Source organism: Astatotilapia calliptera, chromosome 12, assembly GCF_964374335.1.
Source record: "Astatotilapia calliptera chromosome 12, fAstCal68.1, whole genome shotgun sequence".
Lineage (NCBI taxonomy): Eukaryota > Metazoa > Chordata > Actinopteri > Cichliformes > Cichlidae > Astatotilapia > Astatotilapia calliptera.
Window position 1 is genome coordinate 3,052,473 of NC_137433.1, and position 72,089 is coordinate 3,124,561.

At 40.6% G+C, this 72,089-nt stretch overlaps 1 protein-coding gene across 1 annotated transcript; it reads right to left on the reverse strand.

Moving 5' to 3' along the window:
- Positions 1-12,878: 12,878 nt before the first annotated feature.
- LOC113033870 (protein crumbs homolog 1-like) lies at positions 12,879-44,241 on the reverse strand. Its single transcript, XM_026188027.2, has 13 exons — positions 44,012-44,241; positions 34,400-35,095; positions 33,349-33,544; positions 31,192-31,331; positions 30,174-30,359; positions 29,964-30,077; positions 26,235-27,170; positions 24,479-25,020; positions 23,906-24,071; positions 20,896-21,757; positions 17,596-17,712; positions 17,317-17,443; positions 12,879-17,104 (listed from the first exon to the last, which is right to left on the reverse strand). The coding sequence occupies exons 1-13, from the start codon at positions 44,109-44,111 to the stop codon at positions 16,883-16,885; spliced, it is 4,404 nt and encodes a 1,467-aa protein (XP_026043812.2). The 5' UTR covers positions 44,112-44,241; the 3' UTR covers positions 12,879-16,882.
- Between the last annotated feature and the right edge of the window lie 27,848 nt (positions 44,242-72,089).

A 72,089-nucleotide genomic window follows, 5' to 3' on the forward strand; every position in this document is an offset into this window, starting at 1 on the left:
ATGAGAAGAGCAATGTTTTTACTTTGTGCAAAAAAGAAGTACATATACAAAATTACCATTGGATGTATGAAACCTGTGCACCAGCCAGCTGCATACTGCCATGCCCTTTTATAGGAAAGTACATTTACCTTCCTCCCAAAACAGCCTGCACAGTTCTTTAGTCGGATTGAACCAAAATGAGCATGCAGCAATCTGCATGTTATGTTATGGCTGCTAATACCAGGTCACTAGTGTTTATTGATAATATGACTGCTGATAGCAGTAGCAGGATGAATTTGATAGGTGCAGGGCTATGCTTTATGCTCAGATTCAGCCAAATGCTGCAAAACTGGAGGACGGTGCCTCAGGGTGCAAATGGACAATGACCGTACTGCAGCAGCACCCCAGTACTTTAGCATTGTTTGTTCTGTTATTTCAGTTTGTTGGCAAGTGATTGCTACACAACATGGCAATATATCAGTTGTTCAAAGCTTAGCTGGTTTAGGACCTGGAGAACTTGCCATAAAATTGATGTAACCATGAATTTGATGTAAAATGAAATCCTCATTTAAAACCTGTCTAATATTCAGATTTGTTTGATTAACTGAAACATGTATGTGTGACAAATATGCAAAAAATAAAAAAAATAAATCAGAAAGGGGACAAATACTTTATACACTCTATTATAGTTGAAGAATAACATAAGAAAAAAGAATAGAAAGCCAAGCTGATTTGACAAGCTGGCATATAGTGGCCCTTTGAGCCCCAGCTTAATTAAACAAGCTTCTATGCTGGCTTGCCATCCCAGTCAGCCTATCTGTCTGTCCCTTTTTCATATGCTATTTCTAAAGTCTCCTACTCATCTAAAATTAAGCGATGTTTGGAAAATTTGGCACATTTGGACTCTTTCTTTTCCCACAGTTGAATCTGGAAGAATTGTTTTTGCAAATCTTTGCATTTTGCCATCAGCATGTACTTCTTTCTTTCTCTTAGAGATTCAAATGTTTTTTTTCCTTAAGCAAGTAAAACCAGGCATTGCAGTTCCATTCAAGAAGTATTCATGAATTTGTTTAGGTCTGCTTTTTATCATCATGACTATCTTTTCCTAACTTTGCCAGATAGATTTTGGTGCCTTCCCTTAATCAGCCTATAAGCACAGTTACACATCAGGCCTCAAGAACACAGTGTAGACCAACCATAACTGAATCATATGTTTCTCACTACATCTTGGATGTTTGTATATGTTGCTACATTTGCTGAGCAAGCTTGGATACTTTTTGCTGGAGTGCAGTGCATGATCCGGTAAGCATGAGCCCATCCTCTCAAAAACAAGACTTTGTGTCAACATCAGAGGGGGACATAGCGTTAAGAATGGAAACATAGTTAAATAGGAAACAAGGGTTCCAATAGACCTTTTATCACTGAATGAACTTGCAGACCATTTTAGTGTGCAGCTTCTTATGTTTTTTAACTGCCCCTGCAAGACCTCTTTCAAACCTGTTAACTTTTATCGACTGGAAAAAGCGTTCATCCTCCAGCTTCACTGTTTATATTATGCTAACATAGCTGTGTTGCTAGCGATCACGTAGCACATCATTATATACCAGCTAGCCAAACTTCAGTAACCCTACAAACGTCACTGCTGTTTAGTTTTCTGTCTTCATTTATGTTGGAAGTGATAGCAGAGCTGTACGTTTGAATTTGTTTCAGAAATCTCTCAGTCAGAACATGCAATATCATGTTTAGATAGAAGCTAGCGAGCTAACTTCCTGCTAACTTCTAACTCCGTTAAATTTCATAAATCCTGTTTTCATGGATGCCTGGATGGTAAACTTAATTGTTACACTTTGTAAAGCAGCAATGCTGATCATTTTATTAAAGATGAAAGAATTTAATCACCTCTGCAACTCATCTGCAGAACAGCTGTTTATTTTTTATTTATATATTGAAGTCAAAGCCTAAATGAATATGACCCTTCTGCACCCACACCCAGCTGCTGACTGCTTTGAGGGGTGTGTTCTACTGAGCAGACTTGCAACAAAAGTTGTGTTTGTCATTAGCATCTGGGTAGACTGTACCTGTACATGTAGCCTTTAGGCAACGCTCAGGGAAGCGAGTTTTAATCTAATTACTGAATTGGTATTGTTAGTGCTTCTTCCAGTTACTGATTGGTGATCTAAAACGTGCGTTTATAAAAGTGTATACAATTTGGAACTTTCCAACAAAACGGTAACCTTAACATGCCCAGTGGAATGCATTACATACTAAGTGAAAAAAAGATCAAAAAAACAAAAAAAAAGCAAAGAAAAAAATGTAATATCTTACATCGCTGATCGTCAAGACCAAATTTTAAAAACTTGCTTTCTGTCTTTAAAGATGAAGATTAAATGATTATGACTGCAATTGTGGCAACTGGGCAACAATGTAGCAATAAACAGCGGTTACTTATGTTGGCCTTAAATTCATTACCTGTAATTTCCAAGTTACTAAACAGTAGGACTGTCATCAGGTGATGTAAAAGGTCTCCAGCTAAAAAATGTGAAACTCTATTTGGCCTTCACAATGAACAAATCTGGCTCCTATAGCTCTATTTAAAATGATAAAAGCTTGACGCAAACAATATACAGCTGGTCATCTTCCTTGGTTTTCCCCGACCTGCTCTAAAAAAGATGAAAATGCGATAGTGTTGTAGTATATGTGTCTGGTTCCAGCCAAAACCATTTGTCATCCTATTTATTGCTGTTTTTTTCTGTCCACTAAATCTGTGTGATATGAGCTGCTGCTTTGTCACCAATGATGTCAATAACTGATTTTGAAATGATTTTTACAGTTTTATCATAATTTCTTTTAATTACTTAAATCTGGGAACAAGAGGACACAATCACAAAGCGAAGACAATAAATTAAAATATATAAGTTCTCTTTCAGCATTTACCTGGATGCTGTGCGTTGGGTGTTTATCCTTCTTGTCCAGTTATATGTTTAAAATGATAGCAGGATTATGTTGTGTGTGAGGAAACATGCCTTTTAGGTTGTGTATACATGCATATCTTCAGTGTGTGTGTGTGTGTGTGTGTGTGTGTGTGTGTGTGTGTGTGTGTGTGTGTGTGTGTGTGTGTATCTATTCTGGGCTGGGGGATCCTCTCCTGCAGGTCTAATTACTTTAATGAGGGATGTCTCCCTCTCTATCAGCCCTACCCAGGGGTACACATTAACATTCCCCCCACATAGTCATACTCACCAACACTCACAATTAACCACAAATTCATCAGCAGAGTAAATAATCTCTCTTGCGGTGAGAAACTTACTTCTATCTTAAACCCGTGTTTCTGTGAGAAAGCAGCCCCCACCAGTCAGATGATTCAGTCCAGACTTCACTTGATTCCTGGGGTGCTTTAAGTCTGTCTGCCTCACATCCAGTAGACACTTAAAGGTGAGAAGACACCAGGGTGTAACAATTTTTTTCTTTCTTTCTTAACAGATCAGACAATATGCAACAGAGTCATTATTTGGCTATGGTGTATCACTCTCATCCACTCATCCAATTTAGAAACCAAGAAAGTGGCTGACAGTTGGGTATCTAATGATGTTTCTGTTGTCATCCACAACTATTACCCGTGCCATGTGTATTTTTCTGGGTTTTTATGTGTGTCTGTGTATTTAGCTTCAGAGAGCAGCCTAGCGTTTCCAAGAGACGGTGCAGGCACCACTAAGGGCCACAGCTTTATTCATGAGAGAGCTGTAGAAGCTGGGATGGTTAGTTATTCAAACTGATCTGATGAGCAAAGCCCAAGGATGTGAAATAAACACGTTGAAACTTGGATGTTTTCCCACTGCATATCAGCAATCAGTCCAGGTTTTGTCTGCCCTCTTCTGTTCAAAGCTGGGAACAGCAACACTGAGTCCACTTGTGAGGATTCACAATTTAAAAAAATATATGCAGTAACAGTAATTTCCATGCATTTCATACTCACATGTGTGTTTAGCCGAACAGCTTTTCCTGTCTATATGGAACACAACAGATAATTAATGATTAATGATCAATTGTGGCTCAGTTGTATAGATAGACAGATAGATAGATTACTTATTTATTGTTTAAACTACATTGAGAAGCAATATGAAAAACTAAGAAGAAAAACTTCTTACTTCTTCCAGGACTAACATCCCAAGCACTCCAGCAAATGAAAAAGAAAAGAATCGAGGTAATGGCCCGGCTAAAGTCCAGGCCTCAACCTGTCTGCAAACCCCAATGAACTGAAGCAACACTGCAAAGAAGAATGGGACAAAATCCCCCCACAAGATGCAAGAGACCACTAAAGACATACGGGAAGTGATGACTAAATGATCACACCATAGAAGTTAGCACTGTTGCCTCCATTGTCAGTGTCTGGAACTGTAGTGTGACAGTGCATTACTTTTAAGAAAAGTAATGAGTAATGTGCAGTACAGACTGATGATACATAAAAAATTTAAAGTTAAATTTAAAGCCTCGTTTAGATGTGTTGTCTCAAAGTCTAATCCGGCCGTCTTGTAGAGTGTAACCAGTGTTTGCATCTTACTGTAAACCCTCTGTATTTGTATATGAACTTCATTCAAGAAGGTGAGTTAATGATGACACATCTATTTCCTTAAAAGTCTTCCTCACATAGCTTGATGTTGTGAATTTGTATTTCTTAACCAAGAGAGGAAATTCACACTTTGATGATGTTAATGGGTTAAAGACTTCAGGCAGTTATTGACTGCAACAGATTTTCATGCAAGTATTGAAAATAATCCTTATGTCTGAATGTATGTTAATCTGCTCACTTACTTTTGTAGTAGTAGTTGACTATGTACAAAGAAGGCTGTAAGAGAGACTGTTCCACAGGACTGCTGATTCAGAACTTGGAGACAAGGATCACAGATTCAGTCACAGTTGGCTAGCTGTTGCTAAAAACAGAAAGTGAGGTATTTCTTCACATGAAAACATTGTTTGCATATTCTGATGTGGGGATAATCAAGCTAAGAAGAATACCCGAACATATTAAAACCAATGGAGAGGTTTAATTACTAGACACGTTGTTACAGAGTCGCCGATTGAGAAATGGATCAAGTTGAATGTTGTTTTTCTACTATCGTTTCAAAATGATTTGTTCTTTTAGTCTTTTATGAGCTATTTTCATCCAAACATTTTCTTCTACTTGTTCAATTCAGGTTTAGTGGGCGACCCATCCCTGCTGCCATAGGGTCAGGTTACACCCTGGACAAGTTGGCAGTCTGTCGTAGGGTTAACACAACTAGACAACTATGAATCCTTATATTCACACCTAATGGCCGGTTTAGAATAATCAGTTAACCCAACCCCACACATGTCTTTGGACTGTGGGAAGAACTCAGAGAAAACCAGAGAAACACAGACACAGTTGGAACATTGAGGTACAAACAGACTGGATTCAAACTGAACACCTTGCTGTGAGATGACAGTGTTAACTAGGGGTCGACTTCTCAATTCAAATCGATTTTAGTTTAAATAATGTGATATCCATTCATTAAATCCTAAATCGATTTTTAAATATAAATATTTTTTGCCCAAAATGCCAGAATCTCAGGTTAAAGCTCAAAAACCTTTATGAACAACCACCAAACAGCTAAAACAGCAAATGAGAGCAGGTGAACATATTCCGCACAAAGATATAAACACAAAGCACTGATCCGACAGCACGTACGTGGACATCTCACAGATGCTGAAGCTGCAGGTCTCACCTCTCTCTAACCAAAATTCAATGAACGAGCAGCAAAAGAACATGCAAACGACGCTTCATGTTTGATAAATATTATCGTGAATTCCCTCTGAATTGGGCTGTTTGGCTTCTACAACTATAAAATCAAACTTCCTCCAGTCTTTCAGTGTGCTTCGAGACCAGTTTACCATCAAAAGTCTCTGTTTCCAGCATTGTTCGCTTGCTTATTGTGCGTTCATGCTTTTTACTCACCAGTCTACCATTGTGTACAGTGCTGTCACCTGCTGGGTTTTTTTTCAAAAATGTCCTCCGACAAGAAAGCCTCATTTTTGCTGTTCGAAGTTATTTAAGCTTTTACACATTACAAAACGCTCAGCTGTGTCTCTAATCAAACCTCTGTAACTTTGCTTCATTTCAGCAGCATCAGGTAATCTTCAGATGTTGATTCATGGTTTTCTTCAATTTTGGTTCTACTGCAGAATATTTTTAAAGTTATCTGCTATAAAAAGCCAGAACAAGAAAATCTCCTTCATGTTGTTCTGTTTTATCCTCAGTTACTTTGACACAAAGGCATCTGTGATGTTTACACCTCTGATGAAATCGCATAAGTGTCAGCTTTCTTTTTATACACAGACATAAAAATATGGATCTGTACTGATAAATGATTAGAATTATAATATTTCTGTCTAAGTCAAAATGGAATCAGTCATAGGAATCAGCACCTCATATCACACCCAAAATATAAATGACAACAGTGATAATAAAGGTCCTGTTTTTTAACCTGAACATGATTTTTAAACATATGCAACCTAACCTGACCTAAACTTTTCTTCACCAGATGCTCCTGCAGATAACTGTGTCAACCATAAACAAGTAAAATATAAGAATAGTAATATAGTAATCGTTTTTAATGTCCAGCATAGGATGAATAAGCATAACAGATCTTTTCTCATTAACTGACATGGTAAACTAACAAAATAAAGACCAGCAGGTGAGCATATATTTAATTAGCAAGTAAAATCAATTTTGTCTTTTCACACAACAATTTTTCCATAAAAAAATAAATAAAAAAATCATTCCAATAACATTTTACTCCTTCACTTATACACAGACCTACTCGAAGGATTATTTGGGATTAGACAGTTGCTCTGTGTACACCTCAGAGCAGTGGAGGGTCACATGTCAAACCCCACCAGGGACCATATATGGGAATCAGAACACAAGCTATGATCAAAAACTTAGCAAGTAGGGAGAGAAAAACAACTCCCTTTAAACAAGAAGAAACCAAGTATGGGCGTAGAACAGCCTTAGGTTACTTTTTGGATTTTACATGCAATAAAGGAAAAATCATAAGTGAGAAATATCTCTTGCTAGTACCTGTCAGTACTCTTGTATCAGTGGGAGGCTTTTAACTCCTGGGACATCCAGAGAGTAACTGTAACTGTAACACATAGTATCTGCAGTTAAGTGTGTGCACGTCATACCAAGGACCTGGATAAAATGATTTCTTGGCTACTATTACTTGGACAGAGGAAATATTCACAGGGAACAGCTACAGAACCCAGGAGAGTGTGGGGGTTTTACACTGAGAAAACATGGTTTAATTGATCCGAATGTGCTGCTTCAGTAAATTCTTTGTAAATGAAGGTCATTGTTATTTAAGGACATTTCGCCTATTAACAAGACAAATATGACTTATAGGGTCTGATGTATAATGAAACTGAACAGAACTGCACTGGCATTTTAAGCACCGCAGAAGACTGTAGACTACAAGCTACATTTAGTTCTTCACACACATGCACTTAAGTACTTTATCTACCTTGCATTCACACTTATGGTAAATTTAGAACTGACAAGTAACCTAAGAGCCATGTCTCTGGACTGTGGGAGCAGGCTGAAGAAGAACCCCAAAGAAAATCTTTCCTAGATGGGTATCACATGTTCACAAAAACCACTTATACAGAGTTTTACATAATTTCCTTAGAGATTATTAAAGTGTTCTGATTCTGATGATTTATAAAGCACATGATGCCTTTAATGTTACTATGTCCCACACAGGCAGCACAGCACTAGGATGCCAAAGCACACCAGAGACACCCAGGCAGGGGTGTGTGAAACAGGGCTGTACGATGATGAGTGGGTGTGCCCCACTGTAAAATCTAATTAGTTCCCAGAACTTAAAAAAAATTGTAAAAAGGTGTTAATGTACAAGATGACTATGACTGCTGTTAAAATTGGGGCAGTGGGGGGAGCGACACAAAATGAACCAGGTGAGTTGTAGAAAAAGGCAAATGTGAAGTCATCGAAGAAAAGATCGATGGCTACGTGAGGAAAACTATAACAAAAGAAACTGTTGCAAAGCTTGATTAGTTATGCAAGAAACAGATATAAAAAACCCACGTTGATTAACTGATCAGGGACTGGTTGGGAAAAATAATAAAGACAAGAAGAAAACTAAGGAATAAACAAGACACACACACACACAGTGTTGGGATCCCAGTCAACAGCTGTCCACCCTCTCTTCTGGCTCCTTCCGGCAGGCATGTTTTTGACTCATTAGTCTGACTCCCTTCTGATTCCAGGCAAACACAAAAGAGGACAGAAGAGTAAATCATCACTGTGTGTGCAATGACTCAGCAGGGATAATTAACATTGCACAAAAAATATTAATAATTATTTGACAGCAATACAGCCTCACTGCATTGTTGTCTTTTCTTTACATAAATAAAGATATTTCCACCATAAACTGATGCAGAAAAGGTGCCAAATGTTGATATTTATAATCTCCTAAAACATCTCTACAGCCAGGGCGACTCTGGAGGTCATCTACTCATCATAGAGGTTGGTGGGTTTTTGTTTTGTTTCTTGTTTATTTCTGTAATATATTTTAATCTGCATATTTCCTGCGGTAAGTGGCAGTCTTTATTTTCTTTGCAGTGTTGTTTGAATACACAGCATTTGGTGTCACGCTGCCTGGCCATATAGGCTTATGTCACATTAATAAAACTCACAATCCTGAATGTAATATTTGTAGCAACTTGATATGTAGTGTTTGGATTATGTACTTATTAAAGTGATAATAGCCTCCAAAAAATTAATTAACAAGCAAACAATAGGAGCAAAAGGCACAGCAGAATACCAGATCGAATCCAGCGTTTGTCAAAGAGAGCTGAGATAGAGAGCTTGCAAAGAAAGCCCACCTGGCTAAATGAATAGGCAATGTTGTCAGGGTTTAGAGGAGTCAGTCGGCTGTGAGGCTGCCATATAATACAGCAGCTGTCAGCGCTGACAAGTCTCAGAAACACACACCTCTAATCTCAACACCCCACCCTTCCCCCCGATTTCTTCTCCCCCTCAACCATAAAAAATGACACACTCCGCAAATATTAAACATCTTCCAAGGCCTATTCCAACATCTTCTTTTCTTTAACACAGTCCCCCTCCTGCTCCATCCTTCCTGCTCCCTCTCCCTCTCCCCCTCCACATCTCTCTCTCTCCCATCTTGTCTTGTCCTTGTCTCCTCAGAAGCCCTGGCAGCCGGATCATCTCCGTCTCTTAGTGTCAATTAAAAGTGAAATATCTGCATTTGTCAACATATCATTTGTGCTGGGCCCGTGATGCACTGCTGATTTGTCGGCCGATTCCTGACACTGGGGAGGGAATGCCGAGGCGGCAGTCTCCCTCATTAGACCTGGAGCTGGCACCATGATGGCTGACACTGCCGGGAGGCTTCGCTCCCCACCGACATGATACTAACCCAAGAACAGGCCTCGTCTGTCAGTCTTGTCACTTGCCAGCCAGCCATCCAGTCAGGGAGAGCGAGGGGCAGATGGGTAGAGGAGGAGGTGAGCGAGGGTGGGAAGAAGCTCCATGCACACTTCTGTGGGGGCCAGGCAAGGAGAGAGCTTATAATGAAGTTTATTTGTTTAGCACAATGTCAATAAATGTCATATTGTTTGAAAGATGTGTTCACAAGGGTTGACAAATTGTAAACAGTTCTAATAACCTCGTAACGTCCACCAGGTCACCAGTGACCTGTTTAGCATTAGGGTTGGGTTTTCTTTTAGCTCCTCACTAAGATTAAGGTAATGTAAGGTATGATATTTGCATTTTATAGCTGAAGGTTTGTTTGTTTTTTATCAGAATTAAGTTTAACACATGAAACATATTTTAGATACGCACAGAAAACAGTAATCAGTTGATTTTTGAGCACGTAAACAGGGTAAAAGGGAATCCAGATTATTATTTCCTCTTAAATGTTCTTTTTAAGTACTGCCAGTGCTGTTTAAATTAAATGAAGTCATTTAATCTTTGTCCTTAGATAGAAGGAGGTGTTGGATTGATTGTCACACATCCAACAACATATCCATAAAGTCAGACCTGCTCGGGAGCAGGTTTATAACCTTTAATCCACATACAAAGAACAGGTCCTGGAAGTCTAAAGCTCCACAGCAAATGCTCTTGCATTTCAAATTTAAAATGAATTTTTTCCTCCTGGATGCAAGAATCTCTTCAGTAAATTTTAGCATCATATGCCCATTTTTGCTTAGCAACATGCTGCAGCTCACAATCTTTATACAACCTGATCCAGCTCATTACCAACATTTAATGCAATAACCTCAAGAAGTTCACCTGCCTCCACCTCCCTAGATCCAAACTACCATCTGTTTGATGGAAACAGGCCCAATACACCTGGTTCTGACTCTGTATCCTACTGGACCAAAGAAAATTGGTCCACAGGTCCTGTGTTCATACCTGCGATGGACAGAGCTGTTTTCAGTAAAGCTAGGTGGACCTGCACAATTATAAGCAGCTGTCTTTAATCAGTCCTACTTCTGCTGTTTTTGGACTGTGTGAACTGTTGTGTGGCTCATCCTGTGAAAGTCACAAAGGACACTAAAGGGGAAAAAACACAATAAAAATAAAACCGAATCAATTGGGTGGCAATGACCTACTTAAACAGGGTCTAAGCAAGTCGTTAGACCAAATATATTATAACTATACTTTTTCTTCTGTCAGGAAATACCATGACAGGACTGGACCAAACCCCCAGACCTCAAACAACAAGCCAAAAATAGATGTATTTTTATTCTTATTTCTTGTTTAATCAAGAAGCACAGTCAAAAACATCTCGGACAGCAAATGTGCATGCGACACTAGGTCTAATGATGCCTCCTGCTCATCCCAGGTTAAACCATCTATTTAGCCAAATTGCACATTTTGTAAAAGTTGCAAGAAAAGGCAGAAAGTGAAGACAGAATTAAGAAAACACATCCTGGTTAGTCAGTTAGTACATTTAAATAGAAAAGAGAAGCTTGGAAGCAGGTTAGCAGAACAATTAGGAATTGGGCAAAAAGAATAAAAGAGCAGTCAGGAGGTAAGACGATACACATGCGTGAGGCAAACTGACAAGGAACAAAGGCAAGACAGCAGGTGAAATATACAGCAGCTAATTGGAGAATAGAACGGGTGAGGTTTGTCTGTGCATATATGAATCAGGTAATTGGGAGCAAGTCAGAGGACATCTGCTGGGTGGAGCAAGTGTGACAAGCTGCAGAGCAAGAAAAAACGATATCAAGAGAAACTGCTAAAGCAAACAAATATTTTATGACTTTTTTACCACCTTTCTCTAGTGTTCTGACAGTTTGTTGGTTTTTAAATATTATTTTTGTCCTAATTTCATATATCTGCCTCTGATATTTGCACCAACTCAACATAATGGATACCTAATAAGTTTGTGGTGCTTAATTCATTTTTTAAAAAGTCTCCATGTTGTGGTGACAGAAAAAATTGATACATCAACTTTCTAATGGCTTATATTTCAGTGAAAGAATAGCTTTGCAAGCTGCCTGCTGAAGTGACTGAGACATACGTGATACCTTAGTTTTTACTTTGGATTGTCACAGCCGAGCTAGACTTTAATTCTGGAATTCCTGGCTCCTCGGCCCCCACACTGCAGGAGCAGGGAGGAGGAGGATGCTTGCCCTGCTTAACTTGCCATCATTATGAGGAAAAGTACTGACCAAGCTAACAGCTACCCTGGGTAGGAGTCACTCAGAGACACAAAGGAATGCACTATTATAGCTTCAAAGAGTAGGGGGGAGAGGAATGGGGGAGGAAAATGTGAGAAGGCTGAGCAGCGCATAGTGGGAAAAGATGATGTTTTTTTTTTTAAAAAGGAGTAGGACTGTGGACGTGGTTCAGTAGTCATATTTAATATATATTTTTAAATATACCATATTTAATAGTAATGTATTTTTACCACGATATAATTCATTTCAATTCAATTTATTTATACAGCATCAAATTGCAAAAACAGCCGCCTGAAGGTGCTTTATACTGTAAGGTAGAGCCTACAATAATACCTCCAGAGAACAATCATATGACCCCCTATGAGCAGCACTTTGACGACAGTGGGAACAAAACCTCTCTTTAAACAGGAAGAAACCTCCAGCAGAACCAGGCTCAGGGAGGGGCGGGGCCATGGGTCCATATTCCTGCAGACCGCCGTGTTACTGGGAGATTCAGTGTTGCAGCATTTTTTTTATGTCCCCTTCCCTGGATCTGTGCCTCCATGCAAACCTATCTCCAAGGTCCACACACAGTTCTTTGGGTTTCATGGCTTGGTTCGTGCTCTGACATGAACTGTCAACTATGGGACCTTATAATAAGTGTGTGCCTTTCATATAAGTTCAATCAACTGAAGTTACCACGGGTGGAGTCCAATCAGTTTGTAGAAACATCTGACAGATCATCTGAGCTCAATTCTGAGTGTCATGGCAAAAGCTGTGAATAAATATGTACATGTTCTGTTTTTGCCCTGCGACAGACTGGCGACCTGTCCAGGGTGTACCCCGCCTCTCGCCCTATGACAGCTGGGATAGGCTCCAGCACCCCCCGCAACCCTGAAAAGGATGTTCTGTTTTTGTTTTTTACCTTCAAAGTGTATTCACTTGGTCATTATTTCGAGGTGAGAAATGTATGTAATTCAATATTGAATAATGCTGTAACACGACAAAATGATGACTCAGTGAAGTGCTGTAAGCACTCTCCAGATGCTCTGTACTGAGAATGTGTTTAGCATTTAGATGAAATGCACCTGAAGCCTGACATGGTGGATCTTCAAATGTAAAATACACATCACTGACGTCACAGAGAAAAAAAAAGATCATCCATGTTATACATTTTGTGTTTTATTTTTACTTTAACACTGATTAAGACACATTTCAAAATAACCTGATCCCATATCCAGCCTCGTTTCTCTTATGTACATAAACAAACACTGTAACCAGAAACATTGATGGGAAATATACATTTAGCTTCACACACACGAGCTTTGTAAGACCGTTACAGTCTCAGTGTGCTGACCCATTCATTTCACTCATAAACCAAATAACATTTCTAAACAACAAAACCAAACTGTCAGTGCTCTCTGAACAGACTGTAATCTTTTGGAGTCGGGTGCCTCGTGCACAGATCTAACATGGCACAGTTTCAGTAAAAACACCACCAGTGTAAAAATCATTATTATCATTCTGTACGTAGTTGAGATATTTACCTACCCTGTGCATATTCTGTTAAAAGACATTGTGTAATACTGTATGTATACTTTAATCAACATGTGATTAAAGTATTATATGTCATCTCTAAGATGCAAAACACCTAAACAGCTACAAATAACACAGGATCCTATGAAGGCACGTACCTCTACATTCACTTTAAAGGGGCCAATTAAGGATTTCAGGCTGTTATGAAACACTATGGGAGCCCTGCAGAAATATAAACAAGCCTGACTAATAATTACAACACAGTATGATTATTTCCACAGAAAACTTCATGAATAACCACATTTATCTCACCAGCATAGTCCAGCCAACACTTACATATTAAAGGGCATCCAGGTTGCAAGACTTGCAAATAAAGCCTCTGAATTTACAGTAAATAGTGCAGGAATATTTTTATTCTGTTAAATTTGCCTTGATGATTGGGATGTTTGCTTGGGGTGTCTATTTCTGCATTTACGATTAAACTCTGTGCATACAGAGGACACAAGGTAAACTGTAACTTAAACTCTAATGTTTTAAATCTTCAAAAAATATACAGATAATGAGCAGAATTATGTGGATATAACACTGCTTAAGATAATAAGAAAAACTCTGAGCATTAATGTGTAGGTGTAAAAGCTTCCCTCCCCGTAGTCCTCATTGCCCAGCTGATGTTTATCAACAGCATTTCATATTCAGGTCGAAGTTTTGGCTTCCACTTCCTTCCAAATGTGCTGTATGGGCGTGAGTTCTTCCACAAATCAATTAAGAACATTTATGTTTGGAATTAACATACAATGACATGTAAAACAGAGATTTATAAGCACATAACTGAACTGAAATGTTCCTTTAGCAAAAGAAAAGACCAAACCAAGAACAAGTGTAAGAGTTGTCGGAGCACCAAAACATCTGAACTATAACACAGTCTGCCAGCACGTTTCTCTTCTACACATCCTATGCAAAATAAAACTAAGCTATGATATATAACCATCACTTGGGTTGGTTCATCGTGTTTATTGTAACCTCACAATCGGAATAACCTTCCTTAAGAACTGTCTCGAGTAGAACAGCAGCTTTGCTCCTCAGTGGAAATCCGGCACCTCACTAACCCAATAAAACAGAAACGGATATGAATATACTTTTGGCCACCGATCTGTATTAGGGCAGATGTAATTGGCTGGATGAAACAAAATCAATGTAAACTTCAAACATGAAACATTCACAATATTCAGCTGTCACTTGTTTGTGTTTTTCCATGATTTTTAAAGTTTTACATGAGTGTATGACCTCTGCACCATCCATTAACTGTAAAGGTCAGCAGCACTGGTGAATACAGAGTAAAAGGCAAGCGAGCAGGTGAACAGGACTACAAATGCACAGACTTTCCAACTTTCAAATTTTCCTGTAAATGTTAACTTGAATGAGGAATTCTTTACATTACTCTCAAGGTCAAATTCAGTCTGATCAGTATTTATGAAACAATATAAAACAACAGGCTGAAATTAAGCGAAATGATTGGTCGTTGGCCACAGTGGATAAACACTGGAAGGTATAAACATGTAATAATGGTATGTGTGTGTTTCCTTTGTGTATTCACGTCCACAAATACAGGTGTGACCTCCTCGGACTACAGCAGTAACATTTCTACAACAAAACGCTCTGACACGAAAAATACATCAAAATAAACAAACATAAAAACAAATTCAGTGGTTTCAACTTTTGCTGCAAAGTAAACACAGCAAACAACAATGACATTATAATTACTCAATAATAAAGAATGGTGTGGTTGACTGTGTGGAGTCATACAGTGCACATTGACAATATAATACAGCAGTTAGTTTTTTTTCTCCTACTTAGGCCACAGCGACGTCTCGCCACAGCGACGTCTCGCCACAGCGACGTCTCGCCACAGCGACGTCTCGCCAAACGCTCCGTTTAGAGTTCTGATCTCATTTTCCATCACACAAACTTTCCAGAGATTCTCATTCCCAACGCGTAACAGACCGACAATCTGTCACGGACCGAGGTGTCTCAATGTAGCGTGAAATGAGACGCTCTGGATTCTTGAATCCAACAGAATGACGCTCGCGGCGCTCACACACGCTTAGAGCAGAGGATCTAACCCAGGGGTGGGCAATCTCAGTCCACGAGGGCCGGTGTCCCTGCAGGTTTTAGATGTGTCCTCGAACCAACACAGCTGGTTTAAATGGCTAAATTAGCTCCTCAACATGTCCTGAAGTTCTCCAGAGGCCTGGTAACGAACTAATCATGTGATTCAGGTGTGTTGACCCAGGGTGAGATCTAAAACCTGCAGGACACCGGCCCTCGTGGACTGAGATTGCCCACCCCTGCTCTAAGCCTAACCCTATCAGACAGTGTTTTCTAAAGTGATTCATGGTCAGAATGTAAAACACATTGACATGTAGAGATTCATTCCAAACGGCTCTCATGCCTCTGAACATGCCGAGAATTTGTCACGTAGCGTCGGTATGTTACGTGTTGGAACTTTCTGTACTGTTTTATTCACACAAACCCGAGCCAGATGTGCTCCGTGAGTAATACTGCATTGTACTTTAACCTCTTAACATCCACCAGGTCACCAGCAACACAACTAAGGTGAGGGTTAGAGTTATGTTTGGGTTTTGTTTTCTGAAAAACTACGACAAAGTCTGATCAAATCCTTTGGCATTGCAGTTTTTGTTTGTTTGTTTGTTAATAGCGTTTTCATTATTTTTAAATTGGAAAAGTTGCATAAAAAGGTGAGCATATATATCAACTTAGCCAATACCCAACGCCTGACTGTAGTTGAGTCGCTCGTAACCTGACTGATTTTAAAACGTTAACAATGCTCTTTTCCAGTGGGACATCGTTTACATTAGGCAAGTGGAATCCCTGGCAGCATTCTTGAATTAGAAATTTAACATCAAGGTAATTTAATTCAAAATGCATTCTTTCAGACAAAAAAGCTTCACTGTGGAAGGAAAGAAAGGAAAACCCAATATGGCAAAAGAGATGACGGATATAAAAATGACGTCTGGCTCCAGAAAAATCTAAAACTTCAGTGTGTAACTACAACTACCACAAATAGTGGGGAACAAAGTAGTGCGCAACATGCACGCATCAGCCACAGCGTGAAAACCTAACGTTGGCTCTCTCAGTTAAAACATGGGGTCTGTCACTGGGACGAGCAGCAGACATTTTGGTCCGTTTAGCTTCTGATCACATCCCATAAAAGCTCAGACTCGATCTGGACCTGAGCACTTTGGAGTTCAGCTCCACGTGTTGGGCTCCGTGGTGCTCTCGCTCTACTCCCGAGCCCTTGTTGTGGTGCAGTTTTTTTCATCTTTCCTTTTTATTTATGCAAAACAGATTTAGTGTGAAAAGCAACGCCCAACGAGAGCTAAACATCGAATGACCAAACTCTTTCTACCAGCACAGTCTGAGTTTGCCTCTGTCAGCATCCACGTTGAAGTCTTCACCTATAAGTTGTGAATGTCACAAGTTTTTCTAGAGAGAAAATGTGATACTGATTATTTTGTTACCTCTTTCCTTGTGTAAAGGATAACACTGAGGACTATTTGATCTCTCGCCCTTAATATGCATCCTTTGGATGTAAGTCTGTGAGGAAAGGCTTCAAGCCTTAGATAAGCCTCTCTTCTGGAGGCACTTTGAGGACGCTGCCCATTTCCAGTCTGGCCCCAGCTACCTCCTGTGAGCTGGGGCTGTATGTGCCCTCTGATTGACGCTTCTTTCGTGCTGTCATGATGAGAAAAAACACCACCAGGATGGCCAGTAAGACACATAGAGTGGTCAAAGGAATGGCCACTGCCAACCATGGAACTCGCTCTGTTTGTTCCTCTTTCTGCAAGAGAACAGCACAGACCAGCTTAGTTTGAAGTGTGGATAAAGACTGAAGCACAATTTCAAGCACTGCTCTGGAGGTTTAATCATTTTCTCTTGTAGCTAAAGGAAACCTGACTCAAATAAAGGCATTTCAAACTGCAAACCCATTGAGCAGAACTAAGCACATTAACTTACAACTAGTTTTGGTGAATGGAGTTGTGTGTCACTTACATTGCTATCGCAAAGCGTGCCAGTGTATCCTGACACACACACACACTGGAAGTGGTTGAGTCTGTCGAGACAGGTGGCACCATTGAGACAAGGGCTGGACTCACACTCATCTATTTCTGTCTCACACCTGAAACACATCAGCAAGGTTTTAGCACAATACTGACTGACAGAGCAGCAGCTCACATGTGCCCTTCTGACCTTTCTACTTAGATGTGGTTCAGATGTACTTTTAAAAGTACAGGGTGTGGAAGAGGAGAGTGTGCAGTGTCGTACTCCTACCTGTCTCCAGCATATCCTGGCTTGCAGGTACAGTTGCCCCCAGAGTCGCCTCCAATACAAACTCCTCCATTAAGACACTCAGTGTTCGCATTGCATGCCACAGGAGGAAAACGCCATCTATTAGACACACAAACACATTTTCTCAAGGAGGCTTTCGACAGCAGAGCTTCAGCTAATGATTATTTTTAGTAGCTGAAGCTCATCAGCTCTTCCGGTTATTGGATATTTTGTTCCGTAAAACACAGGACTGGAAAAACAGACTGGAAAAACAGACTGGAAGAACAAGTCTTTCAAAAGCTGGAACCATCAAATGTTTGGCATTTCTGTTTGTTTCAGATGACACTGGCAGATTATTCATGTTGATCACCTAGTTTACTAATTGTTAATTTTTTATAGAGTGTTTAATTCTAGTAAAAAATAATAGTTTTCAGGGCACATGTATATTGAAAAAAGGATAAAACACAACGTTAAATGGTAAGTGTTACCTGAAGCGAGCTTCAGTTATAACATGAGGCCAAATTTATGCAGCAAAGAGAAAAAAAATCACACAGCTGTGGGTGAAAATGAAGAATAGCTGTGAAGAGAAGCAACTTCTTTACAGTTGACAGAGAAAGTCCAGGCGCAAAAAGGAATGTAAACGATGGCCAGCAGGGCAGAGCACTTACACTGATGGTAGCTAATTCTAGCTTGTGTGCTAATGCAATTGGTAGATAACAGATGTAGCAATGTACTGAATGGCTAATAAAAGCTGATTCATCAAAACATCTTGGGTTTATCTTGCTTGCCTTTACTTGATAGGTGCTTTAGACAGTAAGGTTCTAAAAAAAAAGAAACAATGCCCGCTTTGTGCTACTTAAAGTACAGCGAGCTAGCTGCTTTACTATCTTAATATTTTCAGACATGAAATATTGGTTCATACATTGGACCAGCGGTTCCCAAAGTGGGGGGCGCAGAGCCATTGTAGGGGGGGGGGGCAAAGTATGACTAAAAAGAAAAGACTCCTTGGACAATGCTAGCATAATGGACACGTTATTGACGGGGCTCCCACACAAACATGAGATTTTCTTATAAAACAAAGGGGGGCCTAGCAAAAAAAGTTTGGGAACCACTGCATTATACAATAAATGCTATAACAAACAAAAGCAACTGACAAACCGATCTGAAATAAATCTCTGCATAACGTTCAGGCAGCCTGTAATCATCCTTTGAAAGAATAATTTTAAATTCTTTAAGAATATAAATAAAAAAGTAACAACTGCAGGAGAAATTTCAATATAGAACCAGGCAAAGTTTTACCTGGTGCAGTTTTGCACATTTAACCCTGAGATGCACACGCGGGGTCGTTTTTGACCCCACGTGTTTTGATTCTTCAAAATCTTTAAAATGAAAAGTTGTAATATATTCATATTCCAGGTATTCTTCATAAAACATGTTTGGGACATGAGTCCATTTGCATTTGTATTTACTTTTTCATTATTTTTTAAAAATTGCAGTTCTTGTATCACTACCCCACTCTTCCACAAGTGGCGTCAAAAATGAGCCCAAGCAGTTCCTATGAAATCTTCTATGAGCTTTTCTTTTTTAGCAACTCCGACCGTCCCACTTACACTTCTGATGTCAGCAGTCTCACCACCGAGATCATTTTTACACAGCAACATATACAGTATGTAAGTATTATCTCCATTTATGAACTTGTTTTTCATTGTACCGTCCATGTGTTTTTGGGAGTCCTCTGCATAACCCATTGTAAAAGGAAACTATGTCAATTTGAAGATATTTGCCATTTCTTGCGCTTTGATGACAAGAGGACCAGAGCCAACCGACTGAAACAGACCACATGGCAGCTTCCTGCTACATATGGGACCTGTTCCTGATCAACTGCAGGTAGGAATTCATCCCCAGTGATTGTGTCACAGTGGATGAACAACTTGTGCCTTTCAGAGGTATGACCCAGCTTCTACAGTAAACCGAGTAAGCCCACCAAGTATGGCATAAAAACCTTCTGGGTTTGTGATGCACGCATCCCATATGCAATTGATGGGATTGTGTACCAAGGCAGACAACCAGGGGATGACACCCAGAAGAATCTGGGGGAAAACACTGACAGTCAGTTGTGCAGTGGATTCAGACACACAGGCCACAACATCACCACTGACAACTTCTTCACCATCTTGCAGAGCATCTCCTTGAGAAGGTTCTGACTATTGTGGAAACTTTGCGACAGAACAAGCCAGACATTCTTCCAGTCATGAAGGCTTCCAGGTCCAGAGATGTCCACAACCTACATCACTGATGCAACGGGAAGGTGTGGAGTGAAAAAAGAACGGCTGCAATCCAGCCACAGGAAAGAAGCACACAGGGCCAGCAGAAGAAGAAGAGGTGCCAGTTGTGTCCAAGAAACAAAGATCGCAAAGCCACTGATTGCTGTTTGAAATGCAATACCCCTGTGTGCAATGATCACAGCCAGAAGCAAGTAGTTTGTGACAGCTGCACGCAGTGAGAGGAGATAAGATGTTTTTGTTGTGTTATGGTCTCCGGACCTCTTTTTGTCCTCCAGACATAGGGACAAACATGTTTTGACACCTGATTGATTGACTGATTGTTCAGTGCTAAAATGTAAATGAAAAGTAAACAATGTACATGTCAAAAATGAAATTTCTCTTTTGTTTGAACAAAATATATAATCTTAATCAAAATTAGAGAAATGTCTTTCTCGTGGCTCAAGAGTTGGGAGTTCGCCTTGTAATCGGAAGGTTGCCGGTTCGAGCCCTGGCTTGGACAGTCTCTGTCGTTGTGTCCTTGGGCAAGACACTTCACCCGTTGCCTACTAGTGGTGGTCAGAGGGCCCAGTGGCGCCAGTGTCCGGCAGCCTCGCCTCTGTCAGTGCGCCCCAGGGTGGCTGTGGCTACAATGTAGCTGCCATCACCAGTGTGTGACTGTGTAAAGCGCTTCGGGGTCCTTAGGGACTAGTAAAGCGCTATATAAATACAGGCCATTTACCATTGCAAAAGCGCTTTGATTTTGTGGAGGGGGGGGGTAGTGATACAAAAACTGCAATTTCTTAAAATTAATGAAAAAATAATTAAAAATGCAGTTTTATGAGGAATACCTGGAATAAGAAAATGTTACAACTCTTCATTTTAAAGATTTTGAAGAAAAACAACCCAGTTTATTGCAAAAATGCTTTGTTTTTATTTGGGGTCATTTTTGACCCCACTCGTGGAAGAATGTGGGTATTGGTAGGTTGTGCATCCAAGGGTTAAAAGAATGCGCTGTAGAGAAGCTGAAGGCTATACTCACTGGCAACGCTTTCCAATGTAGCCAGGAGGACACGAACAGGTGTGAGTTTCCTGTGTTTCCACACAGTCTCCTCCATTCTCACACTTGAACTCCAGACAGTTATCCACCTCTGCCCCACAGTCTTTCCCTTTGTATCCAGGCTCACATTCACACTGGAAGTCTGCCAGGAGGTCTTTACATGTCCCGTAGACACAAGGCGTTGAAGAACACTCATTTATCTCTGTTTCACACAGCTCCCCCTCCCATCCAGGTGTGCAGCTGCAGTTAAACTCATTAAACTGGTCCTGACACACACCCTGGTTGAGACAGGGCTGCGAATCACAAATAGGTGCACCTCGGCACCCAATGCTTGGCTCGTGGCCACCCACTCTGGTGAATCGGCTCATCTGAGGTGGATCTGCTACCTTTATGAGCGGTAGGTAGACCCCACCCAGCCTCACCTCTCCTAAACATCCTGTGTATTTTTCTGCCAGCCAGATTTTGGTGTCATTGAGAAAGTTGAGGTTGCCAGTTGTTCCAAAGCTGACACCAGCTCTCTGTCCATCTACGGTGAGGCGCCAGCGCGACTCTGACTGTGTTGGGTCAACCATGGTGAGCTGAATGTGATGCCATGCCCCATCAGCGATTGTCCTGTCGCTCGTGAAGGCCTGCAGCTCTGCACCATCCCCACTGTCCAGTTTGACCAGCAGGCTGGAGTTGAGCAGGCCCAGGCAGAAGACCTCGGTTGTGTTGACAGAACGCAGCAAGATCCCGTTCTCATCCCGTGTTCGTACGTTCATGGTGATGTTGGTTATGGAGCTCAGCAGGGAGCTTTGGGCAACGTACTGGAGAGAATTGTCCTGGAAAATGGCTTCAGTTAAACCTGTGAGGGGAAAACGTCATGAGAGTTACTGGCACTAACAAACAGGAATATTAGGAAACAATTTTTGAAAAAATAAATGCTGCTGGTTCAGAGACATCACGTTAATTTTCACCTCCACCAAGGAGGTTATTGTTTGATTTGTCTGTTGGTCTTTCCTGAAGGATATGGATGAAAGTTTGATCAGAGTTGAGACTTCGCCCACCTTAGACGTCTTTTAGAGTCGAATCTTGACTCAGGAAGTATTGAATAACACTGTAAGACTGAAATAAGAAAACTTGGAAGACAGTGGCATCATGCTAAGAAAATAACTAATCCAGGCCCAGATATCCTTCTGGATCAAGGGACCTGCTTTATTCAGCAAGTCTTCTGTGGCAAACACTTTGTAAAAATGGGAGGAAAGAATTACTTTTAGAATTAGATGAGCACTAAAAATGATTCCTGCTAATTGATTAAGTCTCAATCAGTCACACACACTCTTAAAGTGCTTTTATCTAACTTTCACAGACTCGGGGTTCAAGTATTTTGTCCAAAGAGACTTGGACACATGGACTGGAGGATCCGGGGATCAATCCACTGACCTTCTGACTGATGTACCATCTGCTCTACCTAGTCTATCATATTTGATACATCAGATTTTTAGTCTTCTACATCAGCAGTGTGATTTCTTGCTTTCCCTCCAAAAAACCTAAATAAATTGCAAAATTCATTTTTAAGCACAAAAAGAACCAGAAATATCAAAGATTATATAAATTCATATCCAGATTATTTTGATTTTTTAAAAAGCTAAATGATTGGCTGTAGCACCAACAAAGTAAAGAGTAACACTTGATAACTAAACAATATAGTTCTGTAGAACCATTGTCATGTTGCTCTCTGTGCCACTTCAATGCTGCTACACAGTAAAAGCCATCTTTCAGGTCCAGATGACCTACAGTGTGACAGATTGGGTGTGATACAACCATTCCAACCTGCACCTCTGGCTAACCAGCATGCCTGTCGCCATGACCTAGCAAAGAAGCGCCTGAAAAGTGTTTCAGTAAGGCCTTCTAGCTATCCGCTGGGCTCTCCTTGTGTAATGACTCGAAAAACATCTGGCTGTCACTCGAGACACTATTTTGAGGGAATTGAGCCAACCCCATTCAGTGTTTTGGACCCATCGAAAAGGTCTTGGCAGATTTGGGAGGCTATGCCTAACCGTTATTATGGTGCATGGTAAGTGATATGTTTAAAAGTTGGGTAGGACGTTCTGTGACAAACCACTGGTTTGTATTTATGGGAGGGGGTGTTATGGCCCTAGCTGGGCCTCCTGAAACTGCCCTTGTGTGGGCGTGGTGTTTTTCTCCGCCTCCTCCTCTCTTGCCACGCCCACCCCCTCTGTTTCTCTCACTCTCCTCTCTCCCCAGGACACAGCTGCTCTTAGTTAGCCTCGTTTGCCACCTGAATCCAGTCAGCAATCACCTCTGAGGCTATTTAAGCTGGGGATGAGCTGTGAGCAGCGTGGTTTTTTTCTCTGGTGTTCTCACATTGGGTGTTGAAGTTGTTGGGAGAGATCCTATAGTGTGGAAGCAGTGTGCAGTGTAACTGCTTCACGTGAGTAGTGTGGGCTTGTGGGCCTCGGCAGCAGTAAAGCTAGCTGCTGCTAGTGACAGGGTGAGCTTGTGGGCCCCTGGAAGTGCCTCCTCGTGGTGTGTTTTTGTTTGGTTGTTGTGTTCTTTGTTGTTGCAACCTTTTTTCCTTTTTCCAAGTGTTATTGGTAAAACGGCGTTGCCGGCTCTTTATGTTAAGATTATCTAAAATAAAGACTATTTTATTTACTAAAAGCCTCTGTCTGTTTTCCTTTCATTCTGTTCTGGACTCATTTCTTACTGGTCCCCTCACTCGCATGCCTAGACCCCTTCGGGGGGAACGTAACAAAGCCATAAAAAAACTACTTCAATATGATGCAAAATAATGTTTATGCACCTGCTACAGAGCTGTTAAGGTCACCGAGTCTCTCTGTCAATCTCATGAGAGGTCCTCCTAAAAATCTAATGTTAAAAACTTTAATACAAGATTCCTGATTTAAAAGAAAAAGAGCAGAAACAAATAAACCTGAATCTCTCTGGTTTGAAAAAACACAGTGCCAATCACTGCTCAGGGATTACTCACACTCATAACCATCCTGCAGCTCCATGCAGCGCACTCCCTCGGGGCAGGGCTTTTCGACGCACCACAAGCGAGTCTCGCATAGCTGACCCCGATAGTTGGTGGAGCAGTTGCATCTGAAGTCATTCCAGGTTACCTGACACTGTCCACCATTGAAACACGGTTCATCCTGTGCACAGACAAACACAGATGGATGGATTAGACCATCGCTTGTAAAATCTCTCACCTGATGCGACCGCATAGGTTAAGGCTACTAAGAGGATTGAGCGCTAACTTACAGATCAGCAGGATTCTCAACCAGATGAATGATAATAGGGTTATCACAACCAAGCTATTAGACAGTCCTGCAATTGCCATGAGATACAAGAGCCATATATTTTCCCATAAATCAACTTTGCAGCGTATATTAATCTCTCTCATTTCATTTTCATTTTGTCTGTAGTCAAATAGAAATGTTTCCAAACAGGAAACCTCACTGTGAGGGGACTGTACTTACCAATCCATCACCATAATAAATGATTATAAATAAAACTGTAAATCATGAGAAATTAAACAGGGATGCACCGCATCCTTTACCTTGCACGTATCATCACTTTGGCATCCTGGCAGCAGGTTATCCTCGGTGCTTGCCTGGTAAACCTCCATCCCCTCTGGATAACCTTCAGCAACCAGATGCTTGTGATCCAGTCGAATGTCCTGCAGACAGCCCTTGAAGTTTCCACCCCAGGCATTCGTGCTCTTGCCTGCAGGGAGCCCTCCAACATATGCCACATCCCCGGCTTCTACACTCACATTTCCTAAGGCACGATTATTGCCCGCTTTGGGAAAAACCACATGGCCACAATGTACCTTTACAATCACCAAATTATTTTTCCCATCAGTAACTGATCTCGCTTCTGAGAGAAGCGTGGTGTGAGGACTGTAGAGAGCAACAGTGCCTTCTTTCAGGTAGATAGTCAGGTAGGCGTCTCCTTCTCGATGGAACTGCAGGAGCATGCCACTGTGTTTGAGAGAGCGCATAAAAAACGAAACGCTAAAGTTGTCACCGTGAGTTTCTGATATGTTGAACATAGAATAGCTGGTGCTGTTTTCATGTCCAAAGGTCCAGGAAGGGTACTCTGAAGTAGGGGGAAGAAGGACAGAGCTTTAGTATTTTATCTCATGAACTATTAGATTTTATTATATTTATTATGCAAATGTGTTAGTTTTTATTTTCATATTAAGATTTTAAGTACTAAACAAATGACGAGCACTGTGACATGTATGAATCAGGCTGACTGCAGAGGTTGGTTAGTGAGCTCTTCAGTAGCATCAGTAGCATTTACTATTACATTCTTTCTTTATGATATTATAATTTCATTATGCTTATTTGTGTGATATATCAGATCCTAGAGCAAATAGTAATTTCTTTTACTCAAAAACTAAATGTAATTGGCTAAATTAGTTTAAATTAATGCCAAGTTGTGCAGAAACCACAACTGCACTCTAAGGTCAAATAAAAAGGTGTTACTCAGTTTTTAACTGATGCATTTTGGGTCATTTTCTGCTTTTTTATTACTTTACTTTTATTACTTTTTCTATTATTTTATTACTTTACATTCTGTAATCAGTATTTTTGAAACAATTTCATTCAATTTTCTTTTATTTCTATAGTGTAATTTCACAACAACAACAATCCCCTCAAACAGAACCTACTTTGAACAATGAGAAACCATTTTCAAGACTTGGCCTGGGCTTGAACATTATTAACAGATTTTGACCGATGTTATTATTTAAAAGGAAGCCATAGTCTGATAAAACATTTTTGCTTAGTTTCACTGAGCTGTTGAAAGGTGCTTTGCCTTTATCAATCATTAGTTTGAATTTTCCCTCTTACAATTCTAGTTTTGGTGGAAATTACTCTTAGCTGGTAAGAGGTGATTTTGCTTAATATAACCCTGGAGTCACTTTTAAGTGCTTCTGGTTTGACTGGAATATCTGCTTCTTATAACATATGGCTGTTGACGCAGATGCAGCTAGCATTAAAGCTGTTACTTGTAACCTCTTAACATCCACTAGATCAAACCATGTTTACAGATGGTGTTGTGTTAAGGTTGCATTTTAAGAAGATGTAACATTTGAATCAAGTCTCTTTTTGTGACCTCGCAGTTCATAGTTATACCCAACAGGTAAAATTTCCAAATAAAGGGAGAGCTGTGAATCTAACCATAACTAGGACACCTGGGATTTTGTGTGTTGGGTTACTAAACCTAAGAAGTTTTTCCCTGTTCTGTTAATTTGTCCAGAAAACCCTTTTTTTCAGTCGAAGCAGAGGTGAGATGTTTACTCCTACCTTTTCCACAGTTTTCTCCATAGTACGGTCGATGGCACTGACAGCTGGCACCGACCCACATATCCACACACTGTCCACGCTGCATGCATGGGTCCTCACCACACCAGTCTGGTTTGGTACATCCCAGTTCCAAGCCCGAATTCTCCTCCCTGATGAGATCTTGAGGCAGCAGCAGCTTATAGTCAACTTGAAAGTCTTCCATGCAGCCGATGAATGCCTTTCCACTGGACAAGTTGCCCACATATTTCTGTGGTGCCCCTCCTATATACAGCTGTTGGAAGGAGCTGGATTGGAGGAAGATCAGATGGTTTCGACCCTCATTCTTTACTTGGCATCCTTCCTCACAGCCGGGTCCTTTTACAGCCAGAACCAATCTCTCATCCATGGTCACGGTTACCGTGTGCCATTCTCCATCATTGACTGGGCCTGGGTAATTGGCCCACAGTAGCTTCCCTGATTTTACCTTTGCTTGGAGGGAGCCTTTGACAAGCTCGAGAGAGACAAAGTTCTCCACGGTGCCCCGGTAGTAGAGCACCATGTCAGGAAGAGTACTCCTGAATCGAAGCTGCATGTGTAGAACATTTGGCTTTGTCTTGTTCTTGAAAACAGGCAACTGCATATGGACGTAACCCTCTGAGTTGAAGGAGAAGGTGGTGGAGGTATTGCAGTGATCTCCTGTCCAGCCAGCAGGACACACACAGGTGTAGCCGTGTTCACCGTTCTTGATCAAAACAGGGACGCAGCCTGCTCCATGCTGGCACTGGTGCTGCCGGCAGCCGACGAGCCTGACGTCGCAGTCTGGCCCCCCCCAGGGCTCATGGACGGGCTCCAGCACAGGGCAGTGACACCTGTAGGAATTGGCAGCATCTTCGCAGGTGGCGCCGTTCTTGCAAGGATTACTGTCACACTCGTTGATGTCTACCTCACAGTGTACACCTGCACGAGGAAACACTGACATTTAGTGTCACTGCAACTTACTCCAGCAACACTCGTCCAACTTTGCCATGCTAAAATACATTCACATGGATCATATTTTCACTACAACATCTCTTAGATATCAAGTCAGTGAAGCACACATGTAGATGAAGACAAGGGATGAGCTTTCTGCGATTAACAGATGAGGAAATGACCTGAGGAAATAGCTGTTAATTTCACAATTAGACAACAATAGGATCTTCAGTCTCCCTAACACAATTAACTCAGTGACTGTCTTGTTGACTGCACCAACTGAACCTTTAAATATTGCATTTGTTAGCTGTGTATGACACACCCTCAGTGTGATCGGTGGTCAGCGCCTTGTCAAACTCTGTTCAACGTTAACTCTCAACAGCAGCAGTCAACTTGCATTAACCTAGTCCTCTGAAACACTCTAAACCCGAGGTGTCCTAAAGCTGCTCCTTCAGGCTGCCAATGCGCCACTCTCATAAAAACCTTGCAACTCTATGCAAATCTCTTCTATGCAATCAAAGAGTGCTGCATCATACCTGTTACCCACCAGGGCCCACAGCAGCAGCACAGCAGCAGCACCAGCCTCTTTTCTTCCATGACCCACTGAGGCACTGGACGACACACAGCTCACACTGGATGAGTGAAGTGACATAACCAAGTCTTCTCTCTCTCTAACATACGCACACACATAAACCAGAGGTGCCTCCTCTTCTCTACTCTGTACCAGGCAGACAGGCAGAAGTGATTACACCAGCCCTGCCCACCTTTCCTTCTGCCTTTTTTCTCCCTCCTCCATCAGTCTGTGAATTCCTCCCTCCCTTCTTCCTCCTCCTCCTTCCTCACTCACACCCTATACTCCTACTCCTATCTGCAGCTCAGTCCTATCAAAGCGATTAGCTCCCAGCCTCCAGCTGGCTCCTGTCAGTGTATGACAACAGGAATGCTGAGCTGCAGTCCCCTCCTTGCTCCATGAGCTGGTTTGTAGTTACTCACCAGTGCCAAGTACTTCCTGGAAAGAGCCAGCAGGAGGTGCTGCATGTTCAGTGTTTAAGGTGTGTGGGCCAGGTTTGAAAAGCACCGGACTATATAATAATATATACAATATATATCTATATTTCATTTTGTTTAGACCCTCTGCTCTTGTATGAATTAAATCCACAGCGAAATCATTAGTAGCAATGAACTGTACGTGCTTCTGACTGAAAGCTGGATTGATGACACTCACAGCATAATGAAGAGCTGATCGAATAATCACCCGCTGCAGACACTATAGTTTTGAACACTGCACCAGTAAAAACAGGAGCGGTGGTCAAATTACTGTGATATGTAAAAATTATTTTATTTGTAAATTTTTGTCATGTAACAGATATTTGATTTTTACATTTCTAAGCTTTATTAAATATATAAAAATGTCTCTATGTCAACATTTTCTCCTATAATTTGAAAAAAATGATTCATCAGTTAGTCTTGCACCTCTTAACTTGCAACAAAGAACATATGCATGTAGCACGTTTCTACCTAAGCACTCAAAGAGCTTTATACATGTCCTATTCATCCATGTAAGTGCTTTCTAGCCAACATTCACACTCCAATGAACACATCAGGAGCAACTTGGAGTTCAGTATCTTGCCCAAGGAGATCCAATTAGTAGACGCCCTGCTCTACCTTCTGAACCACAGCCAGCCAGGATACTGTCTGAGATACCGGGGGCTTTGACAAAATAGCAGTACTTGACATGCTGGGAACAAGTATAGGATGGACCATTATTTCAGCCACAGTCATTTTCAACCACTACAAAAATAAGAAGTCCTTCAACAGATGATCTAGCATCCCAGTTCAAAAGAAGGAAGAGTCTAAATTCAGGGAAGAACCAAAAGAACATTAAGTGTTGCAAGAAGCATGAAAAAACCGGCACATCAAGGAAAAGTATACGCATAACATGTTTGATATAATCTTCAGATTCTACAAAATAAGAGTTTCCTTGTGCATCATTGTGCTGCTCTAAGTACACCTGCTCCTGGATATAGTGCAGGATGGAAGACACATGACATATGTATCATTTGGATAAGGTCCTTGTTTATTGTCCTTTATTCATTGGACTTTAATTAGGCTACTAAGCAGCTTTGCTGTAATCCCCCCCCCTCCTGACAAGTTTCTTAGGAGACCCACATTTAATGCCTGACATATGGCACCTTCTATTGGCTCTGTTGTTTTCAGCTATGCTTCTCTATATCATGTGCGCTCTCATCCACTCCTTTCCTCTACTGTCATCATTTTGTTAGCAAATACGCTCTGATTTTCTTGATGAGAGCCTTCGGCTGAACTCATCACTTCCAGAACAGATTTCTGGGCTTCCAGATTAGTGATGTGGGTCAGTTTGTTTTCAGTAGTTTGGAAGCACTTTTGTTTGGCATAGCAGATTCTTAGGTAATCCATCTACACTGACTCCTAATGAAAATGTTCAATTTGAACTGTTTAGTTCAAATTGTCACACAAACGAGGACCTTGAGGTAAAAAAAACAGAAATATTTAAAAGGAAATAAAGAGTTTTTTAAAGAGATACTGTTGTTTCTGCTCCAGCTGACGGTGATTTTTTAGTGCACGCAAGGCTCAGCACACACTTCACCACTGTGACACCAGATCAGGCTACATCACTGATTCTATATCATCTGTCCTGGTAGATTATATAACAGCCTCTACTTTGTGACACTGAAGGAAGAGAATAGAAAACACAACTTGTTAGGGGGTAAAATTAAATAGCTGATAAGAGGTGTCTCCTACCTGTAAAGCCATCTGGACAGACACACTGATAAGAGTTGACGAGGTCCTGGCAGCTTCCTCCATGCTGACATGGAGCAGACTCACACTCGTCCACATTAACAGAGCAGTCGTCTCCTGCAAGAGGATTATATCAGTGATATTTATATCCACGTCACCTTCACATCAACGAGGCACATGCAGAGAAACTCAAGTGGTTTTTGTCTGGTTTACCAATGAATCCTGGCAGACAATGACAGATGAAGCCGGCAGCCACATCATAACTGAAGTCAGCAGTGCTGAGTTCAGGAAGCTTTCTGTAGTTCACGACATCTGAGCGTTGAAAACACTTTCCACCATTGTGACAGGGATGCTGCTCACACTCATCTATATCCACCTGGCAGTCGTCTCCCTCGTAACCTGCTTGCACATAAACACAAACACATTATATACTTATTCTTATAATAATATTCAGTCTGTCAACATACTTACATGGTGGTAAGAACATCATGCTATATTGCCTCAGTCCTACAATAACTACAAAATAAGAAATATTCAAATATTAAATATATTAAAAAATACTTTCTGAGGAGGATCAAATGTAACCAAAATAAACATTTTACTGAAATATTCAAGCCCCCCAAGACTTTTCTAAAGCTGTTTCTTTAGTTACTCCCCAGAACTACTGTTTCTTTCTTTAGCAGGACATCGTTTCCACTTTAACCTCCTTCCATTAGATATGAGATTGATTGTTTCTGAGCAATCAAAGCAGAAAACGGCGCCAGCATGTCAGTGTTTTAAGTGTGCTGAGCAATGCAAAGTTAGAAATAATCTCTGAATTTGTTGTTCAGAAGCTGATGTGATGCGTCCAACACAACAGCATGTTTACAGTTCGTTGGATAGTTTGATTTTAATAATTCATGTGATTTTTAAAAGGCTTTAAATTAGTGTAAATAATCAGACTCAGGGACACCTGCTAAACACAGCTTAGCTTTTCTCATCTTCAGCCTGCGTCTGCATCTTTGTACGTCCTCCTACGTTAAAGAATGTCCCTGCTTTTGAATGGTGGCTCTGCTCTTTATGCCCTCAGACTCAAGAGTCCTTAACTGCTTTGTTCAGTGTGATTCATGCATGGGAAACCCCGCAGCTTTTCTTTTTTTCACTTTTTAGCATTTTTGGTGAGTAGTTATATAACACAAGCCCTAAACCATGGTGAGAGGTGGTTTAGACTTTAAGTTGAACCACAGCGTACCTGGCCAACACAGGCACTTGTACTGATTGGTCCCCTCCAAACACGTGGCTCCGTTCTGGCAGGGGTCAGAAGCACATTCAGGAATATCCTCTTCACAGTAGTCGCCTACAAAGCCTGTCCCCTCACAGTCACAGACATAACTAGAAGAGACAAGATAGGCAGTCTTAGACTGATTGAGCATGTCTATCATACTACACATTAGATTACTGTTGCACTGTTGTAGCTGGTTGACATAGAGTGCATTTTAACCTCCTAGCACCTGCTGTCTGTGTGTGGCATCACATTTTGGGGTGTTTAGACCAAAATACATTTTGCTCTACAAGGGCCTGATATCCACTTACAAGGACTTTACACTGCCACTGTTCGATCCAAGTTTAAAGCCAATGTCCTCAAATGTGGATCTGATTTTTCTCAGAAACAAAAACCAGGTTAAGAAAAATGTTGTAATTCTTTGTTTTTACATTCATCAGGTTCCAATCAACCCAAAAAACAAAGAGAAATTAAAGATGCTGCCATGGAAGAGTTTGGGTCTTAGGAGGTTAAGATGAAAACTTCCCACTGGGCTCCAAGTATCTTGTTATCGCCGCTTGACCTCAACATTGTACACAAAACACAAATATCAGTGAAATTGTAAAAGATTAAATTTTTAAAAGTGCATCCTCACATGTGACAAGCTGAAACAATGAAATGTTATGTTTTGATTTATTTTTATTTTATTTTTTTACAAAAAAATATACAAATGGAAACAATGTTTTGCTGTGTAATTCATAATAATTCTACTTGAATAATACTACAAATGCAGACAGATCAAAGAGTTTTAGTATCAAAGCCACTGACTTGATTTCTTATAAATCGACTTTTTTCAGCTGTAAGAAAATTCCTTTTTTTATTACACTGACAAAATAATGGTTGCAGCTGTAAACAAATAATAAACATGTACTTGTGATGCTAAATGCAACTTAAGTACAGGCCAGTAAAGCATCAAAAAATCAATTAATTTAAATAATGATTTTTCTACGATTTTGTTTCTAAATGATGTTCACTCATTTGATTCTGACTCAGTGTAAGATTTACATACTGATGCTTATAATGTGAAACTACTACATCCTTTATCTTCTTCACTCGATGCTGTTAAAATACATTTTACTGTCCCAGGCATTCACAGCACCTACATCTGTGTGAGGACTATGACCGTGACAGACAGTAAGAGGATTAATTCTTGTCCTTGATCAACTTTAATGTCTGCCGTGCAGTCCTGGGCAGACACAACACAGACTGACACAGTGCACCTGTATGTTAGTGTACACTAGTCTCTTCCTAACACCGATTATCTTCTGTTTTTCAGTCCACCTGACTGTTAAATATTCTGCTCATTACCTTTATCCTGCTAAATTATAAGGTTTGATTACAGTGATTATGAGGATTATGAGTCGTGTTGTTGCACTGATGAATTCCTTCTATTTGATGTACTACTACTTATATGTACTACATGATTGTACTACACATGTTTTTATCTTCAGACACAGGTGATGCATTTCAACAGTACAAAATGCTGTCAGTTTGAAAAACAACAAATAATTATTTCACTACAGTAAATATCACTACATATCAAAACAGTTTGATTTGCTAAAGTTTTACTTTGGTTTTTGATGCTTTGAATCTGTTGTATTTCCTTCTTCAAACAGCTCATTTGCACAGTAAACTATGAGGGTTACATTTTTTACATGTAGAAAAATTAGGCATGTCAGGGACACCCCCACCCCCGACTCTAATCATTCAATTCTAGTATGAAGATATGGTTCAAGTTTAAGTTTAGGGAAACAGCCCCGTATGGAAAATATATTTATAGGTCTTATAAAGTTTGTATCTGTCTTGTGTGAAACTTGTATGAAAAGCATATAAGAGTGAAAACAGATATAAGATCCCTTGAAAAATTATATAAATAAAACTTGTATATGGATACTTCCTAAAACAATATATGGAAGTAATGAGAAAGTGGCCACTTTCATGAGTGAAGCATATCAGCCTTACATGAGTCACTATATGAAGAAGGCCACATCTGATGCAAGTCTTTTAAAAGTTTATTCTATTTCTTTTCCATATGGGGCACATTTAATGACATCCAGGGTATATTCAGTATATTGAAAGAAATACTACCTGTTCACACCATCTATGCATTTTCCTGTATTTAGACAGGGCCAGCTGGCACATTCATCAATGTCGACTTCGCAGTCTTGCCCCTGGAATCCAGCCACGCACTCACACGAGTACATGGCAACATGATCTCGGCAGGTGGCGCCATTTTGACAGGGACGAACCTCACACTCATCGATCTCCACCTCGCAGTTAATCCCTGCAGAGGACACAGGCGGGATGGCAGAAGGCCAGCGCATGAGATTTGGCGATGCATTGTCATATATGTCCACAATGATCACATTTCACATTTGAAATAATCAGATGTAGGATTAGCAGTTTGAGGATAGACAGCTATCTCGGGGTTACTCACTGGAATTATTTTGCAGAGTTTCAAGAGATCATCTTTAGCTGCCACTGTCATGTGGTACAAACTACATTAAACTAAACAATGCCAGCTACCTGATTCACACTGTGTCACACTGTGATATACACAATGAGATGTTTTGTTCTCTTTACATCATATTCCAAAATATACCCTCCCGATTAAGCTCTTTTTAGCTCTGCAGTCTCAAAACTGCAGCTTCCTGTACCACTGCCTCGTATTTCTACCAGCCCAGCATCCTTTTGTAGGTTATTGAGGAATGTTTACGCATGACTTACCAATTTTAAATATAGCTTATTTTTGTTGAGCGATAAGCTTGGAGCAAATCAATAATCTGAAACCTGAGAATTTCCTGTTGTCCACAGCAACTTGTTCTCCCATCTGACACAATGATTAAACAGTACCTGGTCTATGTTACACCTACATGTTTGCTGGGAGTGACAAAGGTTATTTAAAGATGTATGATTATAATAAGACAAGAATTACAGACTATACACTGCTACTGTTAAATGAGCCAATATAAGTGTAATTAAATCTTATTGGACTTATTTGGGAAAGTATTCTAAACCTAGAACAGCCAGTTAAAGCTGTAAATTTTAAATATGTTCATATGAAGCTCGGTACCTTACAGTTCCTGGACTATGCTGCTCTGCCTGTTGTAAACACGACCTGCTTCAAATACCTGCTCACCTTTATAGCCTGGAGCACAGTCACACCTGTAGTGATCTACCTCATCCCAACACGTGCCATTATTCTGACAGGGTCGGGAGGCACACTCGTCGATGTCCAAATGACAGCGGGAGCCTTGAAATCCTGGCACACAGAAACACTGGTATGCATTCACTCCATCTTTACAGATGGCTCCATTCTGGCAGGGCTCCGACTGGCACTCGTCTACGTTCTCCTCACAGTTTGTCCCCTGGTATCCTGCAGCACACTGGCACAGGTGCCCAGTGTCAGGGATGTCCGTACAGGTGCCACCGTTCTGGCATGTTTCCTCTGAACATTTGGTCACATTATCCTGGCAGTGCTCACCACCAAAACCAATTGGACAGTGGCAAGAATAGCCATTGACTCCATCGACACAGTAGGACTTATTACCCTGGCAGGGGTTACTCTGACATTCATCAACACCCTGGGTGCAATTGAGCCCTGCGAAACCACCCGGGCAGAGGCAGCTGTACTTGCCAGTTCCAGGTTTGCTTGTGCAATTGCTGCAAGTTGCATCGATGCAGGCATCATACAGGTCCTCACAGTTTTTACCTGTGTACCACACTGGTTCTTTGGGGCAAAGGCACACGTAGTCGCCAAAGTGGTCAAAACAAGAGCCGCCGTTGTTGCAAGGAGACGATAAGCACACATCTTCTGCTGCTGTGCACAGCAGGCCTGGAAATGAAAGACAAACTTCCTGTTAAGAACACATAAAATCATGTTTCTTTACTGTCACTTTGTGATAGAGGTTTCTTCACTAACTCAGCCCTTAGAAGGGCTGTTTAGTCCAATTTGCTTACAACTCAAACATATAAAGTCTCTGTTAGCGTTGCACGTCGTGGCGTTAGTGTTTGTCCCAGCTCATCACTTTAACCCAAACTGCAACATTTACCATCCTCAGTAGTTTTAGTAACTAAACCAAAGTGAGACAAACGAAGCCAAGCGATGAGTGAAGCAGCTCGTTTCACAGTGTTGTGATTTATTGAGGCCCCTGTTATATTAACAAAGTCTTTAAAGCACGTATTATAAACACTAGTCAACATAATGGATGTCCACACTACACAGTATTTAGTAAACATTTTGAAACTTTACAAAAACTATAAAGATATTGTTCATATATATTTCTAACAATTAGTAAAAATTAATAGTAGTTTATTTATGTATTTTTTTGTGTGTAATTTCATTTATTTGAATTTATCTGATAAAACTATAGATAATTATGATAAATACCACATGGATCATTTACTGGAGCATGGAAATGTTTGTCAGGTTAACTGATCTTTCTACATTTGCCGCAGGTGTAGCTGCAGGAAGGATTCACCTTTGAGGTGCAAACGAGACTCACCCCGTCTCCAAATGTACGAAGCATCCTGCAGAGATGTTCATTTAACCTCAGCCTGTATACGCAATGACAAGAACAAATGTGGGCACTGCAACAAAATACCCGAGAAGTCATTTTATATGTTGAACCTTGCATTATAATAGGCTCTTCCAAAGTTTCGGTCTAGCTGTAAAATTACTCTTTATCACCCCTAAAGCAGAAGAAACACCTGTATGTCAAGAAAGCCCATTGTGACACCTCCCTCTCCTTCCTCCACTAACAAAGTGTTGGATTTTCACTACTGACATCTACACTCACAAATTTATGGAATTACTGTAAGATGTTTTGAATAAAATCACCCCAATAAAATGGCAGCCACTGTGTCCCACTGCTAACAACCTCCCAGTAACAATCTGTTTATATCTTCCCTGCAACACCTACAGTCCTCATTTCCCACTGTATCCACTTTAACACCCCCAGTTCCTCTCACATGCATTTGCTATCACCTTCTTTATCTGCTCTTACTTCCTCCTCACATGAGTGTCTCACATCTCCATGCACCACCTTTCTGCTTTCCAAACCTGAGAAGTGCTGCATTGTTTGTTTCCTCTGTTTTAATTTCATAGTTGATAATAAGCCTCAGCATGCTCACTTATGACCAATAATCACACTTATGATGACAGGAAACAGGAGGAAAGAGAATGAGACTGAAGATTAATGGCTGTAGTGAAGGAGTAGACCGAATACAACGCTGAGGCCGATAATCCAACGTGGAGACTCTTAAAAAATATACAAAGAATAATAGTCTTCATGTTATATTATAGACATATTATAGTCTTCATATTATATTATAGACATATTATAGTCTTCATGTTATATTATAGACATATTATAGTCTTCATGTTATATTATAGACATATTATAGTCTTCATGTTATATTATAGACATATTATAGTCTTCATATTATATTATAGACATATTATAGTCTTCATATTATATTATAGACATATTATAGTCTTCATATTTGAGTGTCTAAAGTGAGCCCTGATATAATTACATCTTTTGAGTTTGAAATTAAAACAAAATGTCAATCTAAGAAAAGAATAAAACTTAAATATCTGAAAGTTACTAAATATTTATATATTTCTTATACTGTTTACAGCAAAGTGGTGAGCACTATAGTCTCTCTGCCATCTGGCTGAAGCCTGTCTGTGTGGCGTTTGTTCTCCCCGTGCCTGCATGAGTCCTCTCTGGGTACTCTGGCTTCACCCCACAGTCCAAAGACATATTAGTCAGGAAACACTTGAGCTGAGGACAGTTTACTGTTCAGTGTTCATTATAAGCAGCAATGTGCACTACTAGCCAACTAGATCAGTTAAATGTTTGTGCGCTCTTTAGCAACACAAATGCCTGGTTAAAGGACATTATTCAGAGTTCATAGATAAAACTAGTTAATTGTTGGTCCTAAGCACAGTATGTAGGCTGTATGAATAATACAAAGCACAACACATTTCAGCAGCACCTAAGACATAATTTATTTATTGACAAATGCAATTAAGGAAATCAGATAAAGGAAATCCACCACATCCAATAATTTGTCTAGCAGAGAATCATCTACTATAGATTATTATTATTAGTAGTAGTATTGTCATTCTTATTATTACAGGTGTTACAGAACACAGAGGTCCTGAGGAGCCACCACAGCAGCTATTAAACTACAGATGCTTTAATATTTTATCTCTAATTCGGATTAGTTAGACAGCCTCCTGTTTAATGAAGTAGATCTAATCAAGTGATTACAACTGATAATGGCCTGCAACTGTGATACAAAATGCATTATGAAAATTACACTACTAAATTTGAATATGAAAGTGTGATATGTATTTGATAAAACATGGACTATATTGGTTTTGTTGTGTCATGATGAGCTGTGTGGCAGGCTAGGTTAGGACGCACAACTCTGAGACTCTCTTGACTTAAAGCAGCAGCTTTGCTAAAAGTAAAATACATGAACTAAACAAAAGGTGAGCTAGAACTACAACCATACATTGGTATACATGACCCGACCAGAACCGACAGCTAATTCGGAGATCGGGACAACAAACAGAGGGAGACTGAAATACACAGGCAGGATAAGGATGACGGACCAACCACAGGAGGAGAACTATGATTATGAAGCGCAAGAAACTAAACGATGTAACAAGAACACCAACCGTACAATAAAAACATAAACCTCCTTTTAAACCCAATTAAACAGTCCAAAACCTGAAGATTAAACGCTAACATAAGCACAAAAACTAACTGAACAAAACCAAGAAATATTAACAAAAACTCAAAAACACATGAACACTGGGTCACCAGATCCAGGACCATGACAGAAATGCAGCGAGTCAGATATTACGTTGTGTAGTCTCTCTTACATCAACATTTTTCTAGTTTTCTTTTTTTAGCCTCCCTCCTTCTCACCCCCTCCAACCTGCCTCCCCAGACTAGTATGGAAAGCTGAACTCCATCAGAACTCTGGGCTTTAACCCGCACTGGCTCTAATTCTCATCAGCACTGTAGAAGTGGGCAAACAGGGACAACTGCTGTCCTCACTCCTTCATCCAAACTCAGTCAACCCCTCACACATTCCAGGGAGATGATAACAGCTCCTCCTACACACACAGCCCATCAGCCCCCGTGCCATTACAGAACACATCATAGATCACGGCCGCACAGGGTCGATCCCTGACACTGACTGGTACCAGCCTCTCGATCCAACAATAACACTAAGCAGAGACGTGGACTGTTAGCAGGTAGAGTGATGTCAAACTGCCGACGCTCTCCAGAGACCTCAGCGTGTCTCTTTAGGGAGTCTTCACTTTAACATAGACCATGACCATTCCCTCTGATGAGAAGAAGGATATTGACTCAGTGTAATGCTCTTTTTTAAATCCCTCTTTTGGATAATAGTCAGATTTTCATTTGATTTGTATTCGCAGATTTCCTAACACTGAACCTAATCCATACTTTAACTCTGAGCTCTAAAACATTGGGCAATGAGCTCAAAAAATACTTTTTTACTAGTAAAATACAAAATAATAATAGTGTGTCCCAGTCAGAATGTCTCTACTTTGTTGTTAAGACTTTGTAGAACCATTATTATATTTTTATATCAGAGAATCAGGGAATAGGGGTACATAGACCTTAACAGCCGAATACTCATGCATGGTTGTTACACACTTTGTTCCACAGGTAAACTCACTTTGTTTTGTTTCTAATTCTAGCAATTCATAGAAGACCTCCTCCTGTTCACCTGGATGTTCTGTAAGGCAGAGGTCTCCCATATGGAAAAGATATGTATAAATCTTATAAAGTTTGTATCTGTCTTGTGTGAAACTTGTATGAAAAGCATATAAGAGTGAAAACAGATATAAGATCCCTTGAAAAATTATATAATGAAACTTGGATGTTTTGGATACTTACTAAAACAATGTATGAAAGTAATGAGAAAGTGGCCACTTTCATGAGTGAATCATGTAAGTTTTTACTATTTCTTTTCCATATGGGCTCCAACCTTTTTTGTGCCACGGACCGGTTTATGCCCGACAATATTTTCAAGGACCGGCCTTTAAGGTGTCGCGGATAAATACAACAAAATAAAACTAGTACTGGTACCGAAAAAAAGAAGATTTATTCATAACACACGTGAAAAGACCCAGGAAAACGGAGTAAACGATAAAAACGATAACAAAATAACACTGAAAACCGATAAAAACCCTGAAAACCAGACATTTCACACCTGAGCCTCAACTCTCGCGGCCCGGTACCAAACGACTCACGGACCGGTACCGGCCCGAGGCCCGGGGGTTGGGGACCGCTGTTGTAAGGCACAAGTAGAATTTGAGCAAAGCAGGTACATGTTCAACACAAGAGGTCCAACGAGGGACTCTTGAGGAATTCCACATGTTGGCTTTTCTCAAATTCATCGTTATCAAGTGACATGAAGTAGTGTCTATCATGTAAACATAACCTGAACCACCTTTTCAGATCTATCCAGCAGTATCACCTGTGATCATTTAATACCAAAACAGAAGATTTTGTCTCATCACTATGCTGTGGTATGGACAAATCCAGCCTGAAGGACATGAAAAAGGATGTTTTGCATTATAAAGCATGTAGTTGTTGCCTGAAATAGAGAGTTATTAATTATCTGAAGCAAATCTGGGGCTATTCTAAATGTGCATAATTCAAGATAACCTTAAAGACAGAAACTTCAGTTCGAGTGTGATGTACTGTAAGCAGTCAGTAAAGTTCATGTACAGGCATACTTTAGCCATTAGATGTAATATGTTGTAGCAAAATGCATCATTTGAAATAAAGTCTGCTCTGCCTGTGTGTTGTTTCAGACATATACAGCAGAGTAATGCTTACGTCATCATCTGTTCAAATATTATAAAGAAAACAAAAAGCATCCTGATGTCTCAAATGCTAATTAGAATAGATTTTTCCAACTTTGTCCCACATAACAAAAAGTTGTCAAAAGAAGCTGAAAATGTGCAGAAAAAATCCTTTAACAACAGTCCTGGAAAGAGGATCTGATTTAAGAACCTTATTTCTATGAGGCACTAGTGCCATCCAGTGCACCAACATGCCCACTATCACAGTGGGGAAAAAATTAACAGTCAAGACGTTTGACCACAACCGAAAGACACCAATACATTTTGTTTAAAACAAAAACAAAAGGTAGGTGTTTTTTATTTTATCATTTTATCTACTTTTTGGATGTCTTTTAGACAAATGCTCCATTTGTCAACAGGAAGTGGTGAATTATTTCAATTAGCTTGAACCATCTGCAAAAGAATGGTTTATTTAAAATAAACTGCCAGATGTTTTCTTCTCCTCAATTCAGTTTAATTACATTGAATCGAATAGAAATCCAGCTTCAAAAATCAACTTCGTTTTTCACCCAAAGTTGAATGAATATAACCAATAATGATATTATTACTAATAATAATGATATAATCCCACCACTATTAATGATAAGATGAAGAAAAAGATGAAGAGGGGGAGAAAAAAATAATAATACCAATAGTACTAGTAAAGAAATAAGGGTAAACAAATATATAAAAAAGGGAACAGATAAATAAAGTTATGCATTATTATAAAATAGAGAGAATAATAAGGGGAAACTGGGAAATCCTGGAGCTAAGAAACTGTATCCGTAACCTTGGACTCAAGGGTTGGTTCTGGATGATCCTCATTAAGAGTAGCCATGGTGATTTTGAGTGCATCACCCAAATAAATGTTATTATTGTTTTCTGTTCATTACTGTATATGATTCACATACATATCTTCCCACTTAACAAGACCAGCTGGCTAACACAGTGGATACTTCCCGGGTGGAAACAGCCCCCACACCCTAACGAGGAAGTTTATTGGAGGAGTGGACATAATGGTCTAGTGGGTAGCTGGAGAATAAATATTAGTGACTTGGCTTTCCTCCCCACAACACCTGCTCCTGGGGATGTCCAGAGTGATGATGGTCAACCAGTAATCAAGGAGAGAGCTGGTAATGTTATACATTTGCCAGTTCTAACCCAATGAAATGTTGGCATTAAAAATAGATTTCTGGAGTTATTTCACTAACTTACTAAAAACAGCAAAACTAGAGCTAAGTGAATCAAATAGGTGACTACACATTTGTGCACAGATGGGTGCATTACAAAGGATGTAGATAGAGGTGTGTTGCTAGAAAATCAAATTCACTCTTGGCAGATGTAAAAGGCAGTCGATATGTGTTTACCCTGAGTCACGGCAACAGCACCACAGAGTCAACAGAGAGTACTGCTGCAGGGCTGAGGAAACAGCAGCGCTGTGAATCATAGATAAAGGGAAGCCCCTGGCTAACGCACGAGTTGAGCTCAGAGGAATTTTATTGAATCACCACAAGAGACTGGGCTCCGCTTTGGGCTCCTAATGCCCCACAGCAGGTGGCTGCTTTACTTTATACAAAAAAAGCACAAATCTTCTCTGACTCAACTAGCCACAGACATGCATTCTTTTGTCTCCTCCGTGAGTTACTGTAGAGGCCATGTCACTTTAAACTCACTATTTGTGTCTAGTCTGGAGGGAAATTTGTTTCTTCGTATAAGCTACACCAACTCCAATTATTTTCCGGGGAGTCAATTTGTCAGCTAGCTGCTCACAGACGTTTAAAAGTATAATACAAGGCTTCTATATACATCTTAGCCCCCATGTTTTTCATATTGTTAGTCACCAGTTTTCTATCCGCATTTCACAAATTCTTTTGGAATTAGACACAGCTCGTGTCCTATAGACGGGAATGGCTCTGACAAATGCACTTGTCTCCATTGTGTTCATCATCTGCAGAAGACAGCACTCAAGAGACCAATGGGTGAGTTTCAGGACATGTTGGTTTTGTATTTTTCCCATTTCCTAAAAATACCAAATTTGTTTTAAAGGTAACAGTAAATATATTTGTGAACAAACTCTATGTTGTTCAGCTTTTTGAGAGGTTTTCAAATGTGCTCATTGTTAAAAACTTTTTCTAAATACTTTTACTTTCATGTGAACTCTTCCAGTTTTCCAGTCTCTGTCATCCTCGTGTTCGTCTCTTCACCATCGCCCTGTCTCCTCTGTCTCTTCTCGCCTGCCTTCTTCTTTAAAACTTGCTGCGTGCCAGACCTCTTGCCATGCTCCTTAATACCCATCACCCCCTCCATTCATAGCCGAGACAAAAAAGCTGTGCAGCAGTGCAGCCGGACGCTCAGCTCGTTACCATAGTGATCTTTAACAATGCCACCCACAGCCAATCCATGCCGCCGTTCTACCACCGTTTAAATGAGCTTCAGACATTTCACACAAATGAAGGTTGCGGGAAAAATAGGTCAGTAGGGTTTCATAAGGTTTTGAACCCCCCCAACAGTACACACCCAGACACACCCTGCACACATTTAGGAGCCATAAGGAGCACACCTACTTAAACCCTGTTATATCTCTTGGTTCTCTGATAGAGTATGGATTCAGGAGGTTGAAGCATACGCTCATTCGAGTTAATCTTGTGATCTCATGAGCACAGTATGATGTAAGTAAAGAAATGATTGTGCTAAACCTCCAGTTAAAAGATATATTTCTCACTTGTAGTTTTTAGCACACACAAAAAACACAAAAGAAAAAACTAAAGACACTTTGTAACTTGGTGCCATTTCCATGTTCATTAAGTACATTTGATCTTTTTCATAGTAACACTTCCCTCTAATAAAAAGGTGGATTCAAATCATAATAGCAGAATATGTCACAGAGCACAACAGAGCGTCCAGATCCCCTCACTGCAGGCGTCCTTTAATTTGGCACCAATATGTATACATTTGTTATACAATATGTAGTATATCTGTAACATCCTTTACCTTTAAATGAAAAACTTACCAAACTACTCTCACAGTGTGTCCTGTTAGTTTCCGTTTTTATACATACACACTGCAGCATAAGTCTAGTGTTATTGTTCTGTTTTGTCCACATATTAAATGCGGGCTTTTTTGTAAAATGCGGGATATTACCTTTCAAATTAAGTCTCATACACCAATTTTTGCACAGCAATGTTTGCTGTTAAAAGGACTTTCCATTTAAATGTTGTAAATGTTTTATAATAAAATGGCCCCAACCCTAATCTTGGTGGGGTTGGGGTAGAGTTTGGGTGATGTATGTGAGCACATAAACAAACACTTTAGACACGCAAAAAACTGCACCCGTGGATGAACTTAATATGTTTAAAGGTTCTTACTCGGACAACATGTGTATGATACACTTGTTAAAGAGTGCAAAGTTATTTTAATAACAGGAAACAATATGTAGAGCTCCACAATTATAGATCACAACATTTGGATAGAACAGGATTCAATACCCTAAATGTAAATCATATTTGTGATTCATCAGACAACTTTAAATATGTACTTTCTGTTGATGATAGCACTATTTTCCGGTCTGGTGATAAATTAAATCCATCTTTATGTCCTGTTAGGTCAGCAGTGGTCTGCATGTTTATTTACTTAAGCACTGACGCGAATATGTACATGTGTATGTCTGCACAGAGCCATCGTGCTGTTGTAAAATACCTTATTAACTATTTGCGTTGTCGGAAAAGGGCAGCTTTATAAGATTTTCTTCTTCGTGCTACACTTTGGTTCGCTTTGATGTAACTGTGGAGGTTATTGCGATTTTATACATTCAAGACGAAAAAAATCAAAAACTCAAAGTTGGGAGCTCACCCAGTTTGAACATCATCATGGTGATGAGCAGCGTCCTCTGATATCTGGACCAAACCTTTCCAAACTCCATGGTAGAGCAGGCTGCTAATGTCAGTCTCATGCGATGCTGTCAGTCCACAGGTACTCCATTCAGCAAGATATGCGCTCCAGCTGCTCCAAAGTTAGCTGCTCGGAGCAGGCGCCTCCATGCTGGACCGCTAAGTGTGTATGTGCGTGTGTGTGTTTGAGAGTTTGTGTGTGAGTGTCGCAGGGTCGAAGTTGGAGTAAGCAGAGCGTAATCACCCCAGCAGAGAGTGAAGAGTGGAAAACGTGGAGTGGAGTCATGGATCAGACTGAACGGGTCACTTAACTCCCTGCTCGCTGTCTGCACGAGACAGCTATCAATGATAAAACCTGCACACAAGACAGTCTAAACACAGTGGTGTGGATTCAGCGGCTTGTTTTATGCTGCAAATAATTATTATTATGCTTTTTAAAATAGCATAAAAATTATTTTTCCATCAGTTGATTGGCTGATATGTCGTTTCTCTTCCATTAAAATTTCAACTTGAAGAACTTGGTGAGAATAATTGCAGAAAGGGTATTTTGGGTTTGAATAGGACAAACCAAAAATGAACAAAGACTTTTATGAGGTAAATGCAAAGTCTAAATGCAAAGTCTGGAGCACGAGAAGTCCAGAAATTAATATAGTTCAGAAAAGTATAAGAATCAAGAAGAATATTCAATTCAATTCAATTTTATTTGTACAGCGCCAAATCACAACAACAGTTGCCTCAAGGCGTTTTATATTGTCAGGTAGACCACCACAATCATATGACCCCCTATGAGCAGCACTTTGGTGACAGTGGGAAGGAAAAACTCCCTTTTAACAGGAAGAAACCTCCAGCAGAACCAGGCTCGGGGAGGGGCGGGGCCATCTGCTGTGATTGGTTGGGGTGAGAGAAGGAAGACAGGATAAAGACATGCTGTGGAAGAGAGACAGAGGTTAATAACAAGTATGATTCAATACAGAGAGGTCTGTTAACACAAAATGAGTGAAGAAGAAATACTCAGTGCATCATGGGAATCCCCCAGCAGCTGGCACCTACTGCAGCATAAATAAGGGAGGATCCAGGGTCATCTGACGCAGCTCTAACTATATGCTTTAGCAAAAAGGAAAGTTTGAAAGTAGAGATAATGTCATCATAATATCAAAAGATGTCTGGAGAAAAGACAAAAGAAAAACTGGGTTATAACTACACTGAGGACAGGTGATCAGCAAGTGAAAACAATTAGCAGAGCTCGCAGATTAAAATCTAATAAATTAACACTAATTTTGGCCTCATTATTCTGAGGATTCCAAATGCAGATTCCCAAACCAACAAATCACTGGCCATGTCACTTTTCTATAGTCAGAGGTTTGTGTAAACAATGAAAATCACAGCTGTAGCAATATTTTAATCAAACAATGATGCACCACATCGTGCCCTAGACTGACATGAGCACTGACATAGGCACTGTGGGGATGTATACCAGCTTTCTATTCTTCTTCTATTGGCTGCTCACTTTTCTGCTTATAGCACCAAATCACAACAACAGTTATCTCAATTATCTGTCACAGATCATCTGCCTCAGTCTCACCCCATTCCTCACACCACCCTCTTCATATCCTCCTTCATGAACTTCCCTCATGATGTCTGTGTTTTCCTCCTTCCTGGCAGCCCCACATTGAATGTCCTTTGTCCAATATTTCCACCATCCCTCCTTCTGAAACATCTCAGCCTTACCTCTCTCCCTGAGCTGTCTCTCTGTGGGATTTTCTGATAATTAAGAATAAATGAAGAATACCTGGGTGCACTCAGATGATTCTCTTTGAGCAGATCGTCACAGGTCAACTGTGATCAGTGAAAATATAGCAGAAATATTAGCTGAATCCACACATCGGGTGTGAGTCAGACTCTTGACGCAGTGTTACAAGTTCTTTCTTATTTCTCAGGTGTCAAACAGTAGTGTTTCATCACATGTAAGGTGTACTTTTCTATAAAACTAAGACTGACCTCAGACATTTAATGTTCTTGGTACATTTGAGCTTAAATTTTCATTGTGCACATGGTTGTTAACATAAACTAAAAAGATGGATCAAGCCATCCAATGGATATCACCCACTATTAGTTACAGCCCATAGTGCCTCGAGCTGAACATTTTTACTGTTATCATATTTATGTTTTAAACCACGGAAGAGGGAATTCCTCTCTCTGAGAAACTTAGTAATAGTGCAAGCTCACTGGCTGCGATTTATCGTCCACGACAAAGCCCTCCCCTGCTTTGTCATCATTTATGATCCAATGACTTTGTGACTAATGATACAATAACTAACAAAATAAAAAAAATGTTATTTTGTATTCAGTGTGACTTTAAGTTAGTTATTGAAACCTGCATCTCATCAGTAACTGCTGACTGAGGTCATAAATAATGGGAGCTGTGTGCACTTCTGTACTAACAGTTAGCAAAAGTAAAAGCAGCAGTGAAACAAAGTAGCTAAGAAGAACAGGCTGATTACGGACACAGACCTTGAAAACTCAGTCAAAATGTTTGTAATGCTTCTCACTTCCTTCTCGGATGAACACGGTGCCAACATGTACAACTTGTCTGGCACATCAACAAATAGGGAACAAGGTGAAAATGATCACTTTATGTATTATTTTTTGGACAGAATATCCAGAACACTATTTGTCAGATTTGTTCTTTTGCATTATTTTATAATTTTTTATTGTTTGTTATTTTATACAAGAAATGACAGATTCCATCTGAATAATGTTTGTGGCACGTTGAACACACCAGTGGAAATTCTGTTAATGGATAAAGTCAAACTCAGATTATCAGTTGTGGACATTTAAGTCTTGTGATTTATGTGTTCTTCTGCTTGAAGAACAAAGAACTACAGTGTGTTGTTATTATTAACAGGTAAACAGAAGATGCACCAAGCACAGTGCTGTGAAAAACTAAATTGCCTCATTCTGACTTGTTATTTTGTCTATACTTGTCATTAACATGTCCGTGATATTTCGTATCTTTGAAATAAAAAAAGTAAATATAAAATTCTGTTTTTTTTAATGATGATTTCATTTATTAAGGAAAAAAATATCCAAACTTAACTGGTTCTATAGAATTCGTAGTTTCAACAAATACTGCAAGTTGTTCAGGTCCTAAAGGGACAATCGTACTATCAACATCATGTCTGACTGTTGGTATGTTTTTATGGAATCAGGTGTTAGTTTTACTATAACAGGATGCAAATCCTCCAGAAAGTTCAACTTTTGTTTCATATCTTTGTGTTCTTTTTGGTCAGCAGTGTTGTTTTCCTTTGAACTCTTCCCCAGAAGCTATTTTTGCCTAATCTCTTTCTTAATATCAACTCATGAACATTAAGCTTCAGTGAGGCAGGTGAGGCCTTCGGTTCTGGGTTCTTTTGTGACCTCCTGGTCGGGTCGATGCTCGATTACAGTACTTTTGGTACGCTGCTGGGAAAATTCCCCACTGTTACAAGTTTTCTTCATTTGTGGATAATGACTATCACTGTGGTTCACCACAGCCCCAAAGCCTTATATTGTCTTTGTAACGCTTTCCAGGCTGATAGACGTCAGTGACTTTGTTTCTCATCTGTTCTTTTGGGGATTGAATCTGATTGAGATGCTTTGGCGTGACCTTAAACAGACCATTCATGCTTAAAAACCCTCCAACGCAGCATAATGAAAACAATTCTACAAAGAAGAGTGGTCCAGATTCCTCCACAGTGATATGAAAGACTTGATAGATTGCCAGCTTTCACAAATGCTTGAGCGCACTTCCTGCTGTTAAGGGTGACACAACTAATATTAGGCTCTATTTTTTTTACATAGGGCCAGTTTTCCCCTATTAAATCAAATATTCTTAAAATAGATTTGTTGCAGTCCCATCAGTGTAAAACAGACTTGGGCACAGACCAGTGTCAATAATGGAATTAGTGATTTTCTGCATAAACAACTGAATTCTTTTCAGTATTTGTCTCAACGTGTACACAAAACATTCCTGATGTGTATGACACTGCAAAAACAGAAAAAGCTGCTGTGTTGACTTGCCAATGTTGAAAGAGAGCTACATTCATGACACTGAGAACGTTGCCTTTATCTCAACATGCCCTGAAACCCATTAATTTTGCTCTGTAGGATGCTTTATATTAGAATTTGATGATTTAGTCTTTCATGCTGACCAAAAATATCAAAAATGGACAAGCATACATGGTAGAGTTTGTAACTCCTGCATTGAAAGTGTAAATAAATATGTCTTTAAATATGTCTTTCCTGCACAGATTAACATGTTTCTTGCATATTTGCATAGAAAAATACGTGTGAATGACCATTTCATCGACTGACACTTTACTAGGAGCAGAGCCTGAGTCCAGTCCAGATTATTATTAGGGTATTTCTGGGATCAAGAGGATTGTTGCTCCCATTCCTCTCAACATCCACCCCCACCATGACACTGGAGGTGGAGGGAGCTTATCCAGCACCTATCTGGTTGGTGGAGGGCTATGTGACAGCTAGACGAATGCCTTACCCCTTCCAAATCCACCACCCCCGCACACATGACCCACTCCCACGTATACTACCAACCCCCAACTGGAACCCCGTGCGGCCCCTGAGCCTAATGTCAGGCTTAACTCCAGCCTTTTCAACAACAAGTAAAAATTTTAATTAAACACTTGGCAAAGGAGGGAGGGTGGGCGTGTGGAGGAGAGAGAAAGGAGGAGTTAAGAAGACAGGCTCGCTCTAGCATCTCCAACAAGCAACACCCACAGTTTTACATTCCTCTGTGACTGGATGCTGCTTTCTTTTAAGGTGCCACACAATAGACACAGACAGCACACTCACATAGAGTCTCAGTTAGGCCACACAGAGAGCAAGCACAGAAGGCTGACAGCATAAAGTTTTCTTTTGCTTGATTTTTCTTCGTCTTGCAGTCATAAAAAGAGTCAGAATGCTTTTTAGGAAATTATGTGGGTTACAGTTGCTCCAAGACAGAAACAGTAACACACTAAATGCTTTAAACTAATTTTTAAATAGTTTAACTTAGATAATTAGTTGTTGTTGTTTTATTTGTTGTTTTATTTTATTTTCAATTGTTACACACAGGACAGACATGACTAGGGGAAAGGAAAGGGAGAGGAACGGTGATAAAGGGCACAAAAAAAATACATATCAATCACCTGGATCACCTGTTGAGGAAAAAAAAGAAGAGAAAACAAGCAAAAACAGAGCAACATAATAAACAACATCATCGTGATGATCTATGTGAATATAACAGTAAATATTAAATATTAAACATTATTGTGCAGCACGTAATATCGACAGAACACAGTGTGCTTTGAGGTAGGAGCCAAAAAGGGTGTAGTTTGTGTGTGTGAGCACCCGTGTGTACACCTGTGAGCATGAGCGCGCTTGTATTTAAAAGGTTCCTTCATGTAATGATCTGCTAGAGGGTGTGGGGGGGCCACAGCCCTGTCCACCAGGGCATGAAGCAGGTATGGAGGAGATCAAAACTCCAGACATCCAGAGGCTCCCAGAACACAAGAGACCAAGGAAGACCAACAGAGGGGCAGCCGCGCCACTGTCCCAGAAAGAGCTGAGGAGAGTCCCAGATGAGGGCTCACTCAGCAGCCGCGGAGCAGAAGCCAGGGGGAGTTGCAGTGACGCGCCCGGGAGGTCCGCCGGCGGCCAGCTGTGCCAGAGTGACCGAGCCCCAGGCAGAGGCCGAGGGCACCCCACCCCCCGAAGTGGCCCGACTGAGTAAGTATGTAAGGAAGTAAAATTTATTTATATAGCACATTTCACAGATAAAAATCACAAAGTGCTTCACAATAAAACCAGAAATACAAATAAAATAATATAAAATAGTGAAAAAATTAATTAAAAGCTCGTTTGTGTAAAAATGTGTTCAGCTGCTTTTTAAAGGAGTCAGTGGAGTCCAGACAGCATAAACACAATGGCAGGAGTTCCACAGCCTTGGTGCCTGAAAAGCCCGATCACCACGTGTTTTGAACCTCGTACGTAGGACCACCAGTAACCTCTGACCTGACGACCTAAGTGCTCGGGATGAAGCATGAGGTTTCAGCAGGTCAGACTGTGGCGCTTCACCGTGGAGAGCTCTAAACATTACAACTAAAATTTTAAAATGAACCCTAAAATTTACTGGCAACCAATGAAGAGAAGCCAAAACTGGAGTAATGTGTGACCTTGTTAGTGCCTGCCACAGGTGCCAGGCCCTGACAAGCAGTCACTGGGAGTGAGCTGGTGCATACATGAGCACCCAGCCCTGGACACCAAGAACCACCAACGCACCGATGTCTGAGAGCGTCAGAGTGGGAGGGGGGAGATAGGCCTCCATACCTTGGAGGGCCTGAGATGTCCTTAGAGAGGTGGCGTCTGATACCCGACCTGACATATAGACACAGACAAACAGGCACACACAGATACAAACATCCATTCCCACCCAACCCGCCCGGGGGTTGGGGATCGCTGCTCTATACCCCAGGTCTAGGTACCCTTGCCCCTAGAGGGGGAAACTGCACCCAGACCCAGGAGGTGTTACCCTTTTCCCTGGGGTGGAGGCAAGCAGACCGCTCCTGACTCCAGAGTAGCAGGGAGGCCCCACATTCCAGACCCCAATCGGACGGCCAACTCCTCCTCCCAGCCCCCCCCCCACCCTAATTAGTTTAAAAAAATAAATAAATAAAATATGTGAAATTTATTCTTCAGAAAAGAAAGAGAAACTCTTTAGATGGTCTGTACCGCCACATATCTGTCAGATAATTCCAACAAATAATTACTAATAATGAGATTCTATAGAAAAGATTATATTCAGTTTGCCTCGACCTCAGCCTGTGCTCTTCAGTGCTACAGATGGTGCAGTTTGTTTTAAGCAAAGCAAAACTGTAGCTTTGACCGCCTGCTCTCACAGCAGTTCATGAAAGAGTCTTGTAAAGTTTTTTGCACATTTTTTTTCATGGACATTGAACTGTTACTTTTTTCATGTCAGTGAATAGAAATTTTAATAGGATCTGAAACGTAGTGTCAGTAGCAGGTATTTTTGCTAGAGAACGCAGGGCGATGAAACTGTGGCAAACTAAGACGTTTCAATGGAAACACCAAATAGGTGAAAGTTCTGTAAATAAAGCTAGGATTTTGGTGGCCCTGAATGAGATTTCATGTAGCCCAAAAGCACGTTCACTAATGTGTTCAGGGCTGTTTTTATGGCTTTGCAGCAAAGTCCCAATGTTAATCCATCCAAGACTTTCTGTCTTTAATCAACTTTTATGTCTTGTAGTTTATTCCTTCAGTTTGCAATAAATCATAATGGGTTGTGTGGACCCATAATTCCAAGACCAGCCCTGGGTTGATGGCTTCTTGTACTGGGATTTCTTCCACTACACTTCCATATGCGTCACGGTCTGTGGAGACAGGCCGTGTGGTGGTGTGTGTGATGGACCCAGGTGCGTACACAAGTGAGTAGACGGGAGTGAACTTAACAGAAAGCGAGCCTTTATTATGGCTGAAGACAAAGTGTACAAACAAAGCAGGGATAGCGTGACTAAACTAGACTATAACTAAACTGGGAAAACTAGTACTGTGACAAACTAAGAAGACTCAGAGACTATGGTGATAACTGCAAAGACTGACCATGAAAACATTGAGGCGAGAACACAGACGACGCGACACAGACTGCATGAAACACAGAGACTAAATACACATGAGGGATGATCAGGGGAAGAGGCCACACATGGGAGCACAGCTGACACACATGAACCTAAAAACAGGACAGGAGAAGTGAAACTGAATACACTGACATTGAATACAGACTTTCAAAGTAAAACAGGAAACATGGAGATTAGACATAACCACGCAGACATGACTCATGACAGGTAGACGCACAAACCAGGGAGACTGAGTACAGGGGAAGATGAAATGACAACATGAACTTGGCAACATAAACATAACACAGACATAAACACATGAAGGGCAAGGGAGACCTAACACAAGGGTGATACAATTACAAATGAGCTAGAATAACTTAATGAACCTAAACAAACAATAAACATCAAAATAGACTAACTCAAAACACTGGGTCGCACGACCCAGGACCATGACATATGTCTTCCTTGTCTTGGGATTGACCCTTCAGACCTACATTATCATAGAGTTTATGAAAGGGAAAACTGGCCAGTCTATATGAGAAAAGGTGATTTTCTGAGGAAAACTAACACAAGAGATACTGCATGGCTACAGTCTGGACAGTAGAGCTGGAGATCGCACATCAGCAGTCCATTAACTCCCTAAAAGTCATGAGCTCAAACTATTGGTAGGCTTGGATAGCTTTTCTCCTTGACCAAATGATGTCACTTACAAAGCATGTAATATATAATATATAAAAACAAAGAAGCAATCAGGAAGGGAAAATACTTTTTGCAGCATCATATTTCTGCTCTGTAAGTGATATTGCATTACAATAATATTTTTAAATGTTTGAGATTGTGTTTGTAAGACAGTTTGTTTGTTGGACAGATAAATCGGGTTTCATCCATGCCAGACACAAACCATGACAGGGGGGCTGTCATGTCTACAAGCAAATACTTTACAGATTACAACAAGACAATGTGTCCACACAGCTTACCTCCAGCACCATATGGAGCAATGATCTGCTGGAAGCTGCAGTAAATGCTCTGTGGGTAAACAACCATGCTTGCAAGCACAACACAATCAAAGACAATAATACATTTGGGAAATTACAGCTGCAGCACTCACACCTCCTTTACACCTGCATTGTATGGTAATGCAGAGGAACTGTCAGTGAATGCAACAGGTAGACGGAGTTCACAGACTAACACCACAAACATCTAAGGCTGTCAAGATAAACTGAATGTCATCTAACAAAGGAGGTTGTTAGTCTGTAAACCTGCACAGGAATGAACTGCCAAGTTGTAAACCAGGAAAAACTCCACACCTTCAAACTTTCCTTTTTGCTAAAGCATATAGTTAGGGCTGGACCAGGTGACCCTGAATCCTCTCTTAGTTATGCTGCAATAGACGTAGGCTGCCGGGGATTCCCATTCAAGCTACCTTTATCTCCACCACCAGCATGTAGGCTCTGGGGGGACCTGCTGTAATCCCATCACAGTGCCATCAGAGTCTAACCTCTGTATAGTCTGTTCATCAAGAAGTCATATTCTTCTTTCTTCTGACCTCTTCTTATTGAAATACATACAGTAAGGGGTATGGGGTATGATCCAATAGTTTTTATGTTTATATTAAATTTGTTTTTGTTATTATTTTATTTTGACATCTCTACATTGTTGTTGATTTGTTTTAAGGGGAAACATTAAGTGGGAATCTGTGAAATCCCTCTCTCCAAGGAACTGTTGATCCCTTCGTTTCCTGCATTCTGTTTAATTTGTTTGTACACAAATGAATTTGTGAATAATTTTGAATCAGATTAAAAAAAGAAAAGAAAAAGAAAACTAGTGAGATATCAGAACATTTTCATTTATTAAGTTGCCTACAGATGTTTGAATGAGTAATCGGTGGACTGGTTTCACGTTGGCACTGTCAAATCAGGCAGTGAGCAAAGGCTCCCTGTGCAAATTCACCTGTTAAGAGAGACTGTGATAACTACAACACTACAGCCTGCCTTTTACTACCATGACTACTACTACTACTCGGAGGAATTAGTGGGACTCTCAGTAAGAAGATTCTGGTCTGTTCAAGCATCTTAAACAGCAGTGGCACTAGATACATGACCAAATCTCCAAGCTTTCTCATTCAGGGAGAGAATGTTGTTCCCTCGCTCACCAAAACAAATCTCTGTTGTGATTTCACTAATTGCTCTGACCTCTAATACCTGATTAACAGAATAAAGTGATTTGCACACCAACTGGAGCTTTTCTCTACCTGTCTTTGCAAGGTCTTTGTTCTCTTCTGGCTCTGATTAACATGTCATTAGGTTGAAAGCCTCAACATTCTGCAATGTAATATGTTTACAGTAAGATATGCAGGTGTGTGCAGCTGTCCTGGGTTCACTGAATGTCTGCGCTAAACAAAACCAGCTATCCTCTCCTGTAATGATCTCTTTCCTGTATGGCTGACGGAGCATGTTAGTCTGTTGCCCTGTACTCGGGCCTCCTGTCTTTTAGAATCTTGATGAGTAGCTAATAAGACCCCAGCAACCCCGTGGGACCCCCAGCCTATGAAACCTTTCAGCACCATGGCCTGAGGTATGCCCAGTCAAATGCTCAAGTAATGAAAGGGATCTGAATAAAGCTGGGAGAGATCAAAGCAAACGTCCTCCTGTAATATTTGGAAGGTAAATAGAAAAGTCAAACATTACATTCCTTTAGCTTTTAAGATTGTGTCTGTCTGTCAGCTTAACTCTGACATTACTACCAGGAATACAGGGGGGGAGTAACTAACCCAGTAACCCAACCTAACCAGCTGTTTAACATTACAAAAGCATTACAATATACCATGAATGCCATTATGTTCTATGAGTGATGTTGGCATTGATAGTAAGGAGGCTTTGTTACTACTATGCAGAATTTATTTTGGAGTATTATCCATGTGAATCAAGTGCCCAGTGCTGAAGTTCTTCTCATGGCCACATGGGTTTGACAGCAAATGCAAATCAGTCCCAGTAGATCCCCGTGCCCGAGAAAAGTAACTGGAAACAATGTTGACCAGCTGGTGCCTACGGTGGCTACATCTTTTATATAATCTGACCACTTAGTGAGCAAATCATATGGAAAGTTGAAATCTACCTACCAAGGAATCCTTGCTATTGTAATCTAAACATTAAATTATCTTCAAACAATATGTGTTTTGCAATTAAATTTAATTTATATAGTGCAACTTCAAAACAGCCCTAACGACAGCCTTCTTTAACCCTCTGGGAGACCTAGCGCCATTTCTCATCCACAGCGTTTTTTAATATTAGGCCATTTTCACTGTGTTGAATAGAATATAGCCAAACCTTCCAACCCTTTTTTTTTCTTTAGAATTGCTGTCTCCGTTTATTCGATTAGCTTAAGGTGGCTAAGCTAAAAACCGACATCCACATGAGGCGCTAGAGCCATAAATCGCCCCATTGAAACCCATCATAAACGCTATTTTTCACTGCAGGATTTATACCATAAGCATCTCGGCGATGGCTTAAGTTTCATTTCCGTTTTGGAGAAGGGGCCTTAGAGTTGTAATTTTTTTTATTTGTCCACCGGGTGGCGCCCTTGCTCCATATTTGACCCCGGGCTGGAAAACAGCGGGCTGCTTAGACAGACCTGCGGGAAATTAAGCCTCATTTCCGGCGTGCAGCAGCGGCTTCGCCCGCTGATCGGACCATTTTTGGTCCCCTAGGACCATTTGAGGGTGCTTTTTTTTTTTAGTCAACAGGAAATGACGTATTTGTTGTCACATGGTATCGGACGTGTGTGCTGGAAAAAGGAGTCCCTGGTGATCGTGCCCCGGTCATCGTCGCGACGTACCCCGGGAAGATGTACTTATTTCGGCCTAGAGGAGCAGCATTTGCCGCCTGGAGACCATTTTCTGGTCCTGAAAAAAAAAAGGCGATCGAAATGACTGTTGGTGCCAATCTTTAGTCCATCTAAAGGCCTAATTATAATAACAATTGAATATTACCTCAAATGGTTTTTTTGGAAAATATTCAAGTTTTATGTTTTTTGGGGCAAAAAAAGCAGTGCGCTCATGTGACGAAACCGGGATATAAAGGGTTAAAATCCGCGAAATGTAATTAAAACTTGACATGAATATTTCAAGGAGAAGTAGGTCTAAAAGACTGGCTAATTTAAAGTGGAATAAAATATTAATATATAAATTTTTTATAGCACTTTTTTGGGCGTGGTCGATTGGGACCGATAGTGTGTGCATTTTATGAAATGCGCTCCTGCAAAAAAAAAAAAAAGGCGATCAAAATGAATGTTGGTGCCAATCTTTGGTCCATCTAAAGGCCTAATTATAATAACAATTGAATATTACCTCAAATGTTATTTTTGGAAAATATTCAAGTTTTTTGTTTTTTGGGGCAAAAAAAGCAGTGCGCTCATGTGACGAAACCGGGATATAAAGGGTTAAAATCCGCGAAATGTAATTAAAACTTTATAGCACTTTTTATGGCGTGGTCGATTTTTGGCTCTAGGACCTCATAAGGGGTATTTATTTTACACGAGCTCCTGCAGAAAAACTAACGGCCGATCAAAGTGAAGGTCAGTGGTAATTTTTATACCATCCAAAGGCCTAATTAAAAGTACAATAAAATATAACACCTACTTCACGCCCTGGAGGACGGGGCTGTGGCCCCCCCACACCCTCTAGCAGATTATTACATGAAGGAACCTTTTAAAAAACAAAAAACAAGCGCGTCCATGCTCACAGGTGTACACACGGGTGATCACACCCACAAACTACACCCTTTTTGGCTCCTACCTCAAAGCACACTGTGTTCTGTTGATCTTATGTGCTGCACAATAATGTTTAACATTTAGTATTTACTGTCATATTCCCATATATCATTGTGATGTTGTTTATTCTATTACTCTTGTTCTCTTCTGCTTGCTTTCTTTTTTCTTTCTCAACAGGTGATCCAGGTGATTGATATATGCATTTTTTTTTCTCTGCCCATTCTGTTGGTTTTTGTTTTTTGCCCTTCTCCCCCGTCCCTCTTCTCAGCTGTTTCTCTTTCCCTCTTTCTTTCTCCCCTTCTTTCCCCCAGTCAAGTCTGTCCCGTATTCAGTAAGTGAAAATAAAATAAACAATAAAAGGTGAATCAAATGGACCATTACGGCAAGGTTGGGATGGTCAGTTTGGTAAAGTAAATCCGTTGGGCATCTTTCTTTGCCTTTAGACAACAATTCTGATGCAAAAGAGCCAAACGGGACAGGCAAAAAAAAAAACAAAAAAAAAAAACAATAAAATATAACTTTCAAATGTATTTTATGGAAAATATTTAATTTTTTCATGTTTTTCGCCAAAAACGGCCGTGCGCTCATGTGACAAAACCGGGATATAGAGGGTTAAAATCCGCGAAATGTAATTAAAACTTGACATGAATATTTCAAGGAGAAGTAGGTCTAAAAGATTGGCTAATTTAAAGTGGAATAAAATATTAATGTATCATCTTTTTATAGCACTTTTTATGGCGTGGTCGATTTTTGGCTCTAGGACCTCATAAGGGGTATTTATTGTAGGTCTCTCCAAGACCCTACAATATTAGACAGAGCACCCCAGTGAGTCAAGGATGATGGAGATGAAGACATCCAGCAGAATCAGGCAAAGGGAGGGCAGCCACATACTGCAACTGGTTGGAGGTAGAGAGGAAAAGGAACAAAATAGCAGAGATCAAACTTGCAATACTGCAATGCTGTGGGGGCATATGCTACAGTTGTAGTCTTTTTCTGACTGTTATGTTTGTAAGAGAATAGTAGAATTGTCACAATGCATGTCACATACTGATCCTGGTTCCAGACAGCTTTGATATCTGTATTACAGATTTAACCAGCAGAATGGGAATTCATTATATTCTGACTTACTGGCTGGCATTATTCCCACTATAGGGTCCTGTGTGATGGCTTGCCCAGGCTTTTCCAACTCTTGGCAGGCAGCAGCCTCATTTTGTTTCCCCCATATTCCCAGAGGCTAGTCATTTTCTTACATAGACTCCCAGGTTTGATTTTATGAAATATAAACAATCTGCGAGTACAACATTTAAAAAGAAAATATATATATATACCGCCACATCTGCAGGTAGAATTAAATAAAGAGCCTAACAGCAGGAGATTCCAACTCTAAATTGGGAACTGTGATCTTCAAAAGGGTGGCATGGTTTCCAAAATCCTTGGTCTACTACAACAAACCTGTGCTGAAGATGTTGTCCAGAGGATATCCCTGAACCAAAGAACCCCCAGCTCTTTCCTGTCATTGATGCATCTCCTGCTGACACTTCAGACTGGCATCAAAATTAAGAGTTCTTCCATCCCATCCTCTACCTCTCCAACACATTTCAAAAATTCACCCTAGGCTTTGTGTAATCCTTCTAACAGCCAGGTAGGCATGTGCAAAAATAACTGTGGAGAAGAAAGGATGACGTATTATTTATTATATCAATACTGATTTCACTACACAAAAACAAAGACAGTAAGTAATAACGAAAGTGAAGTTAGAAATTTTACCGTAAATGTAGCATGAATGTGGCAGAAAAACATAACATTAATTAATCATTTAAGATCTTCTTTGTGTTCAGAGACTGTTACAGAGGTTTCATTACCCCTCTCACAGAACGAAGACATTAAACAGCACAAAGACATCACCCTGTCCCGCGGTGGACTCGGGAAAAATCTTACATGAACTCCCAGATACAGCAGACGCTGACATAAGGGCCTTTCTATGACGGATCCACTAGATGGCGCTCTGAATGCAGGGGAACACCTGGCTGTGACTGCTAAAGCTAACCACTGGGTGTTGCTGATGCACTGCTTCTACTTCGGTTTCATTTCATTTCTGTCATGCACTGTGGTTTTCTCTACAGCATCGAACATCTGCTTCACACAAACTGATGTTTTGCTGGACACAGAGAACAAAGAGTCACACGTGAAGAATTTGAAGCTGCACACATTTCACAGTAAAGATTTTTTTTTAATAAATTACTGACTTTTGAAAAATACATGGTCCTCCAGGTCTTTAGTAAGAGCCTTATAGTCATCCAGTCTCACCTGTAGTTGATTCAATGACATGATTCAGTAAAACTGGGGCAGCAGAGCTGCAATTCAGTCTAATTTGATGGCAAAAACATCGGCAACAGCAGTGAGTGTTTATTCTAGTCACCACCAATAGAGTGAGTAAAGACGCTGAATTCCTCTGTTCTGTTAAAAGATAAGATTTGTAGTCCAGGGTCTCTGTGAGCAATGTATAAGATTTTACTGGTCAGTTCCCAGTTGTGTTTCGTTGTTCAGCCGTGTGGCTGAACTGAAGCTCTGCAAAAGAGCTGTTGAAGCTGATCTAGAGATGAGATGATAGTACTTACAAAAAAAACAGGAGGCCGAGCTGGAGGTGTCAAGATTTTTATTGGGAGTGACCAAAATTCCAAAAGCAACCCTAAGATACACACACTTTGACACTTTTGCAGGCGACGATTCATCTAAGGAAAGAGTGTTAAAAATTCCATCTATCAAAAATCATCCAAATCAAAGAGATACTGTAAGACAGTCACAGTAATATCCCATGTTTAATAAATACACACTTGAGAAGTTCTGGCCCATTTATTGACAGTAATTTGAGTCAGTACCATGGCAGTAAAAACATTATAATTGAATCAGCCGCTTATCATGGATTCATGAAAGCTAAAGAAAGGAAGTATTTACATGCAGGTGGAGCATGAAAAAGTCACCTTGTTTATGATTCTGTAACACTCTGAAGTATTGTGACATGCAGAGGATAGAGATATTAAGCTGGAGCAATGAGGTTCCTGTCATGCACGCACACAGACACAGATAGCCTCATAAAAGTATAGTACATATTATACTTGTACATATTTTTACCTTAAAAAGGCTAATATATGGTTCTGAATGTAAGCGTAGTGATTTTATTGACTGGTGGGAGGTAAATGTGTGCTTTGGCAGTTAGTTGAAAAGAAATTAGGAGTAATTTTTCAATAGCTCAAAAGTTCTTAAAGGTTAAATAGCTTTAAATGGTAAAAACAAATTACTGGCATTTTATTTATAGGTTAAACTCAAATTTTATGAAAACAGAAAGCAAAACTGTTTCATCTTATCACCATGTTTGTTGGACATAGAAAAAATTATTGTAGGAAAAGATGTCATTGAAATTATAGACGCAGTGGTACAAAGCTGGGGCGATTCTAGGACCAGAGCTTTGGGGGTGCTGAGCACCCAGAGAGCTGCTCAGCCAGGCAAGATAAACTTTACTCATCACGATGAGACGTCTTCCCTGTCTCTGTCAGTCCCTGCATCCTTAAATATCTCCAGTTGTCCCGAGTTTCCTCTGACTGTCTACTTGGTAACCTGTTCCTCCCTGTCCTCGTCATCTGTTGTCTTCGTCTCTGTTATCAGTCATCATAACTTTACCCTCTCTGTGCAAATCTGGACGTTTCTTTATTAAATCATAAGATTCTTAAATTCATCAAGTCTCTCTGTGCCTGGGTCCTCGTCACAAAACATGACATCACTGTTTTGTATATTTTAACACAATTTAATCCCACATTTGTGAAAGAAAAACACCTTTTTTTTTAAAAGTCTGTAACAAAACCATCAAATCTGATAAAGGTTATTTAAATGCTGCAAAAGAAGAATGGATTGGAATAAAAAATATATATATCCTAACCTTAATTACTGGGGAGAATAATGAGTGATGCTCATAGTGAGTAAAAAGTAAACTGAGTGCATTTTTTGGACAGAAATTCACTTTTAATGTGTATGTGTAATATAATAGATACATTAAAAATACACTCTGAAAATAGGAGAGTCCAAAAAAATTATAAACATGGAGGCAACTTTGCCTATGGTACAATGTATACAATGTATGAAAAGATCTTTACTCAGATGCTACTATGGCTCTGGAGGGTTTTTTCCTTTATTTTAACCTGTGTCGCCTCACCTTGAAGTTGACAAATCTGTCCATCACTTTTTGGTGGTCAACTCTCTCAAACATCTCTTTCTCAACTGACATCACCAGTGTTGGGCAAGTTACTGTGAAAAAGTAATTAATTATAGTTACTTGTTACTTCTTCAAAACAGTAACTGAGTTAGTAACTGAGTCACAAGATTCTAAAAGTAATAATTACTTGAAAAGTAACTATTGCATTACTTTAAAAAAAATGTTTAACCCTCTGGGGACTATGGTATAATTATATATATAATTATAATTATTATATATATATATATAATTTTAACCACTATGTTTCCTCCTTCACCTTTAAAAACTGTTTACTTGCCTTGTTTGGTATCATTCTTTTCAGCACAATATACTGTATTAACAGAATTGATCTAAAATCAGACAAAAACATAAAACCCGAGTAGAAAAAGTTATATTTTTTACTGTAACAACCACAAACATGTTTATTGAATCATATTTCATAACTTTAAATGCAAGTATAAATTGTCAGTTTTAAAATCATATGCACAAGTTTTGCAAACAACAAAGTTATTTGCAGCCTTTTACCTTTTACCCTTTTTTATAACCATTTCAAACTATTTATATAACCATCAGCTGTTCTGCATCCAATAAGATGCCACACAAATTATTTGTGCCACTCCCCAAAAAAATGTCTGTCCACTATAAAGGAGAACATCACAGCCTGATACCTGCAGGCCTGACAGCAGCAGGTGTATCCCTGCTCCTGCTCTCTACCTGGAGACTGCAGTCACCTAATTGTTCTGACACACAACACAAAACTATCCACAACACTACACACTAACTACACAAGACAACACATTAACTACACACTCGAAACACGCTAAACGTCACAAATCTCTCACATCTCAAAACTCGCTCTCTCTTTTTCTGCTGTCTCTCTCTCTCTCTCTCTCTCTCTCACCGTTGCTCCTAAAACTTCCCCCTCTTCCTAAACATCCACATGTCATGTTGCCATGTCATTTTTTGATTGGTCGACATGGTGCATTTTTCCACCAACACGAACGAGCTGTTTTGTTTTGGTTGTTTATTGTTTGCTCATAAGCAGAGAGTGCTCGCTGCGCTGTCCTTAGACAGTAAACGTGACGAAACTATTCAGGAAAAACACGCGTATATATTGTTTATCATGACTCTGATTTTACGTGGCCTATCAACACAATTTAAAAACTGGTATATATCACCTTGTTGCTTTGTCATCTTGAAGTGGTCATGTGATTGGCTTACCACGACTACTTTATTCTTCCTCAGTCAAACAGCAGCACTCATGCGATTGTTTTGCCCCCTTAGCTCCAGGTGTTTTACCAGATAGTGATTGTCGGGCAGAAAGTGACTGCCATCCGTGGGAGCACGCGCAGCTACTTAAAGCTGTAGCGCCCAGATTACTTACGCAGACAGCTACTTCCGTGCAACTGATATAAGATGCGGTAAGCTGAAGACAGCTTGAGCCGTCTGTCTGTTGGAAAATAGTACCGCGACCGCACCGCATTTTCTTGTTAGTAACTGTAGCACTCTCATGTGATGCGACGAACCAATGATCACTGTGGATGTTAGTCTGCTGTAACACTTTAATGCGTACTCCAGCACATGACAAAACATAATGGCAGTACCAGAAGAACAAAACTCCCCCCACCATACTATTCCGGTTGGACTAGCCCCCACAGTTATGGCAGGTCTGCATAAACAAATATTGCTTGGTGATCATTTAACCAATGATCTACAGCAGGGGTGTCAAACTCAAATACAAAGTGGGCCAAAATTCAAAACTGGAACAAAGTTGCGGGCTAACGTTAATATTTATTGAAATATATTTATTCCTCCAGATATAAGAATGAATCTTTTCTCATAGACTCAAACACGTTTTACTGAAAAATATGGAACAAGCAAAGCTTAATACTAAACTATATATATATTAGCTGAATAATACCAGTAGGCCAGCTCTGATAGTAATTTGGTATGGCTTCGCGGGCCAAATGCAAGTAGGCTGCGGGCCAAATTTGGCCCGCGGGCCAGAGTTTGACACCTATGATCTACAGGGAGGGCCATTTATATGGATACACCATAATAAAATGGGAATGATTGGTGATATTAAAGTGCTGATTGTGGCACATTAGTATATGTGAGGGGGCAAACTCCTCCAGATGGGTGGTGACCATTTAGAAGTCGGCCATCTTGGATACAACTTCTGTTTTTTCAATAGGAAGAGGGCCATGTGACACATCAAACTTATTGGTAATGTCACAAGAAAAACAATGGTGTGCTTGGTTTCAACGTAACTTTATTCTTTCATGAGTTATTTACAAGTTTCTCTTTGTTCACAGCCATTGACATGTCGAAGAGGTTAACACGTGAGGAGCGGATCGAAATTGTGTTGATATCTGGTGAACGCAGTAACCGGGTCATTGCAGCAGATTTCAATGCAAGACATCCTACGAGACCACCCGTCTCCCATGCTACAGTCAGCAAACTGCTTGCTAAGTTTCGTGAAACTGGTTCAGTGTTGGATTTGCCAAAATGTGGACGCAAGAAAACTGTCACTAATGAAGAAACATCAGTGGCTGTCCTAGCTTCATTCAGCAAGAGCCCACAGCGTAGCACTCGCCGCATGTCACTGGAGAGTGGCATTAGTCGAACATCCCTTCGGCGGATATTAGCTACTCACAAATGGCACCCTTACAAACTCCAGCTGCTGCAGCATCTCAACGAGGATGACCCAGATCGGCGCACAGAATTTGCAGAATGGGCAAAACAAAAACTGGAACAGGACCCTCAGTTCACACAGAAGATTTTGTTCAGTGATGAGGCAAACTTTTATGTGAATGGTGAAGTTAACAAACAAAACCACCGCTATTGGTCTGACACTAACCCACATTGGATGGATCCCTCCAAGACTGTTGGAACAACAAAAGTGATGGTTTGGTGTGGTATATGGGGTACAACGATAGTGGGTCCATTCTTCATCAATGGAAACCTCAAGGCCACTGGATATTTGAAATTGCTACATGCTGATGTGTTTCCCTCTTTGTGCACTGAAGCTGGCACGTTCCCTGAGTTTTTCCAGCAAGATGGTGCACCACCACATTATGGGTGCCAGGTCTGAGCATTCCTAGATCAACAGTTTCCTGGAAAGTGGATTGGTCGTCATGGGCCAGTTGAATGGCCCCCAAGGTCTCCCGATCTGACCCCCTTAGACTTTTATCTTTGGGGTCATCGGAAGGCCATTGTCTATGGTGTGAAGATACGAGATGTGCAGCACCTGAAACTACGGATACTGGATGCCTGTGCTGGCATTTCTCCTGCGGTGTTGTTATCAGTGTGTGAAGAGTGGGAGAAGAGGGTTGCATTGACAATCCAACACAATGGGCAGCACATTGAACACATTTTATAAGTGGTCAGAAACTTGTAAATAACTCATGAAATAATAAAGTTACGTAGAAACCAAGCACACCGTTGTTTTTCTTGTGACATTACCAATAAGTTTGATGTGTCACATGGCCCTCTTCCTATTGAAAAAACAAAAGTTGTATCCAAGATGGCCGACTTCTAAATGGCCACCATGGTCACCACCCATCTTGAGGAGTTTTCCCCTCACATATACTAATGTGCCACAAACAGGACTTTAATATCACCAACCATTCCCATGTTATTACGGTGTATCCATATAAATGGCCCACCCTGTACATCCTCCCCATTTAGCTAGTAGCACCTAACAAATCTAATTCACTCACAAGTTTCTAAACAGTGCTTCTTCACACAACTTTAACTTAACAATGTTTATGCTCGGAGTAACCCCACACCTTAACATAACAGCAATTATCAGAAATGCAAATAGCCAGCAAGCATCATATTTCAACATACTGACAAAACTGATTACACCTGAGGCATCCTAGTGTTTTCCGTTTACATGTATCTTGGATTGGGTCTGCACATGCGACCTGCATGCGTAGAGTATGGTGTCGGGTTCACAATGTTCTGGCCGGGCACCTGCACAGCAGGTTGGGGCTGAGGAGAGGATGTGTTTTGTGAATCTTCGTTTGAGCGTGTGTGTGATTGCGGTGTGAGTGTGGAACTGTCCATTGTAGAATGGTTAGTGTCCTGGCACTCAGGGTCATAGTCATGGAGTGGTGGCGGCGGCTGTTCTGCCACTGGGAGGATCGTGGCTCCTTGCTCTTCCTTTCCACAATTCCCAGCTTGTCGTAACCTTTCTCTGGCTGCACCCGGACCACTTGTCCTTCTTGCAACGACTGTAGCATGCGGCTGGACTTATCATAGTGACGCTTCAGTCTGAGTCTTTTGTCGCAAAGTTGGTCACAGATTTGTCCTGTGTCTTTTGCAATGGGTGCCAACAGCTTGCTGCACACAGGAATGCCTGCGTGCGTCTGACGAGACATGAGGCGTTCAGCAGGGGAGCCTAGTTGTGTGACGGGGAATGTTTCTAAGGTTTAGGAGATCAAGAAACACATCGGTTCCATCTCTGTGTGATTTTCCCATGAACTGTTTTGCACTGTGCACCGCTCTCTCGGTAAGACCGTTTGACTGTGGAAACTCTGGGCAGCTGGTTAAATGGGTGACGTCCCACTGCTTTGTGAAATCAATAAACTGTTGACTAGTGTATTGTCTGCCATTGTCAGTGAGGAGCGTGTGCGGTGTGCCATGAACTGAAAAGTGTCTCTTTAGCTTGGAGATGACCGCTGCTGTGGTCGAGTCACGGAGAAGGTCAATCTCAATCCAGGTCTGGAACAGGGTGCAGTTTTAGCGGTTCTTTCTGCTGATGTGTCTTAGTGCTGTTACACACAGTGCCAGAGAGCAGCTCTTCCGTGATGTCTTTTGACATCGCTGGCCAAAAGATGACACTCCTAGCTCTGCGCTTGGTTACCTGGATGGCCTTTGTGTACGATGTTGTTGTACTCTTTGTGCAGGGACTGGGGAATGACTGTTTTGTGGCTTTTCATGATGATCCCATCCTGCACGCTGAGCTCATCTCTATATGGAAATAATGGAGCTAGAGCGGGCTGTACTTGGCTCTCTCTGATGGGCCATCCTCGCTGGATGACTGTGCTGACGGCTTGTAGCACATCATCTCGTGCTGTGTGCTGTCTTAGCTCCTCCAGGTGAGCAGTGGAGATGTAGCTCACTGTCATCACCTCATAATCAGTGTGTTCAACCGGGCAGTGTGACAGCGGGGCGAGCGGGGCTCTTGAAAGGGTGTCTGCTAGATACATGTATTTCCCCTTTTTGTAGACCAGGCTGATGTCGTAACTCTGTAGTCGCAGTAACATCCTCTGGAGCCGGGCAGGGGCGGCATGGATGGGCTTTTTCATTATGGTCACCAGGGACTGGTGGTCGGTTTCAATGATTGTTGCTTTGCCATAGACATAATCTTTATCAGAAAGGGCAATAGTAGTGATGTGCGGATTGATACTAAAATATCAATTCCTCCGATACCAATCATTTATGCTCTACAGGGAGTGCAGAATTATTAGGCAAATGAGTATTTTGTCCACATCATCCTCTTCATCAACAATATTCTACATTTGGACACCACGGCGCCAGCTGCCCAGGCCCAAGGCTGGAGCCCACCAAAACAACTCCCTGATAACGACTGTGTGATGACTATTCTTCCCATCCCATGAAGGACACCTGGATCGGCTGGAGGACTGTTTACTTAGCCTGATAGGCCGAAGGACACTGTCTCAGCTGAACTATGGCCACGCACACACACACACTTACACTGATAAGCACGCACTCGTCCCCCTCCCTTCCAAACGCCTTCGATGCTTGTTCCTGCGGGGGAATGCAGCGGGTCTGTGTGCCGCGCTGAAATGATAGCATGGTGCAGGACGACTGATGTGTTCCTTCGAATCACCCCCCATCCCCCTATCCATCCCCTGTGGCTTGTCATGTGCTCTGATGTTGTGATGTGGACATTAATGTGCTCTCTGTGCAGAGGAGTTTTTTTTTGTTTCCTGTTCTCATGCTGTCCTCCCATAGGTTGCCCAGCGTGTGAAGAGGTCTCTTTTTTTCCTCTTGTACTTTTCCCATTGTTGTGTAATTTTTTCGGTGTTACTCTCCTAACACTGCCGATCTCCGACTGTATTCCCTTGTGTTGTCGTCTTGTTGTGTGTGTAAGTCGGGGGGGGGGGGGGTCCTATTCCTCTGTGGGGCAACCTGCATATGGCCAATAAAGCATTCATTCATTCATTCATTCATTCATTCATTCATTCATGCATGTTGTCTTACTCCAAACTGTATAGGCTCGAAAGCCTACTACCAATTAAGCATATTAGGTGATGTGCATCTCTGTAATGAGAAGGGGTGTGGTCTAATGACATCAACACCCTATATCAGGTGTGCATAATTATTAGGCAACGTCCTTTCCTTTGGCAAAATGGGTCAAAAGAAGGACTTGACAGGCTCAGAAAAGTCAAAAATAGTGAGATATCTTGCAGAGGGATGCAGCAGTCTCAAAATTGCAAAGCTTCTGAAGCGTGATCATCGAACAATCAAGCGTTTCATTCAAAATAGTCAACAGGGTCGCAAGAAGCGTGTGGAAAAACCAAGGCGCAAAATAACTGCCCATGAACTGAGAAAAGTCAAGCGTGCAGCTGCCAAGATGCCACTTGCCACCAGTTTGGCCATATTTCAGAGCTGCAACATCACTGGACTGCCCAAAAGCACAAGGTGTGCAATACTCAGAGACATGGCCAAGGTAAGAAAGGCTGAAAGACGACCACCACTGAACAAGACACACAAGCTGAAACGTCAAGACTGGGCCAAGAAATATCTCAAGACTGGTTTTTCTAAGGTTTTATGGACTGATGAAATGAGAGTGAGTCTTGATGGGCCAGATGGATGGGCCTGTGGCTGGATTGGTAAAGGGCAGAGAGCTCCAGTCCCACTCAGACGCCAGCAAGGTGGAGGTGGAGTACTGGTTTGGGCTGGTATCATCAAAGATGAGCTTGTGGGGCCTTTTCGGGTTGAGGATGGAGTCAAGCTCAACTCCCAGTCCTACTGCCAGTTTCTGGAAGACACCTTCTTCAAGCAGTGGTACAGGAAGAAGTCTGCATCCTTCAAGAAAAACACGATTTTCATGCAGGACAATGCTCCATCACACGCGTCCAAGTACTCCACAGCGTGGCTGCAAGAAAGGGTATAAAAGAAGAAAAACTAATGACATGGCCTCCTTGTTCACCTGATCTGAACCCCATTGAGAACCTGTGGTCCATCATCCAATGTGAGATTTACAAGGAGGGAAAACAGTACACCTCTCTGAACAGTGTCTGGGAGGCTGTGGTTGCTGCTGCACGCAATGTTGATGGTGAACAGATCAAAACACTGACAGAATCCATGGATGGCAGGCTTTTGAGTGTCCTTGCAAAGAAAGGTGGCTATATTGGTCGCTGATTTGTTTTTGTTTTGTTTTTGAATGTCAGAAATGTCTATTTGTGAATGTGGAGATGTTATATTGGTGTCACTGGTAAAAATAAATCATTGAAATGGGTATATATTTGTTTTTTGTTAAGTTGCCTAATAATTATGCACAGTAATAGTCACCTGCACACACAGATATCCCCCTAAAATAGCTCAAACTAAAAACAAACTAAAAACTACTTCCACAAACATTCAGCTTTGATATTAATGAGTTTTTTGGGTTCATTGAGAACATGGTTGTTGTTCAATAATAACATTATTCCTCAAAAACACAACTTGCCTAATAATTCTGCACTCCCTGTAGAATCGATTCTCATTTTAAAATATCGATATTTTAGTAATTTTGGGTACATTTGTAGTTTATCATTAACAGGAACACAGTGGAAAGAAACTATATATTTTGGATTGTCTACATTACTATTTCCTCTTCTGCCTTTCCTAGTCATATAATAATGGATTGGATTTATATAGCGCTTTTCAAGGCACCCAAAGCGCTTTACAATGCTACTATTCATTCACTCTCACATTCACACACTGGTGGAGGCAGCTACAGTTGTAGCCACAGCTGCCCTGGGGCAGACTGACAGAAGCGAGGCTGCCATATTGTGCCAGAGGGTAAAGTGTCTTTACCCTCTGGCACAACGACCAGGACAGAGAGCCCGGGGATCGAACCGGCGACTTTCCAGTTACAGATGCGCTTCGCCACGATTGGTTATGCGAAACACGGCTGTATAAATGTGTCGCAGCCCCTTGGCGTGTACACTCACAGCATAAATGGAGTCATGTGTGGACGTATTTTACCTCCACAAACAGCCAAGATGCAGTTTGCGATACATGTGGCAAGAAAGTGAGGTGTTGTGGCAACATTACTAACCTTGTCAAACACCTCAGAGTAAATCATATCGCAGAATATGACGAGCGTATGTTGAGGCGAACTGAAGAGGAGGACAGGGACAGGTGCTGCTAGGGCGAGACAGACGTCTCTCACGGAGTCTTTTAGTGCTGCAGGCAGGCAAGATGCTCAAATAGCCACAACTTCAGTGTTTTTATTTCTATATGATAATTCTGCATTATTAAGTGATAAGAACAAGTAGTCTGATGTCCTGTAATCATTATGAAGCTATAATTTGAGATACAATAAAAGATACAATAAATAAAATACGTTTTTGCACAAAGTATCGGATCAGTATCCTCGATACCATCCTGAATTTTACTTGGTATCAGATCGGAAAAGAAATCAGTGGTATCGCACATCACTAGGCGCTAAAGCCAGAGTAGGGGAGAGGCGAGCTGGAACAAACCATTTGGGGAGGGGGGTATTTAAACATTTGTCGTTAAACTATTGCATCTCAACCAAGTACTGTATGGTTTATATATTATTAGTAGTGTGTCACAAAAACAGCAAATATTGTCAAAAAATTAGGAAATCTTTGGGGGTTCTTTGATTAATTTTGGGGGGTGCTTCTAAAAACACCCCTGGTACAAAGCATTGTTATGATGCTCAGTATTAAAATTGAACTCCAGAAAGTGTTGCAATATTATCAAAATGACACTGGGAGGGACAGGGCAGAAGCTTCCTGTAGTTAATTATGCATCCACATTGTCAACAATTTTTTAACCTTAAGGCCGTGGCAGTGGAATGGAGTGGTTATCATTTGTGCTTACATTTTTGTATGCAAGTCACTGCATGTCATTGCTGTAGGGCAAATGTGGTAAGTGGGCTCTCTTTAGAAAATGAAATGCAACATAGGTTCGGCCCAGTAACAGGGCATCAGTCAGACAAGCTGAAGTAGTGACTAAGTAGCTAAAGCGAAGCACAAGTGGTACACAGCAGGCTACTGTGTCTACATTTATCTTGAGACACCCCATTGTAAAAATTTAGACAAAACTTAGACAATAATTAGTTGAGTAGATTGTTAGTTTTAGCACAAACCTTCCTAGGGAAGCAAGGGTTAGCATAAGCAAAAACCAGGAGCTGTCAATGAGCCTATTGTCTGCTCCATTTTTCTGGCACACTTAATACTCTAGTAAAGAAGAATGCAAAACTCCCACACCAGTTCTTTAACCAGCTCAATTTCAATTCAGTTTTAGCTTTATTTGCCATATGCAAGTTAGCACAGGGTCAGCATTGCAATGAAATGTGTTTGACGAGCAGAACACAAGTCTCTCACCAGTATAAAAACAGTATAACAGACTATGTATAGCTTTTAAAAAATTAACTAATGAATCGCACAATTTTCTGTCATTAATCGCGATTAATCGCAATTACTTGATCAATAGCCTGGCTGCAATTACACTTTTTCAACTTTAAATTTAAGCTTGTAACAGACATTTATGCAATATAATGAAGTAAATGGAGAATGTGTGCATAAATTCAAAGAGAATTTAAATAGTTTTCTATCTTTCTATCTTTTAGCACAGGTTCTCTCCTGTGAAATACAACTTTAAAAAAAAAAAAAACCTATATACTAATGGGTAATAGGTATATATGGAAGAGGATTAGGGCCACTAGGAAAAAACAAAAGTGGGCACGTCTTTTTTTTTCTTCTTTTCCTGAATTCTGGGATTAAAGTCCGAATTCTGACTTTTTTCTCAGAATTCTGAGAAAATAATTTTGATGAAAAAGTCAGAATCCTTGACACCTTATGACTACAGAGAAAGACATCCTCATGTCCCTTGACAATGACTTGGTCATAGACAGAGTTGCAGAAAAAAGCGACCTGTGGAAGAAAATACTTATCCCCCAACATTGAGTAAGGTGAGTATTCAAGTTAACCTGCATACTAAAACCTCTTTACTTTGTGATTTATAATAACTCATACAGTACCATGTGTTGTGTGTTTCAGATAACTGTTTTGTATTGGTTCAGCCAGAAGGACAGAAGGGCACTTGGTGTAGCCCTCTGGCGGAGGGGAAGCAGGCCCAGCAGGTGTGGAAACCTCTGGTAGAGACAAGGCAAAAAGTGTTTGCGCCCTTCCTGATTTCCTATTTTTTTTGTATGTTTTTGTATGTTTCATATCATCAAACAAGTTTAAATATTGCACAAGTAAACACAACATGCAGTTTCTAAATGAAGGTGTTTATTAGTAAAAGGGGGGGGGGGGGGGGGTCATCTACCTTGTAGTGGGGTTGTTTACACACAAAAGTACATGTATGAGGGAACCAGTTGGACCAGTTTATGGTCTGAGCGACCCAGTGGGGGGAGGGATGATGATGTGTATGCATCCTTAGTATTTGCATACAGTAGGTCCACTGTTTGTTTTGATTGGTAGAGAGCCTGCTCTGCAAATCTGTGTCACATCCACCCCAATGCCCTGAAAAAAAAACTGTACATTTCTTTATATTAATTTCAGTTTTTGCTTTCTTTTTTTAACAATTTATCTCTTAAATCAATGAAATTTTAGAGTTTAGTCCCCTTTGTGTCACTTTTTTGTGTTTTTCCAATCTCCAGGGAGCCATCTCTTTTATTTTCTGTTCTATTCTATCTTGGAATGATCTCAATGCAGCTCAAGCTGCCACTTGACACGCAAACGTTATCATTGTCGTTTTGGACTTCCTCAACAAATAACAGTCAGCTTCTTTCCAACAAAAAGGACACATTCAAATTGCAAGAAGTTTCAGTTCTTGTTGTTTGTCTTTGTGTGTCTGTTTTTCTCTCTTGTTTTCTATTGGTTAGGCAAGTGCAGGTATGTCTCCTGTCTGCTTTCATTTCTGGGGGTAGCACTTCTGTGGAAGGCACACAAAGGACTCAATGACTTTTCTAAAGAATCGGATGATTCTGAATGTTTAGTGAACATAGTTTTGTGTGACTGTAACCTGACACAAAACATTCCACGAGTCTAAAGTGCCAAACACACCAACTGACGACAGATATCGCTTACACTGAATTAAAGCATCATTTACAGATTTTCAAGCAGATAAGAAATTCTTTA

What these genes read in the sequence shown, in the direction of transcription:
- LOC113033870 (XM_026188027.2), bottom strand. Translation starts at nt 44,111, where the DNA reads ATGAGACTGACATTAGCAGCCTGCTCTACCATGGAGTTTGGAAAGGTT. An exon ending in CTGTGCTCCAGGCTATAAAG is followed by an intron (nt 33,545 to 34,399) that starts GTGAGCAGGTAT and finishes TGTCCTCTGCAG; the next exon opens with GGATTAACTGCGAGGTGGAG. An exon ending in GCACGCTTTGCGATAGCAAT is followed by an intron (nt 17,105 to 17,316) that starts GTAAGTGACACA and finishes GTTCTCTTGCAG; the next exon opens with AAAGAGGAACAAACAGAGCG.